Below are 72089 nucleotides of genomic sequence, written 5' to 3'. Positions count from 1 at the left end.
GCTGGCAGTGATGATGGCCTGAAGTCTTTTTGGGGATAATGTGACAAGCTTTGCACAACTGGATTTAGGGATTTTCTGCCATTCTTCTCTGCAGATCCTCTCAAGCTCTTTCACGTTGGATGGATGGCTGTTTTCAGGTCTCCCTAGCGATGTTGGATTGAGTTCAAGTCCAGGCTCTGGTTAGGTCACTCAAGAAGGTTCCCAGGCCACTCCTGTGTTGTCTTTGCTTTGTGCTTGGGGTCATTGTCTTGTTGGAAGGTGAACATTCGGCCCAGTGTGAAGTTCAGACCAATCAGCAGCAGGTTTTCATTAAGGATATCTCTGTACTTTGCTCAAGTCAGCTTTCCTTCAACCCTGTGTAGTCTCCTAGCCCTTGCTATTGATAAACAGCCCCACAGCCTGATGCTGGCACCACTATGCTTCACTTTTGAAATGGCATTGCACAGATCATAAGCAGAGCCTGGTGTCCTCCAGACAAGCTAATCTTGGTTTCAGCAGACTGGAGAATGTTGTTTCTAGTCTTCCAATCCCTGCTGCTGAAAAACAATGTTGTTTTACTGGTGTTATTGAGCAGGTGATGAGTGGTGCCCAGTTTCCTTCAGATATGATGCTAAACGTGGCTTTATCAGACCAGAGAATTTTATTTCTCACAGTCTGCGTCTTCTTTTGGTGAATTTTTACAAACTGCAAGCAGATTTCCATGTGCATTTTAGCTTGGAGTCTTTCTGTCATAAAAGCCCAGACTGATGGCATGTTCCAGTGATGTTTGTTCTTCTGGAAGTTTCTCCCATCTGCACACAGGTTCTCTACAGCTCACCATTGGATTCTTGGTCACCTCTTGAACTAAGGCCCTGATTGCTCATTTTGACCAGGTAGCCAGCACTATTATGAATTGTGGTCATTCCAAACTTCTTCCATTTAAGAATTATGGAGGCCGCTTTGTTCTTGGGAGCCTTCGGTGCTGGGGTATCTTTTTGCAGCCTTTTTCAGATCTTTGCCTCCCCACAATCCAGTTTCTAAGCCTCTGCAGGTAATTCCTTTGACCTCATGACTTGGTTTCTGCTCTGATAGACATTGTCAGCTGTGGAACCTTCCATAAACACGTGTGTCTTTCCTAATTATATCTAATCAATTGAATTGACTACAGATGGACTATTAACAAGGTTGTGGAAACATCTCAATAATGATCAATTCAATGGGATTCTCCTGAGCCAAGTGTCGTAGCAAACAGTTCTAAAACTCTGCTACTGCTTTGTCATTCTGGTGATTGGGTGTTGTTTAATATGGCAAAAATGAATTTAAACAATTTTAGCACAAGGCTACAACATAACAAAATGTGATAAAAGTGAAGAGGTCTGAATACTTCCTGAGTTCACCGTAAAATCTGTATTTATACATTCATCTGAAACTGCACAGAAAAAGAGCAGCCTTAAAAATGTAATTTCTCAAACTGTTCTCTGAGGCGTCTTTTTGCCTCTGGCTTCTCCTAATTGGCTGCACTAGTATTATTGGATGGCGCTGGCTTTAAGCCTCACGATCAGTAAGCTCTGCATTTCTGTGCTCGGTCACTCATCTCCCAGGCACTCCTATTGTAAGAAAAGTCTTTCATCCACCACACTTTCTTGCTGGCTTATTTTGTGCTTGCCGAGTTGAAAAATAGAGTTGGATAGCCTGCCAGAGACGATATCCTCACCCAGCACAAAAAAATTAGCCTTTTGTGGGAAAAAGCACAAAAAATGTACAAAAACATTGCATTTTATTCTGCGTTAAGTATTTTACAGTACAGCTAGCACTAAGATGTTTCAGTAGTTACAAAAATGAAGTACTTTGAGAGAGCTGGAATTAAGTGGCAGTAATGAAGATTCGATGTTTTTTTTGTGATGCATGTTTTTTTGCGATTGTAATACGCTTCAACTCATGCATGTTTCGCATGCTTATTACATGCTGGTTTTTGGTAAAATTACTCTGGATTCACAAAAACATGAGCATGGCCCATGAACTTTGTAAATCTTTCTGTAGTTCAGTCAAAATTAGCAGGAAATATCTACAGCTTTTTCTACGGTTAACCCAACACATATGGCAGTGCTGTGGAACATTCCACCGCCTGGTAACATACACACCTGGTCCTAAAAATAGTGTCAAGACGTGGGGTGAATTTTATCAACGGCCAACTATAGAAAAGTAATCGGTAACCAACATTCACAGGTGGAGACTAAACAGATGATTACACCCCTCTAGTGGTTGGGCTTCACAAATTGTGGATTCGGAGATCAGATAAGCAGAACTCATTGACATGCCTCGTCTTCCAGACCAGCAAGAGCATTCACTATGGCATTGCTTCAATGTGCTAAGGAGCTCATCACCAGTGGTCAGGGACCAGAAATATAAGTTTTGAGCTCTTGCTAACCAAGGAAACTATCAACAACATTACAGATACCTTAGGACAGTGGTTCTTTCAGCTATTGGTATCTCTGGTGCTGCTCTTTCTTGGTTGACTTCATACCTCAGTGATCGTCAGGATTATGTCTTCTTTAGGGAACACAAATCTGCCACTACTTCACTTACACAAGGTATCCCTCAAGGGTCAGTTCTACTGTATATCTAGTCCTCTTTAACATCTATATGCTCCCATTAGGTAAGATTATTAGTTGGTATGGTCTACGCTTCCACTGCTCTGCCGATGACAGACAATTTTATATACGTGTTGATGCAACTGCAGCATCTTCTCCAGTTGCCCTGATTGCATTCGGGAAATCAATCATTGGATGACAGCTAATTTTTTACGACTTAATCCTGATAAAACAGAAATCTTACTAGTTGGTACCAAATCTGTCCTCTCTACCCTTCATGGGCTATCAATGGGATCCTGGTTGAACTCTCTGCATCAGTCTGTAATTTGGGTGTCATCTTTGATCAGCTCCTTACTTTCCAATCACACATTAGCTCGATAGTACAGACAGCATTGTTTCATTTCCGAAACATTGCTTACCTGCATTCTTTCCTCAGTGTGAAGGATACTGTAACACCGATTCATGCTTTCATCACTACCTGTTTGGACTATTGCAATGCACTGTTTTATGGCCGCCTGACTAAATATACCAATAGATTAAACTACATGCAGAATTCCTGCCTGTGTTGGCTGGGATTGGCTCCAGCTGACCCCTGTGACCCTCTGTTAGGATATAGCGGGTTGGATAATGACTGACTAACGTGCAGAATTCTGCTGCTCGCCTACTTACACACTCTAAAAAAATCTGCTCACATTACTCCTGTCCTTTATGATTTACATTGCTTACCAGTCTTTTCAAGAATCAAATGTAAAATTATTCTCATCACCTTTAAAGCCCTTCATGGTTTAGCCCCTCATTATCTGTCTGAGCTGCTGCTTCCTTACACTCCTGCGCATGCATTAAGATCATCGGACGCTAACTTACTCACTATACTTAAATACAGGTTAGTAACTATGGGTGGCAGAGCTTTCAGTGTGATGGCTCCTAAAATTTGGAATGCTCTTCCTCTCAGCCTTCACGAAGAAAAATCCATTATTCATTTCAAACTCCTATTAAAAACACATCTCTTCAATGAGTATTATTAATTTTCTTGTATGTAATTACTATTGTCTTGTTAATGTGTTTATTGAATTGTAAAGTGTCCTTGAGTGCATGTAAGGCGCTACATAAATAAAACATTATTATTATTATTATTATACTTGAAACATTTTTTTTCTTGACCCAACTTTGTCTTTTTTGTGTCTTTGGGACCCACAATTGCTGTGAAGCATCACAGAGCAAATTACTGGGACGTGGAGTTGAAGCAAAAACCTTCACAACCTTTAGGACCACCTGGATGAGCTATTGGGACAGCATAGCTACTAGCTAAACAAACAGGCTTGATGGACTTGAATGGTCTCCTCTCATTTGTCAAATTTCTTCTGTTCTTTAGTTCAATGAGCACCACTGACAGCCAGTAGTCTGTAGTAATCACATCACAACAGTAAACTCTGGAAGAGATGATAGTTTTTCCAAAATAGCATCTCCACTACTTTGGGTCTGTGTCCCCAGGTCAGGTAATTCATTGACTCCCTTGCAATACGAGACTCTAGAATTACCACATTTTATGTGTGCGAGGGGCTTGACTAGTACTATAAATTCAAAGCATAAAACACCATTCTAAAACTCACTTAATCCAATTCAAGGGCTACCCCGTCAGACAGGCCGCACCACTAGTTACTTCTGAGACAGTTGTTAAATGCACTTACATCTTTAGGATGAGGACACGCTGGGGACTTTGGTAAGAAACAGCAGTACCCCTGTGTGAGCCACCAAGCTGCTAACTTGGCCTGAACCTGAAGCTGCATAGGAGAAGAATAAAAGTCATGGGAGAAACAGAAAGGACTCGAATAAATTGGAATTACTTACCGAAGTGAGCATGAGAGGTGCAGATAGACAGCAGGTTGCAGGCGCACATGGGCATGTGAGCGAGGGCACTGAAGTACAGGTGGAGGCACAGGGCTCTGGACAGTGTAGATGTGGCAGAAGCGATGTCATGTCACGTTCCCCAACAGGAGGATCGGGAAGAGGTCATGCTATAAGGACGAGAGAGGTACCTAAGAGGGATAGCTGGGGTAATACATGCATCAGGAGTAAAGGGGAGCAAGAGGATGACAGCCAAAACGCCACGTCACTGCAGCAGGTGGAGATGGGTGAGCCAGTAGTATGTTTTTCTTATTAGTTTTTTTGTGAGAGTCCTTATTTTACTTGATTTAACAATATGCAGGAAGAAGAAAGGATTTTTTTTCTTTATTGTAAAGAACATATCTTTGCCTTGCCTTATTTCTTTGAAATATTTATTTTTGTGTGTCATTGGGGATCTTTGGGTACCGCTGGTTTGATTTTGTGTTGCTCACGGAGTCCCGAATGAGGTACATTACCTGCATTGTGAGAGAGCACCAATTATGGCACTACAGCCATGCGGTGTCATTCCTTGAGGGTGATTTGGCTCACAGGATCATCACCCGAGCGATTGGACCAGGCCAGGGGGACGCCCACATAACACTTGGCTGCAGCAGATAGATGGTCATATCCATGGGGTGGGACTGGACCATGTGTCTGCCTTGGGGGATTGCCAGCCGGGATTCTCAGCTGTTTTGTCGTGTGGTGGGTGCAGAAACACGCTGTACCAGTGCCTGCTCCCCAACCTAACCTGACCTGACCGTCATTGGGGACTGTGTTATATTTATTGATGACACAACACTGCTGGGCGGCATTGTGGCGCAGTGGTAGAGTTGCTGCCTCGCAGTTAGGAGACCCAGGTTCACTTCCCGGGTCCTCCCAGCGTGGAGTTTGCATGTTCTCCCGGTGTCTGTATGGGTTTCCTCCGGGTGTTCCAGTTTCCTCCCATGGTCCAAAGACATGCAGGTTAGGTGCATTGGTGATCCTAAATTGTCCCTAGTGTGTGCTTGGTGTGTGGGTGTGCCATGTGGTGGGCTGGCGCCCTGCCCGGGGTTTGTTTCCTGCCTTGCACCCTGTGTTGGCTGAGATTGGCTCCAGCAGATCCCCGTGACCCTGTTAGGATATAGTGGGTTGGATAATGGATGGACAATACTGCTGTTATTTTTTTAATATTCTTTATTATTTTCACTGTAAATAAATGCCTCCATTTTTTCTTTTGGTCTCTGTCTTCATCACTGGTCCCTGGTCATGAAATAGTAGCTTCTCTGGGTCCGAGGTCATGGTACTGTCACACTGGCAACGGGCATTACACCCTGGCAGCACTAGGCCCAAGCCAGGCAAAAGCCCTGGACAGAATGCCAGTCCATTGCAGGGAATTGGCAAACAACCTGACCTGTGCACCTTTGGGGATGTGAGAGGAAAAGCTGTGCAGACACAGGGAGAACATGGAGACAATACCTGGGTTTATGATGTGTCAGTGCTTCCACGAAAAAAAACAAGAATGTTTTAAAATATATAATTTATTTATGTGGTAAACTGGTCAACAAACACTGGATGAAATGTCGGAATGTATATTTTTAAAATTCAATAAACTGAATAAAAACTAGGAACCCAAGAAACTCCCTTAAATGTGTTTGTTTGGTTAAATATGCACCAAGCATAAAAATGGCTTTCTTTTAGGTCTCTTTGCACAATGCACCTTCTGGATTGGCCAAACCAGGCAACTGTAAGAAAGACTTTAACTCTTTTAGGGCGGATGTCGACTTTTGTCGACAGGAGGGGTTGAAGGCGAATGTCGACAAAAGTCGACATCCAGGGATAAAGGGCGACAATCAGCTGTTAATGGCGACAAATCTCACTGTCATGTAACAGGCATTCCCTCTGTGCTAGGAGGAATGCTAGACTCGTTGACTCGGCAAATAAACATTGCGTGTGCGTGAGTTGTGAAATGTAAACAAAGGCAAGATGGCACCGACATGTGAAAAGGCAGTGAAGCAAGTGCAGAAAAGAAAACACTTGGCAGACGTTGTTTTGCGCATTACCGCGGAGTCGGACTCTTGATTTTTCAGAATCGGACTTTATTGGCAGTGATCAGGAGATCGAGCAAGAGAGTTAGAAGCAGGCATCAGCTGATCAGACACCAGCCGATGCCGCGCCAGCGGATCTGCTGCCAGTTGAGTGCCTTCGCGCAGCCGATGCATCTACGGCAAGGTTCGCATGGGATAAATACACATACATTGAACCGTTGAGAGCCAATCTGGCTACCGGAGTTTACAAGACGGCATGGCTTGCTGTTGGACACGACAGATCACCAGCTGCTGTACTTCAGGCTGCTGTCTCCTGATGCTGCTTTTCAGCTACTGTCAGACGAGACAAACAGGTAGGCAGAGATTTTTTTTGAATCGCGGGCTGCGTTTGCATCGCATTCTCGTTTTTCAAAGTGGAAACCCACAACGAAAGACGAGATGAAGTGCGCTGTGGCATTACAAATAGAGATGGGACAGAACTGGTGATATAACTTCAGGGAGCATTGGTCCAAACGTGTTTTGTCCCCTGGTGGCTTAGGTACGTGCTGCTGCAAAGTTTTATTCACTTCTGTAATAAACAGAAGCAAATCCCATGGGGTGAGCCAGGCTATAATGCCATACATAAAGTTCATAAAGTTTCAGAAGATGAAAAGAGGTGACAATACGGTTTTCATGCAGGCAGAAAACTTGGTGGCAGTGGCATGGCACGATGGCAAATGGGTGACTTGTCTCTCTACAGTACACACTAACAATATATGTTAGAAAATGCAGCAACAGACAATTGAAAAATAGGCATCAAAACAACACATATTGTAAGGAGTGCAATGTGGCAATGACTGAAATTGGCTGCTTTGAGCGAGATCAGACTTTGCTGTGTAAAATGTATGTGATATGTATGTGAAATCATAGAGAATTCAGGCTCATACAACATGCAAGACAGTAACATTTGTCAAAAGTAAGTATTTTTTGTTGATTTGATATGTTAAACAATTGCTTTGTGTTCTTTTTTAAAAAATGTTAGTTTTTGGAAAAATATTCAGCCCTGGGAGAAAAGAAACAAAAAAAAAAATAGCCCTAAAAGAGTTAATTAAAAACTTTAAAGAAATTTACTCTCACACTGAGGAAAAGCAAAAGGCATTGGGCTGTGATAAGATTTGAAAGTGTAAAGAATCGGTCATTTCATTGCTCAAGTGCTCACCCTGGTGGTCACTCTGTGAAGTAAGCAGCACAAAAGAATCTGAAAGAAGTTTTCTGTCGTGTTGTATAAAGTACTTAACTTGAGTAAAACTGGAGACGACTTTCTTGAGAGTGACACAAGTAAAACTGCAAGTTGACCAGAAACAAACTACTTAAGCAGAAGTTTTAAAGTACCTCATATGGAGTGTACTTAAGTTTTAAAAGTGCAAATAAATTTAGGATTTCTCCATTTTATATATCATGTCAAAATACGCTCTTATAAACCTACAATAATTCAGACCACCTTTTTGTCTATGAATCATATTACAGCAAATAAAGTATCAGCCAAATAAATACAACCTGAGGAACGACAGTGTGTGGGAACATTTTAATGATTGTGTTTTAATTCAGTGGGCTAGGCACTAATAGGAGAGGTATGCAGAAGGAGCTAATCTGTTCCTGAAAACTCCTTTGTAAAGTGAAATTTCATTACCTGAATACAATGAATTTAAATGGCGAACATTTATAAGCATTTCCTTTCTCCAAAAATGACCTTGAATGTTGTTCATATAATACAGAACTACAAGAAAATGAACAGAATTAGTTTGATGATAACATTTGTCATCAAAACCGACCCTAGTAAGATATTGCTCTTGATTAATCAAATCCACTTAATTAAAGGACAAGTGCCTGTGTGTCTGTCTGTGTGTCCGTCTGGTTGCTATGTTTCTGTCATTCCACTACATTGTGCATCAGACATTAATAATAAAATGCATTACATTTGTCATTTCAATAGATGGTGCATCACAGACATTAACACTCCTTTTACAAATCCCATACCAAATGGCATATAAAAAGTCAAAAGCATTGCATGGTGCACTGCAAACATTAACGCTGAGGTCTACGTTGATTGTTTAGATTTCAAACCCTCTTAGATGGGTTGCACAGCTCGTGTTTAATAAAGTGCTTTACTCGGACTTGATCACTTCTACTTTCTTTTTCAAAAGGAATGGCCTTTTCATTTCTCTTTGCGCTTTTCCTACCAGTTCACATGCTGTTTTGGATATGAGAAGATATGTGAGCAACACGCCTGACAAGGTGAGTTAAGCATGGCATGTGAGCGCACAAGTCCTGTACACCTGTCTGCAGTCAGCGGATAAAACTCGCCCTGTTTGGCTGGCTGCCATGTCTGAACACAGCATCATTAGCGGAAGAAATAAATGACACTGGGATTGGTGTGACCAACATCCAACCCCACCCAGTTTTGCAAAATGTGGCATGGTGGACTTGGAACGACCGCAGAGATGATCAGGTGTTAGCACCAGTGGTATACATTTCAATATGACCTCCAGGCTACGAAAAGTGACACAGCAGTGCTAGAGAAAGTCCAGAGAAGAGCGACTAGGCTGACTTCAAGGCCACAGGGAATGAATTACGAAGAAGATTAAAAGAGCTGATCCTTTTCCGTTTAAGCAGAATAAGATTAAGAGGAGACATGAGTGAAGTGTTTAAAAATATGAAGGTAATTAGTCCAGTGGATCGAGATTGTTACTTTATAATGAGCTCAACAACATTATGGGGACTTGAAAGGGTAAATTCTGGGCAAAGTGTAAAGTTTTCCTTTACACAGAGAACCATAGACACGTAAATGAACAGGTAAGTGTGGTAGACAGGAGGACTTTAAGTCGAGTTTTGAAAGTCCCTAATGTTATTTTGGAAGAAATAAGTTGATAGGACTGGCAAGCTTTGTTGGGCTGAATGGCCCGTCCTTGTCTAGATTGTACGAATGTTCTGTTGCCTCAGATTCTTCATATACTTCACTAAAGTGTTGGAAAGCTGTACAGTATTTTAGATAACTGGCTGAGTAAAGCATTGTGTTTATTTACATAGCCCTTTTATTTTCTGGTTTAATATTGAAGTAATTAATTGTCTAGGGGGCACGGTGGCACAGAGGTAGTGCTGCTGCCTTGCAGTAAGGGGACCAGGATTCATGTTCTGAGTCGTCCTGGCATGGCATTTGCATGTGCTCCCTGTGTCCTCATGAATTTCTTCTGGGTGCTCCAGTTTTTTTCCCCACAGTCCAAAGACATGCAGGTTAGGTGGATTGGTGATGCTAAACTTGCCCTAATATGTATGTGTGTGTGTGTGCGCGTTAACCCTGCAATGGACTTGGCACCCTGTCCCGAGTTTGTTCTTGCCTTGCACCCTATGCTGGCTGGGACAGGGTCTGATACCTCTACCAAACCTATTCAGGACTGAGAGAGAAAGAGCGGTCAGGAGCATGTACTGACACAGTGCATTGCTGCATCCACCACATGATGAACCACCTCAGGATCCCAAATAAAATGAGTGACACCTCATACACCACACTACTTCGAATGGAATGGTACAATGTGAAGTTTTCTACAGTGGCTGGAGTGCCAATCCTGCCACCAGCCCCCAAATGTTCCCTTGCAAGTTGAAGGACCTGTATGCAGGGCTAAATGCAGATTAATGTCATACCCAACATGAAGCAATTACAGGTTAAGGGCCTTGCTCAAGGGTCCAACAGCGTGGAAGCACTTTTGGCATTTAGAGGCTTTGAACTGGCAACCTTCTGATTGTCGGCACAGATCCCTAGCCTCAGAGCCACCACTCTGCCACTAAGTGGGTTAGAAAATGATGGACTGAATTGTCTAGCAGAATATATCTGATTAAAATACAGGATGATTCAAAAAGATTCATCCAATTTCAAAATGATTTATTTCACTTGTAAAACAGTACAGAACAATGCAGTAAATTGTAAATGGTTTAGTTTTGCGCAAAACGTAAATTTTTGCTTGGGGTCACCATTTTTTCTACCGATGACAGTCAGAAACTGTATGACGCCCCTCTTTCAATTCAATGATTGCTTCCTAGGCGCCTCAAGGTTGTATAAATATGGCACTTTGAAATCGGAGGAATCTTTTTGAATTACCCTGTACATTCAATTAAATTAGAAATACCCCCAAAATATTCAATTACAGTAAAGAAGGATTTCTACTTTGTTACTATACAACACTGGCTTTCAACATTTTTAAAGTGAAAAGCTTGCATTGATAAATTCCAAAGAACATCATCACTTACTGTATCAGATTTATCATCATATTTCGGTGAATAATCACATCGAAATCAAGTAGGTAAAGACAAATCATATTACCAGCACCCATCAACCTTCTGCTCAGGACATTCGCTGCCTCATCGTTTACAGAAGTATCTCCACCCACATAAAAACAGCCAACATCTTGAATGACGAAACCATTTGCACACACTGGAGATGCGCACCGGTGGAAAAATCCTTGGAGGAATGGAAATGCAGCGAGCCACAAAATTTACTATAATCTGGGAACCGTAGCGACTAGTAAGTTATTGTCTTTTGCACATGTATGCAGCATTCAAACTGCACAAAAGTCAATTTAGAAGCATGCAGATTCAGTAAACCACACAAGTGCTATGGTAAGCAAGTTCTTCTATGTCCACTACGCTGGAGTATGGTTTACCTCCATGAGGGATGACCAATCAGGGAATGAGACATTGTAGTGAGCAAGATCCAATCAGGGAAGGAGGAGGATGAGGAGGAGGTTGTGAGCATGCACTTTTACAGAGTGTTGCTGCTCCCACCACACAACAAACCACCTGCATTGAGACCCGAGTGCAGCCATGCAAGGGTAATACCTCAGCACCAGGGCGACGGCATTATAGCCCCCAGGAAAAGCAGTGCACTGGGGTCCCTACCTACACAACCACTCAGCAAGTCACAACATACAAGATTAGCATGGGGCCCGTATGTGCCCATGCGTTAAGACACACTGGCTGGAATGCCAATCCTGCCACCAACTCCCAAGGGCTACGTAAAAATTACCAACAAATCAGATCACGACTAAAGTCTGCATTTTTATACATTTAATTTCCACCTGTCCCCGTTACAGCTGGTGGTTTCAGAAGTACGGCCGTGGCGAGCGTTTTCAAATGTCTCAGTGTTGAGGTTCAAGGTCTTATTTTATGTTCCATTTGTTCTTTGTTATATCATTTATTCATGTTAATGTTGCTTTTCTTAATGGTCTGCTGTATTTTGTTTGTTTCTGTGTTATGGTCCACGTGTTTTCTTAGTTGTTCCCCAAAAGGAGGGCCACCTGCCAAACACCGCCAGGAACTGCCCTTGTGATATCCTATGTAGTGGGAAAGTGGCCCCAGCCTACACTCTGGACATCTGAAAGTTCATAAGCTGAACGGGATCAGCGGAGAGAAGAAACACCGTCTAAAACTGAAGAGTGAAAGGCACACAAGGGTGCTGTACAACAAAAGCAAGGCAGTGTCAGGCAGGCATTTGTTTCACAGTCCTTCAGTGCTGACACTCCATCAAAAGCAAATAGTAAGAAAAAGAAAACCAGGGAAAAAATGTGTGTATTTACAGTAAGTACTACGCACTCTTACAGTCCTTTATACAAACTCAAATAGATAAAGTCAGTCTTCCTTCTTTCAACGTGGCTCGGGAAGCTCTTCAAAAGGAAAGAATACGAAAAAATATTTGCAAGAAAAAGCAAGCATGTATATATACAAAAAGGGCACCAATTCGAGAAGAAAAAATGATGCCAAAACCAAATATGACTATATACCTCCACCAAAACTATAACTCGGAAATAAATATGTAAAAACATATTTACAAAGATGTCAAGAATCAAAAACAACTGCTACCTCAATAGCCCACATCAAGCATGGGAACACAGATGTTCCTGTAGCAGCTCACTTTAACAGCCATGGACACTGTGAGAAGGACTTTAAAGTCACAGTGCTTATGGGTAACTTCAGAACACAGCAAGACAGAAAAGGATGGGAAGTCAAACTCATGCTAAAATTGAACACATTAAAACACGGTTTGAATAGAGACAAGAGTTTTATGGTCAGATATGAGGATTGTTTGCATCTCTTGGACTAACACAGACAGCCTGTCTACAGACCCACATTGTATTGAAAAACTCATCATAAACTTCAAAAGACTTTGTTGGACAGTTATCTTATCCAAAGATCTTGACCACACATTGTACTCCTTTGCTAAATGAATCTTAGCCTGGAGAAATCTATTCATTTTTTATACTAAAATGTCCCCCTTAAAGGTTTTACAATGCTGTATCTATCCTATTGTCTATTGTACATCTTGCCTATTGTACATCTTGCCTGAAGAAGGATCCTGAGTTGCCTCAAAAGCATTGCATATTGTAATCTTTTTAGTTAGCAAATAAAAGGTGTCATTTTGCTTGACTTTTCACTACATTCATAATGACTAACATTGTAAAACACCCTAGTACTACTGAATTGACTGTAACAGACTTTTGATCTGCTTAAAACTACTCAATTTGCCAGGTATTATTGGTGAAAAAGCATACAGTACACATATTGAGTTTGTTAGCACCGTGGCAGAGGCCAGTTAGATTTTATACTATGAACAGCCTGATCTTTTTAGTAGCATTTACAAAGTGTGTGAAAAGGACCTACTGCTGTTTTCATGTCTTTCTGTCTGTTCAAATTAAAACAACGTGGTTTTCAGTAGCCATATTTTTTTTTTAATCTGACATGCTTATTCTTCAAGGTAATTTGTCCAAAAAGTCAACTTTTTGAGATAGCCCAAAAACAGGTTTTGAAATTTCAAAATAATGATGAAAATTCAGACTGGTCTAATTTTAAACCAAAGTAACATTCTGTGTGACTTCAATTACATTAGTTCAAATATTCATTTAATGATTTTTACTCACAAAACATCTGTTTCCTCACAGCTAAACACATGCAGAGCTGTACACACCGAAATGGCTAATGCTTGATATGCTGCCTGTAGAAGTGGCACTTGAGCTGTGCAGCAACCTGTAAGAAACTCAACCATGGGAGTTCCTTGAAATCATAGCCGACGAGTGAGATGACCACCTGTAACCATAAAAGTAAAAATGCAAACATTTTATGTAGAATTCAAAGACAGAGGAAACAAGCTTCCTAGCCATGGCTTGGTGATACTTATACATACAGTGAATAAATGCGTACACAGGAATCCAAGTAAGTATAAAAACAACCGCACAGCTGCATCGTCTGTAGATCATAATGATTTAGTACTTCTCTGGCACTATACATTTATTGGCAAAGCACCGCAATGACCTGCTGTCCTTCAAAGATGGATGCAACCAACAAAGTTAGCTCGAGACTTCAGATTTTTAAATCTCCACTGTGTGCTTGAAAAATTGTACTACAATTAGATAGACAGATACAGAAAGAGAGAGATAGAACTATATTTAACCCCAGGGGGAAATTTGGATTTTTACAGAAGCTCTTTAAATAAAAAAATACATAAATAGGTAGATAAGTAAATAAATATGCACACACACTTTGGTATGAACACACACTAGAATGATTATAAAGCAAGATAATTAAAAAGAAAGAAAAGTTCTGTCTTGGTTGTCACAGTCACAGTGAGGTGCTCATTATGCAGTGTATTGCTGTCGGTATAAAGGAGCTCAGGTAGGGCTTTTGATAGCTGTTAGTACTCACTGTCAGTGTGTCGGCGAGAGGATGTGTAGCATTCTTCATAATGGCATTCTATTAAAAAAAATAGGGAAATTCAAATTCTTTAAGGCACTCATTTAAAATATTAAAACAGATTGCAGCACACTTATAGTGCTAGCCTACAGACCAGCTGGGCCACATTCATGACTGAATATGGCAATCTTTTATCTGATTTGGCTATAAATGATGATCGTGTAGTGTTGATGGGGATTTTAATGGACACACTGATTTGAAAACTGACAATTTTAGCAAATCTTTTACTTATTTGCTAAATTCAGAAGAATTTTGTCAGGTTGTCAAAAGTCCAACTCCTAATCATAACCACACTTTAGATTTAATTAGATAGATAGATAGATACTTTATTAATCCCAGGGGGAAATTCACATATTCCAGCAGCAAAAAATATTAAATTAAAGAGTAATAAAAAAATAAAAAAAATGCAGGTAAAAAAAAAAACAGACAATAACTTGAATAATGTTCAACGTTTACCCCCTCTGGTGGAATTGAAGAGTCGCATAGTTTGGGGGAGGAATGATCTTCTCAGTCTGTCAGTGGAGCAGGACAGTGACAGCAGTCTGTCGCTGAAACTGCTCCTCTGTCTGGAGATGACACTGTTTAATGGATGTAGTGGATTCTCCATAATTGATAGGAGCCTGCTGAGCGCCCTTCGCTCTGCCACAGATGTTAAACTGTCCAGCTCTATGCCAACAATAGAGCCTGCCTTCCTCACCAGTTTGTCCAGGCGTGAGGCATCCTTCTTCTTAATGCTGCCTCCCCAGCACACCACTGCGTAGATAAGGGCACTCGCCACAACCATCTGATAGAACATCTGCAGCATCTTACTGCAGATGTTGAAGGATGCCAGTCTTCTAAGGAAGTACAGGTGGCTCTGTCCTTTCTTGCATAGAGAATCAGTATTGGCAGTCCAGTCTAATTTATCGTCCAGCTGCACTCCTAGGTATTTATAGGTCTGCACCCTCTGCACACAGTCACCTCTGATGATCACGGGGTCCATGAGGGGCCTGGGTCTCCTAAAATCCACCACCAGTTCCTTGGTTTTGCTGGTGTTCAGGTGTAGGTGGTTTAAGTCGCACCATTTAACAAAGTCCTTGATGAGGTTTCTATACTCCTCCTCCTGCCCACTCCTGATGCAGCCCACGATAGCAGTGTCGTCAGCAAACTTTTGCACGTGGCAGGACTCCGAGTTATATTGGAAGTCCGATGTATATAGGCTGAATAGGACCGGAGAAAGTACAGTCCCCTGCGGCGCTCCTGTGTTGCTGACCACAATGTCAGATCTGCAATTCCCGAGACGCACATACTGAGGTCTGTTTGTAAGATAGTCCACGATCCATGCCACCAGGTATGAATCTACTCCCATCTCTGTCAGCTTGTCCCTAAGGAGCAGAGGTTGGATGGTGTTGAAGGCGCTAGAGAAGTCTAGAAACATAATTCTTACAGCGCCACTGCCTTTGTCCAAGTGGGAGAGGGATCGATGTAGCATATAGATGATGGCATCTTCCGCTCCCACTTTCTCCTGGTATGCGAACTGCAGAGGGTCGAGGGCGTGTTGGACCTGTGGCCTCAGGTGGTGAAGCAGCAGCCGCTCCATGGTCTTCATCACATGTGATGTTAGAGCGACAGGCTGGAAGTCATTCAGCTCACCAGGACGTGATACCTTTGGGACTGGGGTGATGCAAGATGTTTTCCAAAGCCTCGGGACTTTACCCTGTTCCAGGCTCAGGTTGAAGATGCGCTGTACAGGACCCCCTAGCTCTGATGCACAGACCTTCAGCAGTCGTGGCGATACTCCATTTGGACCTGCTGCTTTGCTGGCACGAAGTTTCCTCAGCTCTCTGCTCACTTGCGCTGCTGTAATTGTGGGTGGGGATGTCTCTCCTATGTTGGTATCAGCAGAAGGATGTGTAGAGAGTGCAGTACTCCGAGGTGAGAGTGGGTTAGGGTGGTCAAACCTGTTAAAGAAGATGTTCATTTGGTTTGCTCTCTTCACGTCTCTCTCGATGGTGGCACCCCGCTTCGAGCTGCAGCCAGTGATGATCTTCATCCCATCCCACACTTCCTTCATGCTGTTGTTCTGCAACTTCTGCTCCAGCTTTCTCCTGTACTGCTCCTTCGCCGCCCTGAGCTGGACTCGGAGTTCCTTCTGCACGCGCTTGAGTTCATGCTGATCACCGTCTTTAAAGGCCCTTTTCTTCTGGTTCAAAAGGCTCTTGATGTCACTTGTAATCCATGGCTTGTTGTTAGCATAGCAACGTACAGTTCTTACTGGAACTAAAGTGTCCATACAGAAGTTGATGTAGTCAGTAGTGCAGTCAACAACCTCCTCAATGTTCTCACTATGTGATCCCTGCAGGATATCCCAGTCTGTAGTTCCAAAACATTGTCTCAGAGCATTCTCAGCCTCCGGGGTCCACTTCCTGAATGATCGTTTGGTTACAGGTAGGACTCTCACTTTTGGTTTGTAGTGAGGCTGAAGCAGAACCAAGTTATGATCTCCTTTCCCAAGCGCAGGCAGCGGGGTGGCGCTGTATGCGTCTTTAACGTTTGCATACAGTAAATCAATAGTCTTATTTCCCCGGGTGTTGCAGTCCACATACTGGGAGAATGCAGGTAATGTTTTGTCCAGCGTCACATGGTTAAAGTCTCCAGCGATTAGCACAAGTGCCTCGGGGTGCTGCGTTTGTAACTTAGCAACAGCAGAATGGATGATGTCACTCGCTATCTCCACGTCCGCCCGAGGAGGAATATACACGATGACAACAATGACTTGTCCAAACTCTCTGGGCAAGTAATAGGGACGCAGACTTATGGCCAACAGTTCGATGTCCCTGCAGCAAGTGGAGATTTTGACTTTAACATGTCCAGAGTTACACCACCGTGTATTAACATAGAGAGCGAGTCCTCCTCCTTTGTGCTTCCCACAGGTACTTGCGTCTCTGTCCGCTCTAACTGTGCTAAACCCGGGTAGCTCCACATTAGCATCTGGGATGGTGTTAGTTAGCCACGTTTCGCAGAAACACAACAAACTGCATTCTCTGTAGGTTCTGACATTTTTCACCAGCGCAGCCAGTTCGTCGATCTTATTTGAGATTGAGTTCACATTCCCCAGAATAACAGAAGGCACCGAAGGTTTAAAACGCCACTTTCTCGCAAGTTGCTTCGTTTTTAGCTTAGTGCCGTCTCTGCTGCCACGATACCGCCTTCTTACCTCGTCAGGTAAATAGGGAACCACACCGGCACTGGCATTTGATCTTAGCGCTCGAAGTTGAGTACTTGAATAGGCGAGTCTCGGCGTATAAAAATCCATGCTCATGTTGTAAAAGTAAGTGTGTCCAGGGAACGAATCCACATAAAATAAAGTGGTAGGAGTGATCAATAAATAAAAATAGAAAAATAAAAGTAGAAAAATACACATACATCTATAGTCCTACACGGAGCTGCTGAAAAGGCTGCCACTCTCGGCGGCGCCGGATGTCAAATAGCATGCTATTTAAAGCACACATTGCAAAATTGTCCAAAACATGTTTCTTGCATCTTAAAAATGTTGGGAAACTAATAAGTTTTATAACTATGTGGGATACTGAGAAATTAATGCATTTATTTCTAGTAGGCTTGACTACAGCACTGTAGTATTCACTGGCTGCTCAAATTGTTCTTTATAAAGGTTTTAGTTCATTCACAATACTGCTGCAAGAACAATTACAAGAACAAGAAAACACAATCCTCATACTGGGCCCTGGTTACATTGGCTAAATTTCAAAATCCTGATTTTATCATATAAAGCCTAAAATGGGCCAGGCCCAGCCCACTTATCTGAATGCATCGTCTCAAATATATATATATATTATATAGTCATATGAAAAAGTTTGGGAACCCCTCTCAGCCTGCATAATTTAGTTTCAACAAAAAAGATAACAGTGGTATGTCTTTCATTTCCTAGGAACATCTGAGTGAAGCAGTATTTAGTTATATAAAATTAAATCAAATGTGAAAAACTGGCTGTGCAAAAATTTGGGTCCCCTTGTAATTTTGCTGATTTGAATGCATGTAACTGCTCAATACTAATGACTTGCAACACCAAATTGGTTGGATTAGCTCGTTAAGCCTTGAACTTCATAGACAGATGTGTCCAATCATGAGAAAAGGTATTTAAGGTGGTCAATTGCAAGTTGTGCTTCCCTTTGACTCTCCTCTGAAGAGTGGCAGCATGGGATCCTCAAAGCAACTCTCAAAAGATTGGAGCACAAAGATTGTTCAGTTTCATGGTTTAGGGGAAGACTACAAAAAGCTATCTCAGAGGTTTAAACTATGAGTTTCAACTGTAAGGAATGTAATCAGGAAATGGAAGGCCACAGGCACAGTTGCTGTTAAACCCAGAAGGTCTGGCAGACAAAGAAAAATACAGGAGCGGCATATGCGCAGGATTGTGAGAATGGTTACAGACAACCCTCAGATCTTGTCCAAAGACCAGCAAGAATATCTTGCTGCCGATGGTGTATCTGTACATTGTTGTACAATTCAGCTCAATTTGCACAAAGAACATCTGAATAGCAGGGTGATGAGAAAGAAGCCCTTTCTGCACTCACGCCACAAACAGTCGCTTGTTGTATGCAAATGCTCATTTAGACAAGCCAGATTCATTTTGGAACAAAGTGCTTTGGACTGATGAGACAAAAATTGAGTATATTTGGTAATAACAAAAAGCGTTTTGCATAGCGGAAGAAGAACGCCGCATTCCAAGAAAAACACCTGCTACCTACAGTCAAATTTGGTGGAGGTTCCAGCATGCTGTGGGGCTAGTTCATGGACTGGGATCCCTGTTAAAGTCGAGGGTTGGATGAATTCAACCCAATATCAACAAATTCTTCAGGATAATGTTCAAGCATCACTCACAAAGTTGAAGTTACGCAGGGGTTGGATATTCCAACAAGACAATGACCCAAAACACAGTTCGAAATCTACAAAAGCATTCATGCAGAGGGAGAAGTACAATGTTCTGGAATGGCCGTCACAGTCCCCTGACTTGAATATCATCGAAAATCTGAGATGATTTGAAGAAGGCTATCCATGCTCGGCAGCCATCAAATTGAACTGGAGAGATTTTGTATGGAAGAATGGTCAAAAATACCTCCATCCAGAATCCAGACACTCATCAAAGGCTATAGGAGGCATCTAGAGGCTGTTATATTTGTAAAACGGATGCTCAATAAAGTATTGATGTAATATCTCTGTTGGGGTGCCCAAATTTATGCACCTGTCTAATTTTGTTATGATGCATATTTTCTGTTAATCCAATAAACTTAATGTCACTGCTGAAATACTATTGTTTCCATAAGGCATGTCATATATTAAAGGAAGCTGCTACTTTGAAAGCTCAGCCAATGATAAACAAAAATCCAAAGAATTAAGAGGAGTTCCCACACTTTTGCATATGACTGTATATAAAATCCACGTCTGTCTGTATGTCTGTCCACTTTTCACAAGAGAACTACTTATTTAGATTCACTTTTTTTCTATAATATGCTTGACCAAGGCAGTTGATTTTGTGATTTCTCTCATCGCGCCAAGTATCATAGTTCAATTGCGGAAGTGATTTACTTGAGCAAATACGAGAGAGATGCAGCGGCTGAGAGGAGAGGGTGTGGGCCCTCCACACTAGCCTCGGGGAGTATACCTTACCTTTGCTTAGCTAGCAAACGAGAGAACTAATTAATGGATTTAATTCCGTTTTTTTTTTTTCAGTCTCTGCCTTTAAACCCTAGCTGAAGACTCCCTACTTCAGTTTAGCATACCCTGACTAGAACTGCTGATTAACTGTGCATTCTGTTGTTAGTCATTAAGACAAAAACATAAATAATATTAGATATTATCTATTTTGTTACCAACACTCACTTCTTGGTACTCACATATGGCATTTGAGGCCACTACTCTGCTGCTAAGTTGTTTCCCTGTCTACAAAAAAATAATCTATGATAAATGAGCACTGCTGCAATCATCGGGTTGAAGGTTCCATTCATCAGATTCAGTGGCACAGTACTGGCTCTGCTATAGAATGGCCAGTAGGGGGAGGCAGCTTGTTGACCGTGGTCTCCACGACTCTGAACAAATCTGAACCCTCATATATGATATCTACTTTTATATTTTGCCTTATAGCTTGTACTATCACTACTGTATGGTTGTATTGTATGACTGAGGTTGCAATGATAGATTGGCCATCTAGATCTGTGAAAAGGATTGCTTGTGTTCTGTTTTGTGTATTGTATTGACCCTTTTTTGACACCTACTGCACACCCAGACTACTTGGAAAGGAGTCATTCTCTGAATTGCCTTTCCCAAGATTTCTTCCATTTTTTTGGGGGGTCTAAGGAGTCAAGGTTGGGGGGCTGTCAAAAAAACAGGGCCTGTTATAGCCCACTGTGGCACTCCTTGGTGTCATTTTGGGCTATACAAGAAATACATTGTTGCTGTTTTCTCTCCTTTGCTGTAACATCCAGGGGGTCAACAGTGTGTCCTATAAGTGAGCCTATCCTTTTAATTAGCTTCTTGATTCGGTGGATCTCTCTTGAAGTGATGTTACTAGTACAGCACACCACAGTGTAGACAATCACACTGGCCATCACAGTTATAGAAGAAGATGTGAAAGATATCACTTCCACATTTTCCTATGGTAAAAGTGCTCTTACATTTCTTAAACAGTTTCTCTGCGTTAGGAGGCCAGTTCAATCTATCAGTAATGTGGACCCCCAAGTACTTGTAGGAGTGACCTACCTCCATATCAACTCCTTGAAAAATGATGGGGCATAGAGGTTCTTTGGTACAGCTAAAGTCAATAACTAGTTACTTGGTTTTGCTGATATTAAGACACACAATTGTCTACGCACCAAGAAAAATTTTTCCGCCCAACTCCTCTGCTCTGTCTTGTCCCCTTTACAAATACACCCCATAACTAGAGAACCCTCAAAGAATTTCTGCAAGTGACATGACCTGCTGCTATATTTATAGTCTGAGGTGTACAGAGCAAAGAGAAAAGGAGACAGGACTGCTCCTGACGGTGTTCTAATGTTGCTCACATCCATATTAGATACACTAACTGAAGAGGACTACATTTAAATCCTGTTTGGCATAAACAGCAACCCCACCTCCTTTTCTGTTCTGTCTATCCTTCCTAAAAATGTGTATCCCTTTATGTTACACTCATCCCCATCTTTGTTATTTAGCCAAATGTCCGTTATTGCTATAATATCATAATTATGCTGTGCTACATACAACTCCCAAGTCACTTCTAGCATTAAGGCAAGCTATTTTTAACGTGTTACTCCTTCTACATTTAAATGTTTGTTTAGAACTGACATTACTATGCATTTTTATTTCTACACCATTGTTTGTTCTTCCATGTATAGATCTAAACCTGGCCTGACTTAAAACTCCCTGCCCCCATTCCCTAGTTTAAACAATCCTCGACTAGCCTACACATACACCTCCCCAATACATTGGTGCTCCTCCAGTTCAGATGTAACCCGTCATGGTGAAACAAGTCCCATCTGTTCCAAAAGGAGTCCCAATGCCCCATAAACCTATACCCTTCTACCCTGCACCAAGATTTGAACCACGCGTTAAGCCTTCTAATCTCCTGAATCTTACCTGGACTGGTGCATGGCACAGGCAGAACTTCAGAGAAGAATACCTTGTCAGTTCTGCTTCTCAGCTTGGCACCTAACTCCTTGAATTTGGATCACAGAACTGACAGATTACCCTTATATATGTCATTTGTTCCAAAATGGACAATGACAACTAGATCCACCCCCGCTCTGGCCAAGAGCCTATCCACCCTTCCAGGGAGGTCTCCCGCCTTATTTAAGTTTTTACGTACATCATGTTGAAAAACAAAACAGGAGTTTTACTGTTGTTTCACCTAAACAGGCTGGGCTCAAAATGTTTTGGCCACCGCCCTGTACATATAGATACATGCATTGTCAAAACCCCTTAAATCCAATTCAGGGTCATATAGGGCCATAAATGCTCCATATAGACAACTAAGACATTGGATCCACAAGACAACAACTAATGCAACATTGTAACCACCTAAAACTTGCAAATTCCAATGTTTTAGAACTTTTTTTTTTTTTTTAATTAGCACCACCCTAATTTCTGAACCTGATAATTGGATTTTACATTTCTTTCAAATTATGAGCTAAAACCCCTTAATACTATGGAACAATATGTTGCATCTTCCCTTTTATTAAAAAGAAAGGTGCTCTAAATCCCCGAAATACTAAAGCAAGTTTAACTCTTTTAGGGCTAATTTTTTTTTTGTTTCTTTTCTCCCAGGGCTGAATATTTTTCCAAAAACTAACATTTTTTAAAAAAGAACACAAAGCAATTGTTTAACATATCAAATCAACAAAAAATATTTCCTTTTGACAAATGTTACTGTCTTGCATGTTGTATGAGCCTGCATACTCTATGATTTCACATACATTTTACACAGCACAGTCTGATCTCGCTCAAAGCAGCCAATTTCAGTCATTGTCACATTGCACTCCTTACAGTATGTGTTGCTTTGGTGCCTATTTTTCAATTGTCTGTTGCTGCACTTTCTAACATATATTGTTAGTGTGTACTGTAGAGAGACAAGTCACCCATTTGCCATCATGCCATGCCACTGCCACCAAGTTTTCTGCCAGCATGAAAACCGTATTGTCACCTCTTTTCATCTTCTGAAACTTTATGAACTTTATGTATGGCATTATAGCCTGGCTCACCCCATGGGATTTGCTTCTGTTTATTACAGAAGTGAATAAAACTTTGCAGCAGCACGTACTTAAGCCACCAGGGGACAAAACACGTTTGGACCAATGCTCCCTGAAGTTATATCACCAATTCTGTCTCATCTCTATTTGTAATGCCACAGCGCGCTTCATCTTGTCTTTCGTTGTGGGTTTCCACTTTGAAAAACGAGAATGCGATGCAAACGCAGCCCGCGATTCAAAAAAAATCTCTGCCTACCTGTTTGTCTCTTCTGACAGTAGCTGAAAAGCAGCATCAGGAGAGTGCAGCCTGAAGTACAGCAGCTGGTGATCTGTCGTGTCCAACAGCAAGCCATGCCGTCTTGTAAACTCCGGTAGCCAGATCGGCTCTCAACGGATCAATGTCTGTGTATTTATCCCATGCGAACCTTGCCGTAGATGCATCGGCTGCGCGAAGGCACGCAACTGGCAGCAGATCCGCTGGCGCGGCATCGGCTGGTGTCTGATCAGCTGATGCCTGCTTCTAACTCTCTTGCTCGATCTCCTGATCACTGCCAATAAAGTCCGATTCTGAAAAATCAAGAGTCCGACTCCGCGATAATGCGCAAATGCGCATAATGCGAGTGTTTTCTTTTCTGCACTTGCTTCGCTGCCTTTTCACATGTCGGTGCCATCTTGCCTGTTTACATTTCGCAACTCACGCACACGCAAGATTTATTTGCCGAGTCAACGAGTCTAGCATTCCTCCAAGCACAGAGGGAATGCCTGTGACGTGACAGTGAGATTTGTCGCCATTAACAGCTGATTGTCGCCCTCTATCCCTGGATGTCGACTTTTGTCGACATCCGCCTTCAACCCCTCCTGTCGACAAAAGTCGACATCCGCCCTAAAAGAGTTAATGCAGAGGTTACAACACATTAGACTCACTAGTTAGGTGTTTGTCTATTCTCCATAAAAGCTATGTGATAAAAGAAATGAAAGATTAGCAAAGATGGTTCACAACATAAATTTCTCGCATTAAAAAAAAAATTTCAAGTGTTGCACTTGGGGAGGTAAACATAAACCCCTGCAATCATACTACTAAGCAGGTACAAGATACTCTACATAAATGGCAGCCTTAAATTTTGTCAACAATACATTATTTGTGATTTAGCAATCGAGTGGATACAAATGCAGGAGAAATGGGTCAGATAAGGAAAAATGCCTTACCATACAAAAGGCTTGTGCTCCCACAAACCCTTCAGCTAACCACAAATCAGGAACTGCACCATGAGATGCTAAATACAGAGCAAGGAAACATTTTATTACACATCTGCAGTAAACTTCCATATCTTGAAGCTTAAAAGTACAACTGTGAAATTATTAAATTCAAAACATAATCTTATCAAAATTACACACAAGGCTTTGCATTTACATGCAAATATGTGAAAACACTTTGAAAACATACAAATCTTAGTGCCAATATACAAATGATTTTACTAGATGCACTCCCCTTAAGGGGTTTAAGTTATGATTGTTTAATTGATACCAGGATAACCTGAGATAAACAAAACAGCCAAAAATCATATGAATTTGAGTAACAAAAAAAAAAATAAAATAAAAAATACACATACACATACTTTTATTGAATGATATCCCTATACTTTCAATCCTGCTAGGGTTTTTTTTCCCCTCTTCATTCATACAATTTCGTTCAACAATATTTTTCTGTCATCACTACAATGCAGACACATTTTGTTGAAAAAGTTTGTGAACCCCTTTGATCTAACAGTAAACTGAATCAGATTTTAAGGTTCTAAAATATTTCACTAAAATCACACACAATAGATGGTACTTTAGAGATGGAGAAAAAGCGAAAAATGAAACCGTGAGATAACAGGCTGTGCTAATGTAGATATTCCTATAGTATGCTCAAAAGTCAAAGTATCAAGGGTTAAATACAGTGTGAATGGTACTGCCTAAAGCATATCATACAAATATTTAAAAAACAAAAATTAATTCCCCCATACACAAACTCTTATTAGTGTTGGTCTATTCTTTTTAACACGATTGTGGTAGGAAATTATATCCACTTTTGAGAATCTTCATTCCCAAAGCTTCAGATAGTGACTAAAGATTTCCAAAGACTGCCACCTTAACCGATTTCATGGTCAGGCAGGTCATGTATAAAGGTTAATCTCCTTAGAAGAGACCCTCAAACAAACCTCCGTATTACAGCAAGGTAAAATGCAATACTGGAGGTAGGTTGTCAGAACCCAGAGGCAGCAGCAACTTCTGTTCAGTCCTCTTATGATCACCAATTTCAGTTTTCAGGGGTCCGTAAAAAGGATGAATCTGAAAAAAATGGTTGCTTATCAGAGGTAAATGCCATGGATTCGAATGAAGCTATTAAGAAAGCGTCCCTCAGTTTAAGCTAATGATCAAAAAACCTTTTACAAGAATATTCTTGTTTATGAATAGAACAGTATGGAATTTTCCAACTAAACAGCATGAGCATGAAGGTAATGAGCAGCTCTGTAGTACTAAGGGCCTTGAAGGTGCAGTGACCCGTAAACTGTACTACCAAATCCAGATAAGAATATCAGAACATCAATCTGTGAACTAAAGCTTAAGCTTTCAACACAATTCAAAACATTTAAGCAGAAGCAGGAACACAATTATCTGCAAGCGAGGGAATGTAGAGGACTCATACCTGGAAAGTCATCACAGCTAAAAGCAAGGGTTCACAAACTTTCTCCAACAGAGGGGTGTATTTAAGACATCAGAGTACAATTGATCATGTTTGGTTTAGGTATAATATCCTCATCCATGATTAACCTTGCTGAAGACTCAATTACATTTCTGGACAAATTTAATATAAGAATAAAAGTCTAAAGAATAAAGCTTAAGGCCACTATACGGCGTGCCTCAGATATGCTTTTTTCTATTTTAAAAGAAAACATTTTTTCAACAGCACAAACTGCCTTTTACATACAGAGTAAGCAATGTCAAATTCATAGAAATATAACTCTAAAACAATGTATAATTTTTCACATTTGACAAAATACTAATTAAGCATAAAAGGCATCATGTTCATAAACAAACCAGGACACACTCAGAGCTAATAGGATATAAAAGAAATGGTTTATTTAAGAGGTATCAAAAATAAAGACACACAAGGAGGAAAATGTGTGGTCAATGTTAAACGGCACACAAACACAAGGAACAGAAGGTGTCCTGATTCCGTTAAATTTCAAGAGAGCAAAAAATAATAATAATAAAACAAAAATAAAAAGGGCAGAAAATAGATCTAATGTCAGTGTGCAATACATCTATACATTTATGAGTCGTCATCCCCATTTGCACTGTCACCATCGTCCTCTCCTTCCTCTGCCTCTCTGTCCTCTTCATTATCCTCATCATCTTCTTGATCATGGCTCTTCACCTTCAAGCACAAATTTGTATTTCTTTGGTTAAAGATGTTCATAATTACAGAAAAAGCCTATATGTACTTTTATTGTAAATAAAAACAAAGGATTACAAAATTTAAAACACAAAGAAAATTCTTATATAATACACATCTATTTACAAAACACAAACAATAAAAAGAACAACACTACTACAACCATGCACATAAACAGGAAAGCACTCTGGATTATGCACAAAGAAGTAGTTCTAAAACTCAAAAAAATGAATAGAAGAAAAGCAAAACTTTAATCTACACCAATTTTATTTACCTTCCACCAAATAAACATCCAGCCTTTGACCGGTTAGCAAGTAAGGTAATATGGTGTAGATAAATGTTGATTTTTCGAATCACAGATAAAGTGTTAATGTAGACTTTCGCCGATTTATGAACCTTGTTCATTAATTGTACAGATCTCTTCATATTTCTGGTCCCCTGGATGTAATATGAAACAGAAATCCTACACCCAATTAACTGAATTGATTTGCCAAACTGTGGTGGGTGTCTGTGATGGCTGGCCACGACCACTACCAGGCCAAGATACCATCAGAATGGAAGGACCAGGCTTGAGGGCCTTGGTGAGGCACTACCTCCACCCCCCAGGACACCAGAGGGCATCCCTCCTGGGTGGCTGTGGCAGGGCATGCCGGGAGCTACAGTTTGGTGAAGCCCTGTTGGGTTCCATGGGGGCTGCCAGCACACCTGGGAGTGATTCCAGGTAATACTGATGAGCCACCTGGAACACCTCCTGGGACCTGAGTAAGTAGAGACGCCTCACTCCATTGAACAGCCAGAGTGGGGAGGAAGAAGACAAAGCCTGCGGAGGAGGGAAGGCAGATGGATTGGCGGCAAGGAAGGGACTCTATATAGATGTGTTCCAGTGCAGATGTTTTGTGCACGTTAATCTGAAAATAAACAGTGTGTTGTATTGAAACTGTGTCCTGCCCGGGTTATGGTGGTTTCACAGCGTCTTATTGATTAATCACTGAAAATCCTACAGTTGTGTAAAATCTAGTTATGCCTATGAACCCAGGCAAGTTAGCAAGTGTTAATAGCAAAGTTTAAAATAAACATACTCTTGTATTTATTAAATTAATAAACATTAAAAGCTATTAACAGAAATGCTTAAATAGTAATTAGAAAATGCAGCCTTTGTTGAACTCTCGGTACCCCTTCTGAAACTTCAGGAGTCTCCCTTGCTAATCATATACAGAAGGCCACTTTCTTCAGGCTGATGTCATCGCTCTCCTCTGGTGTTCTTGGGTTGCCACCTCAAGCTAATGGCAATGGACAATGGAAGCCTTAAACATGTCCCCAACCTTCCCCAAAAAGCTCTTTCAGAGGCAGAAGTTGAAATTTTTCTGAACATGGATTTCCCATAGATATCCCCAGTCCACCCTTACAACTCCACTACCATCTGACACAATTCAACCCCAGGTGGTGAGTTGAGAGCTCTGCCCCTTTCTTCACCCAAGTCCAGAACATATGGCTACAAGTCTGAACACACGACTGTAACATAAATAACAGATCTTTGACCGAAGATGCTATGGTACAAAGTATAAGCCACTTTATCCTTGAACATGGTGTTTCTTATGGACGAAGCACAGAAATCCAATAACAAAACACTGCTTTGGTTTAAATCAGGCAGATCGTTACTACCAATCACACCTCTTCATGTGTTTTTGTAGAGCTGCATCATGATCTGGACAAAACCTCATGGCTTGAAATTGACCACTTAACTATTTTAGTTATGTTACTGCCCAAATTACTACTCTGATCACAACAACAACTTTTTAAAAAACTGTTACCTCTTCATCTTCCAGCAGGTCTCTCTCATCATCAGAATCGCCTACATCCTCTCGATCCATCTTAGTCACCTCATCTTTCTTGGAGCTGCTGCTACTATGCTGCTGAAGAGCATCATCACTTTCAGATTTGCTACATTTTTGCTCTACAAAGTACATACAATAGATGCATTAAAAAATTAAAGAATGAATACTAGAATTGGGTGGAAATTTTCTAAATAATATCTAATACATACCTGACTTTTTACTATGGTCCTTCTCCATTCTTTCAAGACTCTCCAATAAATAATCCACCTTATGTTTGATTTGTGTTAATTCTTTCTTAATGGTCTGCAGGTCATCCATTTTCACTGAGAAATAATGTAACAGTAAAGCAACACATTAGCACTCAACCATGCAGCACGACTCAGGATATGTTTTGCTTCAATTTAAACTTTAAAAAAAATGCATTAATTTTTGCACAACATTAACAAACAAAAATAATTCAACTTTGCTCATTTTCAAAAAGCAGTAATTGGTTATGTATATTATTTTGATTAATTTATCTATCTATCTATGGATCCTCTTAATATGAGCTTTTTTAGCTCTTTTCTCTGTCCTAGATGCCATGATCTTCACAGTAGGCAAACATTTTTGGTTGTGGGTTGAATTGTTAACTCATATTGCATACAGCTGACCATTTATATATATATATATATAAAAAAAAACCTAGCTGTGCCAATAAATGCCAGGAAATCTAGCAAATGTGTTACAGAAACATTAACTTTATAAATAAACACTTCAAAAAATATCACTAATTTTCCCTGGGAAATACAAAAACATAAGGACCAGAGCTGCAAACCACTTTTTTCAGCTTTTTAGTTAGATTACAATAAAATACAGTAGCTTAAATTTTTTTTTTTAAGCTAAAGAGAACTTGAAGGTTAATTTTTTGTATAATTTGTAGAATTAAAAGAGTTGGACCATTTTGAGGCTTCTACGCACCAAGAATTGTCCTCAATTTTACCAAGATGACACAACTAAAGGCACATTTGAAGAAAATGCATGTATTTGGAGATCTTATTCCTAATTCTGTTACATTTCACTTTATTTTTAATTTGGATTTTGTACACTCGTGAACGGGTATAGTCCACTGGAAGTAATCTGCCTATACAAAACTCTGGAGTCTAACTTTAAAATAAGAATGTTAGCTTTCATTTAAAAATCATAAATTGGAATATCAAAAGTCTATCTAGGCCAATTAACATGCAGTGTGAAACGGTGCAACATGTTTCAACACGTGGAAATGCAACACAATGTGGAAAGAAAATCTTTTACACAGGACTTTTTCCTGTTAGCAACTGTGTTTTTTGTATTTAAGGCCAATGTAGAACATGGCAACATTACCTAACTTCTACTGCTGGGACTTCTGTAAAAGCGGAAAGACCAATAAAGAATTGAAATCACATTCGTTAGGACTGCCACTTCTGTCGTGGCCAAAAGTTTTGAGAATGACACAAGTATTGGTTTTAACGGAGTTTGCTGCTTCAGTGTTTTTAGATCTTTTTGTCAGAAGTTTCTATGGTACACTAAAGTATAATTACAAGCATTTCATAAGTTTCAAAGGCTTTTATTGACCAATACATTACGTTTATGCAAAGAGTCAATATTTGCAGTGTTGGCCCTTCTTTTTCAAGACCTCTGCAATTTGCCTTGGCATTCTGTCAATCAACTTCTGGGCCAAATCCTGAATGATGGCAGCCCATTCTTGTGTAATCAATGCTTGGGGTTTGTCAGAATTTGTGGGTTTTTGTTTGTCCACCCGCCTCTTGAAGATTGACCACAAGTTCTCAATGAGATTAATTCTCGGGAGTTTCCTGGCCATGGACCCAAAATCTTGATGTTTTGTACCTCGAGCCACTTACTTAACACCTTTGCGCCTTATGGCACGTGCTCCATCATGCTGAAAAAGGCACTGTTTGTCACCAAACTGTTCTTGGATGGATAGGAGAAGTTGCTCTTGGAGGAGGTTTTGGTCCCATTCTTTATTTATGGCTGTGTTCTTAGGCAAAATTATAAGTGAGCCCACTCCCTTGGCTGAGAGACAACCCCACACATGAATGATCTCAGGATACTTTACTACTGGCATGACACAGGACTGATGGTAGTGCTCACCTTTTCTTCTCCTTACAATCTTTTTTACAGATGCCCCAAACAATCGGAAAGGGGATTCAACAGAGAAAATGACTTTCCCCCAGCAGTCCAATCCCTGTACCTTTTGCAGAATATCAGTCTGTCTCTGATGTTTTTCTTGGAGAGAAATGGCTTCTTTGCTGCCCTTCTTGACACCAGGCCATCCTCCAAATGTTTTCGCCTCACTGTGCGCGCAGATGCACTCACACCTGCCTGCTGCCATTCCTGGGCAAGCTCTGTACTGATGTTGCCCAGATCACCCAGCTGAATCAACTTTAGGAGATGGTTTTGAAGCTTGCTGGACTTTCTTAGATGCCCTGAAGCCTTCTTTACAACAGCAGTGGAAATGTGTTGTTTTTGGATTAAGTTCATTTTCATGGAAAAGGGGGACTTTGCAATTAATTGCAATTCATCTGATCACTCTTCATAACATTCTGGAGTATATGCAAATTGCCATCATAAAAACGGGGGCAGAAAGCTTTGTGGGGATTAATATTTCTGTCATTCTCAGAACCTTTGGACACAACTGTACATTTAAACCATGAAGCAAGTCTTGTACTGTTACTTTGCTTTTTAACATTGCTACATACATTATAAATTGATTTGATATTTCTGCATGACCATTTATTGACAGGTGTATAGGAGAGGAAATATATTAATGTTACATGCCTTCAGTATCTCTTCCTTAGATTTTTCCTAAGTAAAAGCAAGGTAGGAACATGACAACACTCCTGTCCATCAAAAACACCTACAATTCCTACCACCAAATGTTCCTTTTCAAGAAAGTGTCACAGTACATAATAAGAAAGCCACCAAGCATCGGAATCAATTTAAAATTCCAGCCGGCACTTCTACACATCCTAACCACCCATTTAAATTAGAAGTCATTTTACTATTTTTTGCTTCAGAAATTGCATATTTTAATTCGAAAAAGAAGTTTAACATGCTCTGTGATACTTACAGGTACGCGAGGAGCTCCTCTGACTGCCTTTTGATGAGAAGCTGCTTTTGGTGCGGCGTCCACCACTGGTACTGACTCGTGGCCTCTTTGATGGTACTACGGGTCTGGAGAGAGGAGGAGGAGCAGGAGGAACACGTGATGGGTATGAATACATCCTACATAAAAGAGAACAAACAATTGTGTGCACCATAAGAAAACCAGTACTTGCTTATTCATCAAATGAGACAATGCTTTCAGTGATTAAAGGTTTAAAAATAATGTTAAACTAGTAATGTCCAAAATTAATATTAAAAGGCTTTGCCACTGAATTTTGTGAAGTCAGATCATAATTTCTAATTTGCCACCAAATCAAACCTTTTACTTAACATACCTTACTGCCTTTTATTACAACAGCATTCTGAATCTTCCTTTAAAGGAAGAGTTTGTTTTTCAAGTCAAACTTATTTCTTCACAAACATTGTATATATGCATTCACCATGCAAAACTGTGCTCTAAAGAAAAGTGCTTTCTATAAAATTATAAATTCCTTGCACTGGTCACTTTAAACTGGGAGGCTATGGGGCATTGTGCAAAAGCCTGAAGAGTTACTAAACTGTAAAGTGCCTGTGCAGGCAAGATTTTTTTTTTTTTTTTTTAATTTAAAGAAAGTGCTTATCTTTAGAACTTTAAAGATAGACCTCTGAGCCAAAAAGCCAATTAAATAATGAAAACTTCATTTAGATAAAGAACACTGTACCCTCTCTATCCATTTTTTAAAAACTGAAGGTTCATTTTATTTACACATCATTCAATTACTGATGTATGATAATTCTGTAATAACTATAAATGGAATAGATTAGCCAGAGATTTAAACTATTTTTAAAACTGTAAATCTAGCTTTTTGTTTTTTTTTTTCACATAAGCAGATGAATCATTTAAGTAATGTGAACACAAAATAAACAAGCTTAGTTATAAACATCTTGGAATTGCTTACCGATCATAGTAGTCTCGCTGGAAATCATAATCCAGATCATAGGAAGAACTATTAAGTGGGGGAAAAAAAAGACATACACAAAATGATTTAAATTATTAATGATTTAGGCACTAAAGGTACATAAAGAAGAGTTGTACTTTTACATGTACTAAAAAGATCTTCAAATGTGAAATTATAACTAAATAAACAATGCCACATATCCAAGTAAAACTAAGCTGACCACAATCTCCATAACATGATCAGTGACAAGATACTGTTTCACAATTCTTAAATATGATGTCCCAGGACAACTCTTGGAGGTGGGGAAGCTCCCAAAGGTCAGTGTCTTAATGAGAAGGGTAATTCAACTTGTTAATGGGGAACATTTCTTATAATTATAGGTCCAAACATAAAAGTGAAATTTGTGGTCCTGACCTTAAAACTATTTTTTCTATGATAAATGTAATTTTTTCATCTTATCCTCTCAAAGCTGCAGGAATAAGTAGAGTAAACTTGATAGTTTCCTAACAACGACTTGTATATCACAAACTATAACATGTTTTTGATAGCACTTGACATATGCCAGCTCAGAGTGAAATATAAATTATTGGTAAAATTATAAAAGTTTCACCAATACCATATAATCTTGAGCTATACACTTAACTGTTTCTCAACCTGCATGGTCCCATTAATGAAGTTAATGGGGAAGATAATCTACAGTATTAGTGCATTTGGGCTGCTAATTTGTTGCTACTTAAGACTTCTAATTTACACAGAACTAGTAAATTTGCTTTTGGTTTTTCAAAGAAGTTGTGTATCTTTACATATTCAAAAAGATTTGGAAAATTTGCAATACATTTACCAATATAAAAACAGGAAAAAAACTTTGTTAACATACTGTATACTGTCCCAACACAAATTTTTATCCAACCTTACCTGTACATGTCTCCCGCAGAACGCTTGCCAGTCTTCGATCTATGTGGTTTAGGCTCACCTGCCAGATTGATGTCTGAAACATGGAGATTATTCTTTATTTATGTCTTTAATTAAGACACAAAAACAATGTCCATGATATAAATGTGTTAATAACAGTGACACCCAAAAGGAAAACTAAAGGGTTCAACACAGCTAGAAAGTTTCTAGAACGTTTCCAAACGAAGATTATATTTATTACTCAAAATTTTTAATATACTATATTTATTAGACCAGCTTCTCAAAAGCAATGAATACAATAGCTTAAAAACTGAATTCATGTCTCAGCTTTTGGATACAAAGGTTAAGAAAAACATCTTGCCATGCAGAAGCACACATTTCTGTAAACATGAAAGCAAATTTTTAATTTGATCTCTTTACAGGATAGGCACCAAGATAAATACCCACCAAGAACTTGTCCAACAACTACACGTCCATCCTCTCCAGCCACAGCATTGCGTGCCGTCCTCTCATTTTGAAACTGGACAAAGGCAAAACCCTTGTGTACTGAACAACCTACAATTTTTCCATACTTGCTGAAGATAGCCTCTACATCTGCCTTTGTTACAAGAAGTGTGTTGAGGTTACCAATAAACACACGGGAATTCAAAGACCGTGGATCATTCTTGTTGGTCACGTTACTTGCCATTAACGAACTTGCAGAAGCAAAGGGGAAGGGAGGGGAAAAAAATAAACAAACATTAGTGGGTATAAACATTGATATTAATACAAATACTCTCAGTGCTGAATATTATTTTGGTTAAGGAAAACTATAGCAAGAAGAAACAAACACACACACAGGCTATTTTCTAAGGCTATTAACCCTTTAACCGCCAACTCCCTAGATATTCCCCACGCCAGGCGAAATCTGAACAATTTTCGTTTTTTTACTTTTTTACATTTATTCAAGCAGTATTGACCACTAAATGTTGTGCAAGTTCTAGAAATGGGCAAACACATAATAAAACACAAAATGTACCTTTTCTCAGGCTTCTGGATTTATTGTCTACTACAAAACGGAACAGTCAAAAGTAATTCAAAAGTCAAAAGTAGTTCAGTCAATCATAGTTTCATTCCCAGTATTTGAGTTTGCTGTGCCACAGGCCAAAGCAGGGAACTGCACAAAGTCCTGGATTGCTGGGACACTTTGAGCAGAAGGTCTTGACGTCTCTACGCTGACCCTTCTTTGAACAGACACGACAGCGTGCCTGTGGCTTGGTCCAAGTTGGTGTTGGTTCGAGTTTGTCCGGAAAGTGACGTTCTGTGAGCCTCACCACTGCCTCTACTCTATCTGCATGTTGTTCCTCACCAGAGAAAATGAAGGCTGCAATGACGTCATGTTCAAACTGCAGAAATGTTTTTGTGCCTCCATTTTTCTGGTACAAAATGTGAGCATTCAGCATTGCCATTTGGAGCAGATGAACTGATAACTTTTTATACCACTTCATAGTTTTTCTTGCAGCCGAATAGGGTTCCAATATTTGGTCCTGCTTGTCAACAGCACCCATGTTGCTGTTATATTCAATGATGCATTGAGGCTTGTAACGGACATCAGTAGGTGATGGGCGTCCTCTTCTGCGGGGAGCCTCCTGCACAGACTCATTGTGCTGAGTTGTTAGCATGTGAACATCTTTTTTGTCTCGAAATTTCAGGCACAGCAATGGGCCACTGCGGTATGCAATGTGCTGACCCGGTGCTGGCGCTGAATTGCGAACTTCTGGAGGGACCCTGTTAGAACGAATTGTGCCACATGCTGTAGTTTTACGGTGATGAAGGTAATGGAACAGCCTACAACTGGAGTACCAGTTATCCATCCAAATGGTGTACCCATTGTCCAATAGTGTTAGGGCAAGGTACACAACAATTTTTTCTGAAAGTCCAAAGTCCTTACATTCATCTGGCAACACTGCTGAAATACTACTAATAGGATCCTCTTTGCCAGTGTATACACGAAATCTATAAATGTAACCTGAATTCTCAGCTAAGCAAAACATCTTGATACCAAACCATGCCCTTTTCAATGGTAGATACTGTCGAAACTGTAAGCGGCCCTTCCACAACAATAAACTTTCATCAACTGCAACTGACGGTCCTGGCATGTAGGGCAACTGAAATGCTTCAAATAAATGATCAATCAAAGGACGTAGCTTGAACAAGCGGTCGCGGTTTGGATCTTTCTTATCTGGCTCATTTCTGTTGTCATTCAAATGAAAGAATTTCAGCAGCAAAGAGAATCAGTTACGTGTCATGATAGCTGCAAAAATAGGTGTTGCATACATAGGATCTGTAGACCAGTACATCTCAATATCTGGTTTTCTGATTATTCCCATCAACATCAAAATCCCAATGAATTTTTTCATTTCGTTTTCATCAGTGTCAACCCAAGCACGAACACGGGAATGTGGAGGTAAATTGGGATTTTTCTCAATAAACTGTGCTGCATACAGATTTGTCTGATGAACAAAATGTCTGATCAAATCAGGTGACACAAACAGCTCATAAAACTGCTCAGCAGTGTAATTGTTTACATCAACAGTAATGCCACACGTTGCCTCAAACGGATACAGAAAAGGTAGTTCACCTTGGACAGCAGTCCAGTTGAGGTGCTGGGGATACACCCACTCATCGCCATCATCCGATGCGTCTTCATTCACAGTATCATGCAGCACAAGTTGCTGCTCATCATTGTCGCTAAAATCTTCTTCAGAACTGCTACAATCATGATCAGAATTGTCCAAAATCGCCTGCAAAGCCTCACTTGAAGTCAGTTTATGTTTCGCCATATTCACAGCTGTCACATGCGAATCACGTCACATGACCGGCCAAAACAACCACAGACTTGTCGAAATACAATGTAGTAATAATACCCACGCCAAACCGTCAGTTATACTACTTGCCAGGCATTCATATAACCACAGGCAAATGTGCCGGATAATTCCGGCAGTATGGCGTTAGCAATAAAACAACGATGCCGGATATATCCGGCAGAGGGCGGTTAAGGGGTTAATAATAAGTACATTCGTGACTTTGCATGAATTTAAAGGGCTGCATTGACAAATCAGTGTATCCACAAAAAATTAAAATACACATAGCCACTATTAATAAGGTCTGCATCATTAAGCAGATCTTTTCACTATTTTCCATGCTAAGCTGAAAACATTCTGAAATGTACTAAAAGACTAGGGATTTACACAAAGAACATTTATTTAATAAATATGACAAAGGAAGCCTAAAATATCATTTTCATCATTAAATTCAGGACTAAAACCAAATACCTTTAAGTATTTATTGCAGACCTTACTTTAAGCACACATTCGGAGGCTTTCATGGAAAAACCAAGCACAGCATCAAAATGTGGCATGCAAATAAAGTCATTCTGGTATAATCAGACATATTATTTGATATTGTATATTATACTGTTCTGATCTTAAAACAGGACATCACATGTGCTAAGACATCCTGACTAGGGTTGTCAAAAGTATTAAAATATCTATAGGTATCGATTGTGGCTCTTTAAAAATCGTTTCAAAACTCATTTTTCATGGTATCAATTCTACAGTCTACCTCTGTGACTGCACTTCCAGTTCGCTTTTGACAATTGAGCCTCATAAGCTACCAATGGGTATGTCTACAGTTGCAGACTCCTTTTGACCCACTCACAGGTTTTATTAAGTTGGAAACTTCAGCAGAGTCTGTGTCTTGACTGCCACACGCAACTAACAAAGTGGCAAGCCAGGGTGGTGTCTAAAATAAACTACAAGATACATGCAAGTCTGAATGCAAGATTTACTACCACAAAATACTAGCGAAAAGGGTTGACACACCCTATTTAACTTAATATTTGAAGGACCAAAACGCAAGTCAATACAGAAAATTGAGTCGTATCCTATTTCTTAATTATGGAAAATTTAATCATAAGCTTGTAACCTGTTGTGTTTGAAATAGGTATGTAAAGTTTGTAGTTCCCCCCCCCCCCCAGCTTAAAACTTTCTGTAGTCAGATAAACATTAGTGCATTAAGACAGAGGTGTGCTATTATTATCACATGTGGGCCAGTTTTATTTGGCACTGTTAATAATAATAATTCATTGCATTTATATAGCGCTTTTCTCAGTACTCAAACCGCTATCCACACAGGGAGGAACCGGGAAGCGAACCCACAATCTTCCACAGTCTCCTTACTGCAAAGCAGCAGTACTACCACTGCGCCACCTGTGAGGACATCATTCACTAAGGGCTCTATCTCACCCTTCTATCTTGAAGTCACTGACATGAAATGTGCTATCATAGCATGTTACTTTAGTTTGTTTCATTTAAGTGTTTTAATTAGATTTTATCACATGTACTATATATGTAAGGCACTATAACTGTTCAGTGCTAAACTGCATGAACAGTGGAGCTACTCCTCTGTGTGCTAACATACTGCTTCTTACAGTAGAAATTAAGTTGGGGGGGGGAATCATAACTAAAGTGATAGTTGGACTTTTTGGATGGGCTCCTTGTGAATGCAGCAGCCTAGTGCAGTTCAGTCCAATTGAACCGTATCACAAAAACGTACTGCTCAGCACAGCAATGACAGTGATTTGATTTTTTTTTTTTTCCTTTTTTTAAAAAAAATTGACGGCTCTGCTTTGTTGCAGTTTCCTCATACTGGTGGAAAAACTAGCTGTTGACTGTATTTAGATTTGCTTACTGTGTATTGCTTATGCAACTTTACTTTTCACTTTTACAAAAGATTGCACTACTTTTAAGTACTTCGATATAATGAGTGAAATATCCATTTGTTTTAACAATGTAAAAATTAGAATGCATACAGAATTGAAATTTATTTAAATACATTTTTATTGAGTTATATACTGTATTGGGCATCAAAACTGTATTGAACTTCAATACTTTTCTTAGTTATTGTATGTATCAAAGTTTGAAATTTTGGTGTCATGACAACCCTAGTCCTGACAGTCTTAAAGCTAAAACTAGACACATTTATTACTATTTAAGTCAGTTACAAAAGTTCAAGTGAACAAAACAAATGGCATACTTTTTAAAAAATGACAGCAACAGGAAACATTCAAAACAAAGAGGACCCTGTTGAACAAATACCTTCACCATTAGGTGTTTCACTTGTGTCCAACAAATGTATCATTTTAAGTGTTTGATAGTTTAACATTAAAATATTTTACATGGATGGGCAGATGGACTATACACTGCATGTCCAAAGTTACCACGGAAATTCAGTTTACTGAGGGAAGGGTGGTTAGGGTCGAGAAGTATTTGGGAGTACAGCTGTGATCAAAAAGTGATTTGTGGACATTAGTAACAACTCGCTTTATAAAAAAAAAAAAAAAAAAAGTTGTACAGTATTTCACTTGTAATATTTAAAGCAAGAGTTTCTTGCAAATATACATACTGTATGTTCTATTGTGCTAAAATGGGTCATGTAATTAAAGAAATAACAAAATGTTTTATTGTAATATTCATCTTTGTATTGTACAAAACTCTGCAATTGTACATTGATGTAAACTAGGCCTGAAGAACATGATTATCAATAGACATTTAAAGTTAAGTCAAAAAATGTAAAATGATAGCAAAAGGTATTTAGATAAAAAAAAATCCAGTACAAAACAAAGTTGGAAAAATACTCTTAAAAATAACCCACAAATAACTTATCTGTTAATTGTTTATTATTGCTGCTAGGAGTGGAGTGGGATTGCTCTGAAAAGCATTCAAACAAGCAAGATTTGGAGAACTGACAATTTGGTTTCAGAGGGATTTAAAACACTTCACTGATGCACTCATTCATGTTCCTATGCCAGGGGTCAGCAACCTTTTTAAAGGAAAGAGCCATTTAATCCTAAATGTTTGACCCAACATTTACAAAGAGACGCAATGGGTAGAGAAGGTTTAAGATACGATTTTAATGTGATATGGGTATACATGCATTTAAAACAAAAATGTCAAGTACTTATAGGAAATAAAGAATAACAATTTAATGAGACTTCTGACACTGCATTTAAACAGAGTTGTTTCATGTTTGGTGAGTAGTTGAAAGTCTTCAATTTTAAACATGATTCCAAGCTTACATCATTAAGCCGACTTCTTAACTTGCCTTTACTATTATTAATGTTGGAGAACGTCTGTTCACAAGAATAAGTGGATCCAAAAATCACCAAAATTCCCAACACTCCTATTTTGAGTTGACAACAGTCTGGAAGGCTGTTCCACGTTTCGAAAATTAGTTGGTCCTCCTTTCAACTGTTGGAAAATTCTATCCATTTGTAATTCATGGCTAAAGTCACGTTTTTTCCCAGGTTTTCTAGTAAAGATGTAAATTTTGAAGTCCATAAATCTATGCTTTTCAAGTCTGTTCATTGTAGTTCAAACTGAGCTCTATCAAATGCTGGAAACGGCAAAAAATTTATTCGACTGGCATTTGCCAAAAGTGGTTTTGTCAAGAACAAAAGAGTAGACTTTTCATCTCTGAAATCTTTGAAGCGACCTGTAAATGAATCATGCATTTTTGTAAGTTACTAGAAAGAACTTGCTATCAATGACACTTCCCGTAGTTTCCAGATGGATTTTTAAAAGTTTCTCAAATTGAAACAGATTTCCCTTATTTTATCAATCATTAATGTGTGCTCCTTCTGTAGCGATAAGACCAATTTATTGATGTCAATTTCCCTTATTCTTCTTCTTCCGGCTGCTCCTGTTAGGGGTTGCCACAGCAGATCATCTTCCATTTTGTCCTGTCCTTTGTATCTTGTTCTGTTACACCCACCACCTGCATGTCCTCTCTCATCACATCCATAAACCTTCTCTTAGGCCTTCCTCTTTTCTGGCAGCTCTATCCTTAACATATTTTTCCCAATATACCCAGCATCTCTCCTCTGCACATATCCAAACCAGTGCAATCTCACCTCTCTGACTGTCTTCCAGCCGTCCAACTCAGATGACCCTCTAATGTCCTCATTTCTAATCCTGTCCATCCATCACACCCAGTGCAAATCTTAGCATCTTTAACTCTGCCACCTCCAGCTCCGTCTCCTGCTTTCTGGTCAGTGCCACCGTCTCCAACCCATATAACATAGCTGGTCTCACTACCATCCTGTAGACCTTCCCTTTCACTCTTGTTGATACCAGTCTGTCACAAATCACTCCTGACACTCTTCTCCACCCATTCCACCATGCCTGCACTCTCTTTTTCACCTCTCTTCCACAATCCGTTACTCTGAATTGTTGATTCCAAGTATTTAAACTCATCCACCTTCGCCAACTCTACTCCTTGCATCCTCACCATTCCACTGACCTCCCTCTCATTCACACACATGTATTCAGTATTGTTCTTATTGACTTTCATTCCTCTTCTCTCTAGAGCAAACCTCCAACTCTCCAGGGTCTCCTCAACCTGCTCCCTACTCTTGCTACAGATCACAATGTCATCAGCAAACATCGCAGTTCACGGGGACTCCTGTCTAATCTCGTCTGTCAACCCGTTCATCACCACTGCAAATAAAGGGTCTCAGAGCCAATCCCTGATGTAATCCCACCTCCACGTTATATGCATCTGTAACTACTACTGCAGTTCTCACCAGTCACATATCCCTCGTACATATCCTTTACAACTCTTACGTACTTCTCTGCCACTCCCGACTTCCTCATACAATACCACAACCCCTCTTGAGGCACCCTGTCATATGCTTTCTCCAGGTCCACAAAGACGCAATGCAACTCCTTCTGGCCTTTCTCTATACTTCTCCATCAACACCCTCAGAGCAAACATTGGATCTGTGGTGCTCTTTCTTAGCATGAAACCATACTGCTAATCACTAATCATCACCTCACTTCTTAACCTAGCTTCCACTACTTTTTCCCATAACTTCATGCTGTGGCTCATCAATTTTATCCCCCTGTAGTTACTACAGCTCTGCACATCCCCCTTATTCTTAAAATTTGGTACCAGTACACTGCTTCTCCCCTCCTCAGGTATCCTCTCACTTTCCAAGATTCCTTTAAACAATCTGGTTAAAAACTCCACTGCCATCTCTCCTAAACACCTCCATGCTTCCATGGGTATGTCCTCTGGACCAACGGGCTTTCCCATTCTTTATCCTCTTCATAACTGTCCTTACTTCCTCCTTGCTAATCCGTTGCACTACCTGATTCACTATCTACACATCATCCAATCTTCTCTCCCTTTCTCTGTATTTATCAGCCTCTCAAAGTACTCTTTCCATCTGCTCAACACACCCTCCTCACTTGAGAGTATGTTTCCATCTTTATCCTTTATCACCCTAACCTGCTACACATCTTTCCCAGCTCGGTCCATCTGTCTAGCCAATAGTGTCCAGCCTCTCATACAATTCATCATACTTTTTTTTTTTTTTTTAGCCTTCACCTTGTGCCTTATCTCCTTGTATTCTTGTCTACTTTCTGCAGTCGTAAATTCCAAAATTGCTGCAACGATATCTTCACCTCGAGTTTGTCCTTCAAGAGGTATCAAAGCCAGAAATTCTTCATGGAGACCTTTACTGAAAACATACCGAAGGCTAATTTGTGCAATTTCCTTTATGTCATGACTCGTCACACATGCCAAAGACAATACATATGCCGATTTTACATCATTAATCTGCAGATCCATCACATTCTTACACATCTTAAGGATTCTGTCATGAACAGCATTTTTCAAATAGTGGAGTATGTTTAATTTTTGAATAACATCTTTATTTTTGAAGTTAGATTACAGATGTTTGGCCAAATTTAAAAAGCACGTTTTTTTTTTTTTTACACCATAATGAAAGAAAATAAAGGATTTCTATGCTTTGCAATCTAATGAAACAGCAAAACTTGATTGTTGCCTATTTTGCTTCAATTCTGTCAACGCTTTTTCTTTCTTCAAATGTATTTGTTTTTTTTTGCAAATTATGTCACACTTTTGTTAAAAAGCAACGTTCAAAATTAGATTTTTTAGTTACTGAATAACATTTCATTGCAAATTAGACGTTAGAACACCCATAGAGTTTTGTGTCTCAGTTTTAAAACACTCGGACATGTAACAGCGCAAAGGTGACTATTATACAACATTGCTCAGTTCTGTATTATCAAATTATATGTTAAGATATAAAAATGGGAATGCCACATGTGGCTTGAGAGCCGCAGGTTGCCAATCCCTGTCCTATGCCATTTATCTAGTTTGGGGGAGGTAAGCCAGTGCCCACCCTGGCAGCAGGGTAGGAACAAATCCTTTACATGACCCATGCTTGCAAGATTTTCTCTTCACAGTAGAAACTGAAGCTTGCTTTTTTCAAACCACTGTTAAGCTGTACTTGAAGCTGCTATGCAGTGAGGAGGCTATCACGCAAGCTGGTGACCTAAAAAAACTTGTCTTCCGATTGGGTTGTGACTTTGGGTTTGCCAGGTCACTTCCTATCAGAGTTTCTTCCAGTTTCCAATTGCCTCTCCGTTGTGTTTCTCTAAATAAAAGGTCTACTCTTCTATGGGTAATAATGCTCTATCCCATTTTATCTGTTAATTGCCATATTATTTCCATTATTCCTGGAATACTGTTCAAGTAGTACTTCAGAGGGTGCAGTAACAATCTGTTCCAACTCTGCTTTAAGACAGACAGAGGGTTTAAAAGTAATCAATTAAGTTAGGACACCTGTGCAAACTATTTGCTTCAACTTGCAAGGCTTAATTTACTTTAATTGCTGCAGCACATCTGTAGGTTGTAACCTAACAGGTGTTCCCTGAAGAAGGCCCAGTTGTAAATTTCTGATATTTCCCCTTTTTTTCCACTTTTTCTAACCTAAACTTTAAATTTAAACCTCTGGCAGTTTTCTGTTTACACTTTCACCAATTTAGGTCATTCATTGTGTTTGAAAACCTTTGACTAGTAGTATACTACCAGAAGCAGTCAAACCACAAATAATGATGACTAGCCAACCCGCGGCGTACCATACGCCACATAATTATGTATTGATGGGTGAACACTTCCTGAACGACACAGTTGTCCAAACAGAAGTGAAAACAAAATCGAGCCCGGTGCATTCTTTAACTGCCTTCTCTGCCTTGTAGCACAATGGTAGTGTTGCTGCTTTGCAGTAAGGAGACTGTGGAAGATTTTGGGTTCGCTTCCCGGTTCCTCCCTGTGTGGATAGCGCTTTGAATACTGAAAACACCGGTATATCAATGTAATTAAGTATTATTATTCTTATTTGTCCAGCGCTCGCTCTCTCTCGTGTGTGTGTGTGTCGCTCGCTGCACGTGTTCCTGCAGGCATACCAGTAAGTGAATGAAAAGATGGAACTCTGGAGACAGCAACATACAACTGTCCGTGACTGAACACTGGTTTTGGCAGATACATGCATATCTTTTTGAAAGTTTGGCCCTGTGCCTTATTAATTGTCATCGCAAAGGCAAATCTAACAGGAAATTGTCTTTGTGTTAAAGTAAAAGGCAAATTATCTGCGACAAACAAACTGTTTTACACGCTGCATACCAACCCACGGCGTAGTATACGCCGCATAATCACACCGCTTTTTAAATGTTTTTTAAGCAGAGGGAAAAAAATTTACATTTGCAAAATCCGTAACGCTGCTTTCAGTAAGTACAATGCACACGCGTTTAATTTGTCGGCCACTTTTTGCCAGCCGTCTTTTCAGGTTTGGGCTGCTTTTGCAGTGTTACCGCTTGTGCATATTAAATCTTGAAATCCTTCAAGTAACTAACTAACACCCACCCACCCAGCTTGTGTGAAAAAAATGCGCCTGTTCTTTCATCATTTTGTTGCAGCCTATCAAAGACTTGCTGCCCCCAACTCCTCACCTGAGTCACTGTCGTCTGTGCACCTCTGAGCCACGTTGTCCTTTCATTGTTCTTTGCGGTTCCGGCTGCTTTTCTATATGTAATCCACCAAGTCACCCGACCATGGTAGTGGAGGGGTGCGTACACAGGGCAGGGACGTATTCAGAGGGAGCGTATGACCCGCACTCACTGGGTATTCCTCATTCGTGGGGAACAATTGCAAGCCGGCTTACCCACGCCTGTCGGGGCCAGGTAGACACACATTGATCCATTCAGTGTAGCGCGCGTGCAGTACCAGACATCACATACCTGTTAATGCTCAATCTCACGTGGCTGAAAGCCACTTGTCCCTCTAAGAAGTTGGACGCCTACCGCTTGGCGATCGCATAACTATTAAGCAGGATTGAGTCTCATTCGTTTTCTGAATTAACCAGACTAATCGCTCCACCAACTAATTACGGACATGCAACACCACTCACAGAATCGAGAAAGAGCTATCAATCTGTCAATCCTCTCCGTGTCCGGGAAGGGTGAGGTTTCCTGTGTTGAGTCAAATTAAGCAAGATTTGTGTGTGGCGAGTTGTTGTGTTCTAGCACATGAGCAGGCACTGTGAATGCCTTGATAGCGTGGGTGGACGCTTGCCGGGAAATAATGAGTATCTATATCTTCTTAGATATAGACAGCGTCTGATAGTTGTGATGGTTTTACACTCCAGTACATTGCGGTGAACGCTGGTAACAGTCAGGCGGGCAGGCATATTAGAGTTGGTGGGTGTGTCTCTCTAGTGGTTCAAGTTCTTGGGCGGTGCTCTGTCGTTTGTATCCCACGGTCGGACGACTTGGTGGATTATATATGGAAATGCAGCTGAAACCGAAAAGAATAATGAAAAGTCAGCATGTGTACTGTAGCAGAGACGAAAGTGAGTTGTTCCGTTCGGGCACATGAGCAGGCACCGTGAATGCCTTGAGAGCATGGGTAGACGCGTGCTCGAGTTGGTGGGCATGAGTTGGTGGGCTGGGCTTTGTGCATGCTTTCATGGGTGTCTTGCTTGCTCTGGCGGCGGCTTAGTGAATTATATATATCGATACACAGCCTCTTCTTAGATGGTCCTGCCGCGTCCACCCTCGTTCTCGAAGCATACACACCGCCTGGTCATGGGTGGGGAAATGTCTTCCGTGTTTCTGCAGGACCATCTAAGAAGACGCATGTTTGTCGCAGATGCGAATTGCTGTATGTAGCGTGTAAAACAGTTTGCGATGGTGCACGCGGTCGTGTGTTGTAACCGAAAAGTCAACGTGGCTCAGAGATCCATGTGTACTCTTGCACAGATGAACATAAATGACGGCGTTTTTTCCGAGGCGTCGCGTCCCAGTTGGTGGGCGTGGCTCTGCGAGTTGTCATCGTATCCAATGGTCTTAAGAGTTGTTGGGCGTGGCTCCTTCCTGCATGCGCCATGGGTGTCTTACTTTTCGGCGGCTTAGTGAATCCACGCCCCTTCCTGCGTGCTTTCATGGGTGTCTTGCTTATGCTGCGTGCTTTCATGGGTGTCTTGCTTGCTCTGGCGGCGGCTTAGTGAATTATATATATATATATATATATATATATAGATTCTAAGCTTCTTTTGTGAGCTTCTGAGATAGACACTGGCTCACTGTGATTCCAAAATTGATAAACAGTTTAGAAAATGACTGAATACAAACAGTAAGTCAAAGCAAAAGAGCTGGATTTTGTATGTTTAAAATGTGAACTGAAAAAGGGGTTTCCAGACCTTAAATGCACATCACTCATCTCATTGCTCATTAAATGAAAATTATAACATGGTTCACAGATCACTATTTTAGACCCCATGTCAAAAGAAACGAAGACAGCAATTGGGGCGGCTGGAAGGGAATAAGCTGTTAATGAAAATATTAGCATGCATTTCTTCAACAACAACAAAAAACTTAAGGGAAAAAAAACAAACAAAAAAAAAAAAAAAAACACACACATTTAGAGTACTGGAGAAAAATGCAATATGTTATGAGGCTGGAATTTAACACAAAGAAACGTATTAACCATGGCAGAAGATGAGCATCTACTGCCATTTTTTAGATAAAATTACTTCAGGATTTATTCAATGTGAGCTATTTACTACCAATTCATGTGAAATTAGTTATTACATACAGTATGTTAAGTATGCTGACACTATATTTGTTGAGTACCCCTCAATGCAAAATAAAACATCACTTTAACAGTAAAGATTAAACATATTTCTAAGGGAACATTTTGGACTTCTCTAATTTGAAACAGTCAGAATATTTAGTTAACCTATTTACGTAACAATAATGATTGTTACTAGGGTTATGCACATTGAATGCCATTTTTGACAAAAATACTTCAATTATACATAATATTTTCACATGCAGCAACTTAATTATTGCAGTGTTTAAGTCACTTGAGAAAAGACAAAATTATTCTTCCCTTTTCAAAATACACTGGGTTTTGTTTAGCTTCCTGGAGGCAGTGGAAAAAACAAAAATCAAAATATCCAGATTACAGGTGAATTCCAACCATGCACAGTTGGCCAGTCATTTTTAATCAGACTGGTAAAAGAATAAAACAGTATGAAGAAAACCACACACATCAGCTCCATTTCATCCACACATTTTCCAAAGGAATTGCAGTGCAAGGAAGAGGGTGAATTATCAAATAAATTGCAGACATCCCCTTTGAATTCCACATTTAAAATTAACAAGAAAAAACAAATATTGATGGGAGCCCTCTGGCACACTGTACTGTGTCTGAAAAATGTTGCTGGTGTGTTCACCACTTGGCAGTTAGAGGCTATGTGCTTCCTGTTTTTGGTAGCCTACGTTATCACAAAATGTTGATATCCACTTCACTAATGCTTCACATGGAGAATCAGTTACACAAATTTCACTGTCAGAAAAACCTGGAAGACATCGACACCTTATCTATTTTCTATAAAGACTGCTCGATTCTGAAGAATTGGTACCAGAAAAAATGAGTTCTTTTAAGGGTCTGTATTTTATAAATCATGGCTTCCTGTTACCATTTGACAAACTTCTAAATTCAAAACAACTGAAAACTTGTGATTACAAAACTTTATCATTAAAAGGTTTTACTTTCAACCACTATTCATTATGCAAAAGAAAAATAGCACTGCTGGTCAGCATATATCATAGACTTAGATACCTGCAAAGTTAACATGTAAAAAAATTTTGATCTAGAACATCGCTCGCACTGCTCTGCTTAAATTAAATCATTATGTATATGCATATGAATATGACAATAAACAATAATTTGTTGAATGGAATGCTTAACAAGCAGTGAAATTTCACTCACTCCATTTAATCTTTTTATCTTTGGTCTTCTCAGTGTTGTATATGGGAGATGAAGAAGATGAGCTTCGGTCTCAGACGTTTGCGATAAGTAATGGACAGGGCTTTCCTCAGTCTGCTGGATTACAGATCCCAGCAGCTACTTTCCAGAAGTCCACACTTGCAGAGCATAACTGAGGTAATACAGAAGATAAACCTCAGGATTTTAATTTTTTTCATTTGTCTAAACTAAAAAAGTAACATATGTAAAGTGCAAACTCCTAAGTGACACATTAGAGCAAAAACCAAGCTAGAAAAACCATTTGCCAAATTTTCTCAAACATGGAAACAGTTTTTGGAATACGAAGTATAAAAATAAAATTAAATAAATAAGGAAATTGGGCTGATATACTTTCAATAAAGGGAACATGCTACTAACTGATTAATAAAAACAAATAAAACAATGAATTTAGCAGAAAAATAACACTGTAGCAATCAGAAATTTTCAATTAAAGACATAGTAACTTTTTCCTAAATGTAACTGTTTTTGGCACCTAAATAAAAACACACAGAAATTAAGTACAAAGACTGATTAACTGAAGGGAAAAAAGTTTTAATTATTTGCAAAAAATAAGATATCTAAAATATTACTAAAGAAAATCTAATTATTTAAACATTAGAAACAAATATGCACTTCTCCCCTTTTGAAAGTTTTACAAGAGTATTAAATTAAATTTCAGAGAGAGTTTTAATGTACATAAAATAATTCAAAGTGGTCATGCATTGCATTTACAGTGTGTACTTTAACAAACTAAACCTTAATATAAGCAGACAAAACTTTAGTATAGGGGAAATCCCATTTTACAATTATATATCTGTAAGGATAAATACTGATGCCATCAAATTGCTCCAATAACTTGCTTTTCCAGCATATACCTTTTACATATATAATACAAAGCATTAAAGCAAATAAAATTTAAAAACAGTAAAGAAACATAAGAATCACTACATTTACAGTTACATTTCCCAAAAAGTCTCAGAGTGAAACAATTGTCAATATATGCAAGTTAGGTAAGGCGTACTGAAAAAGGCTTAGGAATAAATTCTTTAACCATCTACACAGTATTCACGGTATCTGGGGAAATAAAGCTATTCTCATTAAAATAATTAAAAAAAAAAAACACAACCACCCTCACCACTTCAATACTTTCTAGTGAGAACTCCAGCAAAGTGACACCTTTTATTGGCTAACTAAAGATTACAACGTAAGCTTTTGAGGCAGCTCAGGCCCTACTTTCTAATAGTAACTGAACAACACATATCCAAACTATACTGGGGCCAGACAAAACTTTAATCATACTATAAACTGACCTGCACCCAAAACAAGACAACTAGATGCCTTCCCAACAATTTTATTGATTAATTTCTTGGATCATTTATGTCAAAATAAAACGACTGAACCCGCTATGATACAGCCTGACTGAAGCCAAACCAAACATGAATATCAATACTTGTATACTAGTACAGAGCAGGTACACAAATTTCAAGTTTTGCCCTTTTAGGAATCTGCATAATCTTCCACACTTGGTGTAAGTTTGTTGAGGATATATGAGTTTTGTTAGAACTGCACTCATGCTGCAAACTGGGCATTTTATGAAGAGTTCATTACTGAAAAGGTTTGCTTACCATATCCCCATACCCCCCACCCAATTATCCACTTAGTAGTTATGTCTTTGCATTCAGCTTTCAGAAGGATAGTAGACAAGGCACCACTAAAATCAAAAGCTGAAGATCAAGAAAGGTGATTACGACTAGTCTGCATGTTCTGTGCATGAAGAGCACTGTAACAATATGGTACTTTTACTTTGTGTTAAATATTCAGAAAATGCATAGCAATCATTATAATATTTGATCATAAATACTGGCATCAAACAATTAAGATTAACACAATAAGCAAGCAGGCAGGAGTAATGAAACAGGTAATCTGCTTCAAGAAAAGTTCATTTAATATAGTGAGCACAAGAAAGTAAGTAAACAAAGACAGACATAACTTACAAGTGGAGTAAACCCATCTAAGTCTTTGAGGGCCCTTTAAAAAATCCCATGGTTTTGAAATGTACCCCACCCCAGTGTCCCTTACTGTAGTCAAACACACAGGCATTTCAGTTAAAGTTGAAAACCATGGTAGAAATAGGAAAACGTTTTGATCCCAGACTCAGTATTTATTATGGATAGGTGTGACTATTTTACCAGTCTCAATACTTATTATGGATAGGTGTGGGTATTTAATACTTTTATTTTAGAAGTGTTGTTTCTTCCCACTCCTATTCTGCTCATTCATTAAAAGGTTAACTTTTCCCCCATCTTGCTAGATTTAGTCCCATTTGATTGCATCTGGGTATAAAAATTAACCTTTATTTGTAAAGTGGATTGAGGCACTTTGCTTTTTGTAATGGCTACACTGGGTAATTTGAAACCAAAAGCAAAATAACAACAAAAGTATTCATTTTTAAAAATGAAATAGCAAGACGTGCTGATTGATGTCACGTTTAAGTATGGCTAAATCAGACATGTGGTGTAAAACTTGTAAAAAATGAATAAAGTGCAACAAGAAATCCTGCTTTATGCAATCTGCAAAACAAACGGCAGCTGCCAAGACTACATCTTTCTAAACAGTTCATTCAGGGTTTATGTGAGGGGAGAAAATGCAATTTATGTTGGGGTTAACATACAGCACCTTTGTTGCAAGATTTGTACACAGGACTTCAGAGTCCTGTTGAATCTCAAGTATCAGTTTTAATTCTCCACATCCAAACATGCTGGTTCAGTGCTACCCTCTGCATCCTCCCAGTCAAGGCACTCATTGAAAGTTGCATCCATCTTTCAGACTGGCTATTAGACATCACAGGTTTCAAACCCTACATCAATAACCAGTGTTCTTGGTTTCTGCATCTCATCTTCATGTAGTATCAAATAATGTGAGATATATCCCTCTTTTGTCCATTCTGGAACACCAGAATTAAGAGAAATCTTTTTGTGGTACAGACATGGTGACAACTGTTCTTGAATAAATAACTCAAAACAGGCTCACTGTGATGAAAAGTTTATTCATAACTGAAGGATAATAAAAAAAATGGATATACAGATATGCACAGATGCAGCATAATAAACCTAACACAAAACAAACCGGTCCGCCTGGTTTTCTCCCTCCCTTTGTCTTATCAACACGCAGTATGCTGAACAATTTTTCTTCTTCCCAATTCTTGTCTAAAGAACTGCCCAATACTCTTTTCAGTGCTGGCTTGGCTTATAAATGCTTATATCAGATTTGTAGTCTAATAGCAGACTTTATATATATATATATATAAAAAAAAAAAGCTTTTTTTTTTTTAGTTACAGGTTAATTTGAAACTACTTGTAAAAAAGATTTTCTTCACAGAACCTTGGGCAACTGTTTTGGCAGCTATGAGCTTTTAATGGAAGGGATTTTGGCACTCACCCATAACTTCTTTATTAAATTATAGAAGGAGAAAGCAAAAGCTAAATGTCTACCTGTCAATCACTGGCCATTAACTTCAACTAAAGTAGTAAACATTATGTTAATGTGTTTGGTGGCTCAACCTTTGCTAATAGGTCACAAGCAATATTACTCCCAGAACCAAAAATATATGAAATATATTCCTGTTCCTGTCATTTCCACGAAGGGAGGCGATGCCTTGTTCTCAAGTCTTCACACTTCAGGAACCAAGGACAGATTTTCACCAGCATAGGTGGAAGGAGGAAGCAGCTCGCTTTTTGTGTTTCTTTGTTCAGGTCTCTTTTGGTCTGGTCACATGGTATTGTGTAGTTGTTCACTCATTGTCTTTAGCAAGTCTGGCCACAATGCAGCACCCAAGCACAACACAATTATAGGTGCTGGCTGCTAATGTCCAGCACTGCCTTACCCCTAGGAGTAAAAGAGTTGTGCTAGCCTTCTTGTGAGCCACATCCTACGAAGAAGTTAAAATCAAGGCTGCTTTCGTTAAGGGAAGAGAGCTTCTAATGACACTGGGTTATAAATCCCACATTTTTTGTTGGTAATTGATGCAAGGTTTTCTCCAACAAAACCGGTAAAGGTTGAATTATAGTTATCCTTCAAAAAAAAATGTAAAGCACTCTGTGGTACATAGGTCTGAGCCAGGATATGCCTAGACAAGACTTATAACTGACACTTCATTCTTGGCTTAGTGAGGTCAGTATACGATGTTATGTTTAGTTAAAAAATTCATCTCCCGAGCATAACTATGTCTCATGCAAGAGTCCAAATACAAAAGGAAAATGGAAGCAACTATTCAAAGTTCAGACAAATAAGGTCATGTTTCACAAATATATGGAAACTATGAGGAAGCAACAAAAGAATAAAATCAGAGAATTGCATATATTATTTATCTTGATTTTCAGAAGACTTGATAAAGTATGACATAGAAGGTTAGTGACCAAACTAAAAGTGGGAATTAAGGGCAGTCTGTAGGTGGGTACAAAACTGGCTCAAACATAGGAAGCAAAGGTTTACAGTTAAGGGATCTTTTTGAGAATAAAGTGGTCTCCCTCAAAGATCAGTGTTGAGGTCACTGCTCGTTTTAAAAGAATCTGAACATAATTAAGCTGGAATCAGCTAAATCGTTCCAGAGGGACTTTGATAGCTTACCTGCTTGGTAATAAAACTTAACATTATTACTTAGGTGTAATACTAAGAGTTGAATATACAATGGGAAGTGTGATACTTTAAAGTAAACCTTCTAAGACCTAGGAGTCACTTGAACTCACCACTATTTACAGAAACCAGTATACAGAAGCAATCAGGAAAGCTATTAGGGCGTTAGGTTATATATCACTAAGAGTGTAGTCTAAGTTGAAAGAAATTACACTTAGTGGGCCTTTCATATGGATTACTGTGGATAGTTTTGGTTTCCCTATTACCATAAAAAGTCATACTAGCACTACAAAGTCCAGAGGAGAGCAGAATATTCTGGGACTAAGAGGTATAAACTATGAACAGAACATGACCGAAATCTTTTTTTTTTTTTTTTAAATAAACTAGTAAAGTACTTCCCAGCTGTTACTTTAAAATAAATTCAGCCACAAGAACAGTGACACGGTTAGAAATTTAAGGACAGATTTTGCTCAAAGATCCACAGACACATGGTATAAATTACCAAATAAAGGGCTTCAGGAACTTTCAAATCTCAACTTGGTTATTCTGAACCATTTTAGATGAATAAGACAGACAAGCTTGTTGGAATGAATAGGCTGTTCTTGTCACATCTTTTCTATATTCAATAACAACCTCAAAAGTATTTTGGTTCAACAAATGTCACTACTCATATAAAGTTTATTGGGTTTGCTGATGAACTAATAGTTGCTATCAACTCATTTAAGTCACACTTTTTCCCATGTTACTGATCATGACTGTTCAACTTTAGGCACTAGGGAAACATCCATCTTTAAGACACTAGTCAACGTGATGTTGATGCATTCCATCTTGTCATATTGCATTTTTTCTATCAGCAAGAGTCTTCGGCCAGTTCGACTTTGCCAACAAATCCGAAATAGTTTAATGACTGCTTTCAGCTTACCCTTCTGACCATCATTTGAAAGTGGGGGGATGGGTTTGGAGAGAAAACTATACTGGAGTAAGTGTAATTGGCACTTAAAATGATGATTTATGACCGACTCTTTAACTTGATTTAAGCATGGTTCTGTTCAAAGTTAGAAAATTATGTCTTGTTTTGCAGTGTAGAGCTCCTGGAGGTTTACATTCTAGCAAAGATAAAAAAAAAAATTAGAACCAGAGGTAGACGCATCCACCCTAATACCTAAATACAAAGAAACTTTCAAAACCATTGACTTGTGTTTTTCGAGTAAATTACATTGTATTTGTCATTACCGGCTATAGGCCTATTGTTTTTGGTTCAGTTGTTTTACTCACATCTTTCAAAAATGATTCAACCACCACCCACTTAAACTACTATATGAATTGTTTAAGAATGACTTGTACAGTCTGCTGTTTAATCTTGGGACCAATCCATTGATAAGCAAAATTTCTGCACGAGTTTGAGACAATTTAAATAGGTTGTGTTTCACCAATAGTATCCACAAATGGAAGAACACACACCAATAGAAAACAAATTAGCCGACAGCTTGTTTGCCTTTCCAAAGGACAATGCTGAATGATGATGAAAGCAAAGAGCACACACACACCTAGATCCGTAAAAGGTTAACACTGACAGAGGCATTATGCCACCCTTGTACCAATCTAAGGAGCTTGCTTACTTAATTTTATTCAGTTGTGTTCAGTTTCAGATTAAATAAGATGTTCACTTCATCCGATTTCCTGTCCATTTTATATAGAAATTATTGTACTTGATTGTATTTTATTGTGCAGTACAATTGGTTGTATTGTAAAATCTTCCATTTAAAGATGTCTTGCGTTAACATGTAAATTTCACTTTAGTAGTAAGTATTATATGGACCATTCTTAACACCATTTTTTTTTTTTTTTTTTTGCTGTATTTGTACAATGCACCTTAAAAGGGGAAACACAGTTCTGAAGAATGGCGACAGCAGGCAGCTGCAAGGGAATGATATGCCTCCAGTTTTGAAAACAAGGATTTATTTAAATAAAATGGATCAAAAGCCTCTTAAAAGGTTAGATTTAACCTCAAACAAGTTGATCAAGGCACATAGCAACATCAAAAGAAATCTGCTATAGGGAGCTTTGATCCTTCAGTTTAAGTTCCCCATAAATAGTTACTCCTCAGGCACCATGTGAATACAAATGACTCGGGGACACACAGAAATAGGAATACATAACTGTGCTCTGATATCTTGTCACATGATCTTCTGTGATGGTTAATTGCAGCTGGCGTGCTTGACCAAGAAGGTGCTTCCCATGATAGCCCTGTAAACATCTTCTAAAGAGTGTATTAGTTTCCCCTGACCAGAAAGCCCAAGTATGGAGTCTGATGGCTGGTTACTCTAGGAGAGAGACTGTACACCAAGAGTATGCAAAAAGAGGCGAGCAAGGGGTTTGTTTTTTGTGATTGTGGCACAGTACTTGTTTGAGGGCAAGTTAGTGGATAGGCTTACCTCACCTTGATGACAGGGTTCAAAGTTTTGAGTTATATTCTGGGCTTCTTTGTTTTTTTTTTTGCCGTTTTAACTTCTGACACAGTGCAACTCTTCACATTTCATATAAAAACCATTTTGATAAAGGATGGTTGGTTTGCCATTATTTTCTGGGCAAAGGTGGTTTACAGAGGTCCCATCACAACACATTCATTCAATAATTCATTTTGCACTTACAGCTCCCATAAAGCTGAATAACCCCAGTACAGGCCAACTTTATTTGTGTTTATAATGCAATGCCCTATAAAGTGTAAGACTGCAGCCAAACAACTCTGCAGGTTAGGCATAAAAGGTTTATACAACCAAGAACTTGCTAGAATGCGGAACTAGACATTTGCTTTTATGATGCGTAGCCTATGCTGTTTGGCAAGCAAGTGAAAGTATTTACAATCAAGATATGTTTGATTTCCTCAAGAATGCTGCAATACTGAAAGACTTGCTTTCCAGAAACGCACCTACTGGAATACAGTAGACCCACGCAAAGTCGCAGTTCAGAGTTTGCGGCCTCAGTCATTCACGGTTTTTTTCCTTAGAACCTATCTAATAATTGTTAGCAGAAACTGCAAATATCCTCCGTAATTATTATGGCTTTTCTCGTGGCAACACTGTACTGTACAGAGAACAGGAAGCAACTGTAGAGGAAACGCAGCTTGGGATGGTGAAAGTAGCCAATAGAATTTGAAACTACAACCACCAACAGTCGATGCAGTGGCTCAGATTGGTCTTCTGCTGTGGGTGTTGGGGTCAAAGGATGTCAGAGTGGCTTTTAAAAAGGGGGCCGGTAACCAAAAGCCAAAAAAAAAAAAAAAAAAAAACACCACAGTTTTTGTAATTTGTGTTTCAAATTCCTGTCTCTCTGCCTGCCTTCTGTTGGGTTACCTGTACTTATTTTGTCCTGGAGCGTTTCGTGTTTGCCGTCTGCATTGTCTGCCTGTGTACACGAGTACTGTAAGTGGATTCATGGCCATCCTGCAAAGAAAGAAGCGCTCTTGAACCCATCCACCCGTCTTCATTTCAGGAACTGGCGGTACGACTATCTTTACATTCCCATTCAACATGCGGATCTCTGGACAATCTATTTTCATCATTACATTTCATCCGCTGCAGCTTTTCATGATTTACAGTTGGGCAAAAAAGTATTTAGTCAGCCACCAATTGTGCAAGTTCTCCCACTTAAAAAGATGAGAGGCCTGAAATTTTCATCATAGGTATACCTCAACTATGAGAGACAAAATGAGAAAAAAAAAATCCAGAAAATCACATTGATTTTTAAAGAATTTATTTGCAAATTATGATGGAAAGTAAGTATTTGGTCACCTACAAACAAGCAAGATTTCTGGCTCTCACAGACCTGTAACTTATTCTGTAAGAGGCTCCTTTGTCCTCCACTCGTTACCTGTATTAATGGCACCTGTTTGAACTCGTTATCAATATAAAAGACACCTGTCCACAACCTCAAACAGTCACACTCCAAACTCCACTATGGCCAAGACCAAAGAGCAGTCAAAGGACACCAGAAACAAAATTGTAGACCTGCACCATGTTGGGAAGACTGAATCTGCAATAGGTAAGCAGCTTGGTGTGAAGAAATCAACTGTGGGAGCAATTATTAGTAAATGGAAGACATACAAGACCAATGATAATCTCCCTCAATCTGGGGCTCCACGCAAGATCTCACCCCGTGGGTTCAAAATGATCACAAGAACGGTGAGCAAAAATCCCAGAACTACACGGGGGGACCTAGTGAATGACCTGCTGAGAGCTGGGACCAAAGTAACAAAGGCTACCATCAGTAACACTACGCCAGGGACTCAAATCCTGCAGTGCCAGACGTGTCCCCCTGCTTAAGCCAGTACATGTGCAGGCCCATCTGAAGTTTGCTAGAGAGCATTTGGATGATCCAGAAGAGGAATGAAACCAAAAATAGAACTTTTTGGTAAAAACTCTACTAAGTCGTGTTTGCAGGAGAAAGAATGCTGAGTTGCATCCAAAGAACACCATACCTACCCGTAAAGCATGGAAAGGGTGGAAACATGTTTAGGGGCTGTTTTTCTGCAAAGGGACCAGGACGACTGATCCGTGTAAAGGATCATCAGTAAGGGCATTGAAGATGAAACATGGCTGGGTCTTTCAGCATGACAATGATCTCAAACACACCGCCCAGGTAACGAAAGAGTGGCTTCGTAAGAAGCATTTCAAGGTCCTGGAGTGGCCTAGCCAGTCTCCAGATCTCAAACCCATAGAAAATCTTTGGAGGGAGTTGAAAGTCCGTGTTGCCCAGCGACAGCCCCAAAACATCACTGCTCTAGAGGAGATCTGCATGGAGGAATGGGCCAAAATACCAGCAACAGTGTGTGAAAACCTTGTGAAGACATACAGAAAACGTTTGACCTCTGTCATTGCCAACAAAGGGTATATAAAAGTACTGAGATGAACTTTTGTTATTGACCAAATACTTTTTTTCCACCATAATTTGCAAATAAAATTCTTCAAAAAAAAAAAAAAAAAGAATGATTTTCTGGATTTTTTTTCTCATTTTGTCTCTCATAGTTGAGGTATACCTATGATGAAAATTACAAGCCTCTCTCATCTTTTTAAGTAGGAGAACTTGCACAACTGGTGGTTGACTAAATACTTTTTTTGCCCCACTGTACTGTGCGTTTTGTTGGTGCTTTGTTGTATTTAATATGTAATTGCTGTAATAGGAACAGGGGTGGTACCATTTTCATTTGTTTTCAATACATTATTTGCCGTTTGATTACCGGTTTTCTTTGTTTTTGTCTCGTGTTTGTGTGTGCGTGCATGTCAGGCCAAGGCTGGGTGCGTACCTGGAATCTCCCCCATAAAAATAAATAAATCGTCTTCTTGATGGTGCAAATCTTAGCGTCACCAGACCACTACAGCGTTATTCATTTCTCCTTGCTGCTGATTGACGGTGATGCATCTGAAGCGGAGTGTTCGTGTTTTCCGTTTTGTTCCTCTTAACCCTTAAACCACCACAAGCAGCTATAGTAATTTCCCAATGCCATCTGCGAGCACGCAGGAGCTGAACAGGCAGTACCGTACATTCGTTGAGCAGCCAGCTCATGACCACTGCCAGCCCCTTGTGAGCAGGGGTGCTGAACGCACCCGTAGAGGACATGGAAGCTCCTCAAAAAATCCCTCTTAAAAATGCGGATAGACTACTTTCACATTGCTCCCTTACTTGCTGGGCTTACTCGAGGCTGCTCTGTCACGTGATATTCTTCTCGCGCTACGCATACTTAAAAGCCTGAACAGCGCCTGTCCTTTTGGCAGATTGCTTTGTTTCTCTCTCCTCCCCCAGACATCCTCTGCTCCTGTTGCGGATCCCGCTCCCATTGTGCGCCCCAATGATGTTTGCCTACTCTTAAAATCGATAACTGCTCGTTTTACTTCTGAAAGAAACATGTTTGTTTGAAGTGTTAGAATAAAGTTCTCTCTACAATCTCCTGTGTTTCAGTGCAATTCTGTGATCCAAGCGTGACACCCTGCAGCCTTCACTATCTCTGGGATTGAAACAGCGTCAGCGTTTACCTCTATGTGTGTTTGCATGCTGCCAGTTCAAGCACAGTTGGTTTGGTGATTTACTTAATTTCATCTATGGCATCAGTTGCATCTTGTACATATTGTTCAAGTAGTATTTTTAAATAGTTTTTACAGTTCATTAGTGCATAAAATTATCTGTTGCAGTAATTGTGATGCTCTTTGCATGAAAAATGTGTTCTATTAAAATTTTACTTTTTCTTTGTGAATTGTGACATTTACTTAAAGTGCAGCAAAAAAGTATTTGGCATCCAGGGATGCATTAACCCCCCACGTGTGTGGCAGTTTAAGGGTTAAAGCCCCAAGATGCTGTCGAAATGCCCTGCACCTTCTAAGGCTTCTGGCAATTAAAATGCGCTTGCATAAATTACAGTACTGTACATATAGCAGTAATATCGCTATTTTACATTCTAGCACTGCGGGAGACATAGCAGTACAGTATACAAGTTTACCGTTACATTCTTTTTTTTAGGTAATGTATTATTAATAGCTGAGTTTGAAATTAAATTAAAGCGTTTTGGGGGCATATTTAGGGTTTAAACTATAAAAATAGGCATTTTTTTTTTTTACCATATCCAAAATACACGAGTGCTCTAAGGAATGTAACCCCCGCGAATTTTGGGGGTGTATACTAAAGTTCTTGTGAAAACCAGCAGCTAGGTAATTATGGGTGCCTCTTCGACAACTACTAAAGAGAAGGCACTAGAGGAATTTTAATAGGTGGGCACAGAGAGCCAAACCCTGGAAAACCCCACAGACCAGGGATCAATTAGTACATGGTTAGTATCAAACTACTGCGGTGTAGAAACCAAATTTTTCTTTTCTAAAATCACTTGACAGTACCCCATATACTGGCCTTGTTTTTACACAGCTGTCTGCCTCAAAGTATCACTACGATTAAGTACCATACAGACAAATTTACCAAACCTTGCTGCTGTGACAGCCACACACTGCATAAATTTACAACATAAAGAAAAGGGTCCAACATGGCACTTCCTGCAGTCACATGCAATTCAAAGAAAATGAGAATTCCAATAGCATTAACGGGATTGCTGATCTTCCACCTTAGTCTAATATATATTTGATTTGGGGGGTTTGACACACACACACACACACACACACACACACAGAACCAGCAGAAATGGGAATCGGAGGCCATAAGATGCACCTTTAATGCATCATTTGTTATCATTGTTCTTAAATTGCTTTTTCTACAGATCAAGTAAGTGGTGCCCTCCAAACACCTAACTGGAAATCCATGCAATTACAACAAAATGGGAGTGTGGTATCAATGGAAACTCTGCCCCAAAGCATGGAATAGCAGCATTACCGTCAAGTTACCGATCTTAAAAGTTTCATTCTTACGGCTACAACAACTAATCTACATAATAACTAACAATGAAAATAGCATCAAATGAATTTTCACCTCACTGACAAAGTAACATAGATCACAGTTTAAGATATTGCAGATACAGAAGACCAACATGGTGGCAGGTCAAAAACTAAAGAATAAAGAAGTGTGGAATAATTTAGTAAGAAATGTGTGTTTTGTAAGATTTGTTAAAATAAACTGTATAGGCGTACAACTACGACATGCAAAAGGAAAACAGAGTAATGGTTGACCCTTTCTCACTCATTTACGGATAACGGAGAAATACTCTTAATGCCTCTTTCTTCAATCAGCACACAATCCTTATCTGACAATGCAGAATCGGTTTCAACAATATGTAAAAGGTCGTCTTCTACAAAGTACTTATTGCTGGCATTCTGATGCCATAATGAAATAGGTAAGATGGAGTTCTTTGCTGCCATCTGGAGGCTACAAACCCAACAATACTCACTCATATTTGTCAGTGCTCAATTGGTTTTAAAAATTTACTACCACCTTTGACATCAACTACGTTGAAAGTGTTACAACTATTTTAAAATTAATGCTTGCAGCTACACTTTTTGCAAATGTTATTTCAGAGTATGCTTGTACTATTGCTATGAAGGAGAGCAATGTACAAGAAACTCTTGTATATAATTAATTTAAATTTAAACCAATTAAAAAGCTAACCAAATAATCAGTAATACACAGTAGTTGTTGGTTGAAGCCCTAACCATCCAAACAAATCTAGTTTCAATTCTCATTAATGATGGTGGAAGATAAAAGCTAAATATATGGCATTCAATAAGGATTGCTTTAATAATTTAAATTTTAGGAGTCTTTAACATCAGCATAAAGGAATATATGGTTTTCAAAAACCAAACTGGCAGCTGTGTTAAATATTATCCTAAACTGTGATGCAAATATTTATTTTTAAGTAACAAGTAACCCAGTTATCTCGCATAACTTAGGTCATAATTTTAGCCCAGAATGCCACTTAACCGTTTCTGCACTTACAGTAAATTACACCCAAATGAAAATGTAAAAATTTATGACAGGAAGTTGACAAGATTATGTACACAAGAAGGACAAAAAACACACAGAAGTTTCCCCATATACACAAGGGAAGGACGCCAGTTCTGCAATCAAAATTTAAAGAATTAGGTGAGAGGATGAGGAGCAGAACTGAAAAGGTAGTCTTCTTCAAAGTTCTGCCTGTGCAACGTGCCAGTTGAGGTAAAATGAGATTAGAAGGCTTAACCCAAAGCTCAAATCTTGGTGTAGGTCAGAAGCATATAGGTTTATGGGGAAATAGGAATCCTTTAGGAAGAAATGGGACCTGCTCCGCCATCGTCTGGGTATAAGAGGGAGTTTAAGACAGGTCAAGTTTAGAAATGTACATTAGCAGGAACAATGGTAAAACTAAATATGCATAGTAAAGTAAAATCTAACCCAAAGTGCAAAAGTAAACTAAGCACAAAATAGCATACCTTAATGCTAGAATTACAAATAAAACAAGTGATTTGGATTTATGTAGTAAAATATATTACAGCAATAACAGAAACCTGGCTAAACAGGGTGGTTGGAGTATAACATAGATGGGTACACATTTATGAAGAAAAACAAAAAAAAGGGGCTGTCATTTATGTAAAGCAGAATTTAAATGCAATTCTTCATCTGGATGACATTTTAATGAGGATGTCTGGCAAGCATTAAGGACAGAGGCCGTATTTTATGAGTGTGCTATAGACCCCCCAAAAGTACACCTTTTGAGAAGGATTTGGAATCATCACGGACTCGTCACTACAAAAAGCATTCAAAAGCCGTTTAGAAACCTAACAATGTTAGGTTGAACTCTAAAAATGGTGCTATACAAGTCAAAGGAGGTTATGCAAAGGTTTACAACACATTGATAAAACCTCACCTGGAGTTTGGTGTCTAGGATACAAAAAACAAACAAAAAAAACCTAAAAACCACAGAAGAGCTAGAAAAAAGACTAGGATGATTATAAGAAAGTATGGGATAAGAGTAAAGATTAAAATAGCAGAGCCATTTAATTTAAGCAAAAGTGGATCAGGAGGCGATATGATGCAAGTGTTCAAAATTATGAATGAAATTAGTGCAGTGAATTGAGACCACTACATTAAAATGAGTTAAAGAAGAACTCAGACACAGAAACTTAAGGGTAAATTTCCCACAAGCATCAGGTTTTCTTCACACAGAGAACCACAGACACTTTACAATTTTAAAGCCCCTCAAAACTCAACTTGCTGCTATTTTAAAGAATGAAGTGGATAGGACTGGCATTCTTTATTGGGCTGAATGGCCTGTTCTCATCTAAATCTTTCAAAATGTTCTAATAGTCTTACAAACTCTCAAGAATTTAATACCCAGATGATGTTGTCTTTAAATGAACAAAATATTCTGGATTTAACAGCCAACTAGGTGGCTGGTGACAAGAGTGATCAATAAAATGCATTGCCCAGCTTATTAATTCCATGTCTACAAACCTACTGCATTTAACTTGGGGGAAAGAAAAACTTGCTATGCATTCCTAAGTAATGAACAACTTTCAACTGTTCAAAATATTAGAATTTCCCATTTAAAGTCTCAATGAAAACAGAATCCACAAAGCATGCAATTATTAGAGAGAAATATGTCTCAAGCATAGTCTCCTTAGGCATATATAGCCACAGCGATTTGTAATAGCCTACATTTAGCTTTCTTGTACATGCTGAGCCAACTAGGTCATAATGAAAATGGCCATCCTGAAAGCACCAAAACATTCATGAATTTGGGGCTACTATATTTGTTCTAGGTGGTCTGTGTGCATATGGAAGCCCTTTCTGCACATTCACAGGTTAGCACCTATGACAGCATTACCAAGAACAGGGACAGAACCAACCCTGGATAGGATACCCATCCAGTGCTGGGCAGTCACAGCAGGCCAATTTACTTAACATGGACTTCATTAAAATTAATGAGATTGCTTCATGGGTTATGTAACAGCGTTATTGGTACTAAAATGTTGACTTTGTTATCGATACCAGCTTTGATCATTCATGACCAGAATGGATCCAAAGCAAATAATGTTTAGCTCCAAAAATCCACCCAACCCCCAATTGAACAGGATCCATTTGCAAGTTGAAATATTAAGACTTTATTTTTACCTGATCAAGCCCCAGGAGGTGAATAATCGCTTCTGGGCCTTATCAGTCAACTTTTTTTCAGAAAAGTAGAAAGGGGGAAAAAAAATAAAGGAGGCCTAGATTAGATTTGGGAAGTATCAAGGGAATACACTCTAAAAACCAGAGTGCAAAACACTTCCTTGCTTAAAAAGAAACCAAAAACGAAGCCATTATCAATTGAGGTGTTGTATAAACTGACAGAATGACCGAAGTATAATTTTCAAAATCTCATTTGTGGGTTGATAAAATTTATAAAAATATTGCCAAAAAAAAAAAAAAAAAAAAAAAAAAAAAAAGTGGTGACATATTGGTCACCTTCTGGGAAAACAGAAAACCCAGTCTATTTTTAAATTGCACTTACAATTAACCACCACTGGAAGTATTTAGAGCAGTTGAGAACATTTTCAGTAGCATTTCAAGCAATGGGAATGCTGGAAGTCCTACACTGAAGTATGGATTCTAAATATATTCAAAAGATGATGCAATTTACCACTGAACAGCAGAGATCCCAAGTTTACGCTTGGCTTTAGTATCTTATGTACAGAAACTTCTAGCATTAGAAACCTATCAGTCAATCCAAACTAGGATATTTGTGACGGACCATCAGAAATGTGCATTTCAAATGATTTGTGTTCTGCATATAGTGCGTATAAGAAAGAATCATCCCCCTTTCAAAATAGTCACATTTCATCTCAGTGATTCATTTTATTTTTCTTCTCAACTATTGCTATTATATATCTTTCATTTGGCTGTGCTACGGTATTTTACATTGAGTTAGTACATCTGAAAAAATGCGTCTTCACTTCAGGCCACAAAGCAACAAAATGTCAATATTTTGAAGGTGGGAATTATTTTCTATACACACTACTTATCTTATTGTATACTGCACCATTACCACACTGTTAGTCTAATGTGCAGCATGTTAACTCCAAGATCAGTTCTGATTCAATTATATGGTACAGTGCATTTCAGGAGGACAGAAATGGTCATGCATGTATCGGCTTGTGTTAAGTAATTTACAGAACTGCCTTCCACTAACTTCAGAAGCAAAACATCCTGCTGTTTTTATTTTTTAATTCCAAAAGACCAATCAAAAGAAAAATGTATGAAATCTTCCTATGTTCATAAAGCAATTACATCTGTAAACTAGACTACCTTCTCCTACAGTTTGGGGTGTAAGTTTCATTTTTTTTTTTTTAATTAACAGTGCTCTACACATTCATTAACTGGACATAGGATGAACTCTGCAAACTGTATTCTCAGACATCCAGAAAGTCGCAGTGGAAAAAAGAAAACAGGTTTAATTTTACATTGAGATTACTATATTGTCTGGTACTTGGAGGCTGTAGGTTAAAAAATTCTTAAACCAGGTGCTGCATATTAGTCACACATTTGGGAGGTGGGTGGATTTTGCACAAACAATAGGAGGAACATCCTCTTGGGACTTTAGTTACAATATACACATTTTGTCATGAACACTTTCATTCAGATAATTTTGGTTTACATCTTAATTTTCAACTGAAAAGTTAACAAGAAATTCTTCATTTAAAAAGTAAATTGAAGATTTCAAATCAACAGCACCTTCTATAAGCAAGTATGTAGTAAAGCATCCAACAGCCTTACAGTCAAAGCTTTTTCTGGTTTTACTGATACTAGGTAACCATCATCACAGGTGTACATTACAGAGGACTGTTTTCTTTAAGCACTTCAGCTGTACTTCAGATTCATCCTGGGTTCCATGGTGCTAATATTCATTTCTTCTAGATACACAAGCTTATCATCAGAGGACAGAGTACATTCTGGCAGATCAATTAATGAATAATTATCCCAAAAGAAGCATTCCTTATTTAATGTGAATGCTCAATACAACATTCAACTTTTAGTTTTATTCTGTCTTAAGACTCCAAGAATTGATCTAACCAGTTTTGGTAGATTATGGTTAAATGTTAAAAACTACTCCTTCAGATACTGCACTACAACTAAATGTGTTCTCAAAATGGAAATGTATAGTCAACTTTCGTGGGCTTAAGAAAACTTCCACAAATCCTTACTGTTCTACTTTGACAAGTACTGTACCATCCATAAACCTGAGGTTTCGATTGCTTTAATAACCAGTTTAAACCTTCACCTCTGTAATACCACATTTTGGTCATGTAGGTCTTTTTTGTAGAACACCATATTTCATGCTGAACTGGAACTCAACTTTGGATTAAGTTGTCAGTTTTCTAAATTGCACTTTGAAAGATGTATATCCAAAGCCTGAATTTCTCACTTACTCCTTATCAGTTTTTTGATTTTAGCAAGTAAACATAACTAGTGCATAACCAATTAATGGGGTGACAACAGTTTACTTGCTTTTAGTGCAGGCCAATTGTATAATCTGTACAGTTCCAAGAAGCTGACTATTCCGACATGAAATTCATAAATACAAGGAAACAATATTTATAAAAAGACAGTCCCAACTGAAGACACTGTAAAATGCTAGCATCTACCCCAAGGAAAAAATAGAAAATTTCACAGAAAATGTACGTTAATACTCTAATTTCTAAAAATACGCATTAATAAAAAGGATGCCTTTAACTGTTAAACTTGACAGCCAAAAAATTCAGGTATTAAAAGAAAAGCGCAACATGCCATCGCTTAAGAAAGTCTAAGCCAAATGAGGGGATAAAAAAAAAAAAAAATTACTTCACATGAAGATAGAACCAAAAGTGGGAAAAAAAAAATGACTTACAGGTCGTCGTTGCTCAAAAAAGTTGCTGCAAAAACAAACAAAAAAAAAAGTGAGGGGTGAAAACAATCAATTTAAAAAAGTGTACCAGCTGTTCATAATACATGTCCTCATGTGAAACAAATTGGTGTTTTTAAACTCTAAACTGTAAATATATGGTGGAAGCACCAATGTCACACAAAATTCAGAATATGCTCTGGTCAATTACTAAAAAAAACAAAAAAAAAACAAAAAAAAACACCATTAAAGCCAAGGTCCACTCCAATAATTTAATGTTATATATAAGCTGAGAGAAAGGAGGGAAACACTGTACAGAAAACACGTACTCTTGACCTTCAGTATCTGTATCCTGGTATGTTAAACCAATAAACTAAAAAGTCAGTTTTAAAAAGTCTTAAGAATCTGGATGAATATATGCATAACACTACCAAAACCACATTTATAATGCTTGAATCCAGAGACATGCTAATCAAACTTAAGCACTTGCATTATGTGCATTTACTGTAGAGGCAGTGGCCCATAATATTCTGCAGGTTTCTTCTCTATTTCCGGGGGAAACCGTAAAACAAACTAATGATGTTTTTCGATTAGGGACACTTGTATAACTGATGGGCGGGGGTTAGATAATGCATTAAATGTGTTCTCATTACACACTACTTTTACACTGGCATTCCATTATATATCCTATTCAAACAAAAGGAGCTAAGCCCTTGTAAAGGTCATTGTTGTGGGGCCACCCCATCTTCACTAATACTTTCCACTGCCCCCTGAGGAAGTCTCAGACTAATTGAGAGATGTACTTCCTCCAAAATGTTTCTCTCTGCAACTGGGTCCCTTCTCGGCTGCTACTGCCTATTAAGCAAACCAAGAGCTGTGCCAACTGGTGCACCCCACCAAAGCATCTCAATTGGCATTTAAATTAGGTGAAGCAGATACTCATTCTGGGTGCCCCATGACACTTTTGAACTCTTTACTACACTACTGAGAACACACCCAGCATCCATCTGCATTTTACCCACTCGCTCTGGATACTGACCAAAAAAACACATGTTGACTGTCCAGTGAATCAACACCTTTGTCTGAAGACTGGGTCCAGTCTCACTACCGCAGTCTGTTGCCTGCAAAATACTGCCACTGCATATTTCCCCCTGCTGAACCTCACAATTGCCTCACTCAAGAAAATAACCAATGTTAGTTTCAACTTAGGGCAGCTGGTCACCAATTACCTGCTGGGAACAAAACACTCATTCTTGGGAAAAGGAACATGCTCTTATAACTGGAGAGGCCAAGTCCCAGCTCAAATACATCACATTCTCTTGCAAAGTACTCCAATGTGTGCCTATGAGGAATGATAAGGCCACAAAAACAGCATAGTCTGTAAAAAAACTAAACCATGCATTCACGAACCAGATACCGTCATCTCGGATTGTCCTGATATTCTGTACCTAAACTTCCCAAATGGGGAAAGCGACCAGATCCACCCTTGGCACGGTTCAACACTGTACAAACCTGGCCTAATGCATAGTTGCAAGCACAGCTGTCTCTACCAATCCAGAGACCTACACACACAGTACCCACAACCGAATACCATACATTTATTGCACAAGATATCATGGGGGAGCCCGTCAAAGTTTTCCCAACTCCATAAAGAAAATGGAGACAAAATTAGTAATTAAGATTTTACATCTGAATTTCCTACTAAAAAAATCTATCACATTTGATTGAAGTTACCCAAGTAACTTATTGTTTGGTAAATCGGGCGTTGATTCTACCCACAAATGCAAAAGCATTTCACAGATAATCCAAGTCTTCTCTGACAACCCAACGCCCCAGAATTAGCGGGGGGGATCAGGATTAAACAATGTGCAACTTGTGTGATTGTTATGCATTACGTAAATCTCATTGAAGAACATTAAAGTGCACATTTAATGCAAAAGTAATGAAAAATTAAAATGTGTAGATGTCAGCACTCTTAAATTCAGCCCAGGCTCTGAGATGTAAGGTTTACATACTAACAGTTAAGAAAATGCAAAATAAGTTGAAAGCTATACACAAAAGTAATGACTGTTTGTTTTTCTACTACAAATTTTAAAAGTGCCAAAAAGCAATGCATGCTGGGGCATGAGCCACTACTGAATTTACACTAAAAAAAAAAATAAATAAAAAAAGATCAAAAAAGTAAATCAATTCTCGAATGTCAGGAAGGTTTTTTGTGCAATTATTAAAAGAAAAAAACATTTTATTGTGCAACACATAATTAAATCTATTAAAAATAGACAATGTAGGGATCTCAATGTAGGGAGATTCCCTGTAAAAAAAATCCTTGTTATGCTTTTCTACAACCATCTGACTCCCACACCACCTGGAAACATGTCACCGACTCCAAATTTTGATGAAAACATCTCACTGTTGAACACATTGTTCTTTTACTGAAAATATGAAGAAACAACACTGAGAAATGACTGACATCAAACAGTCAATAAAATCAATCAGCATTGTAGAGTAAAATTAAAATGAATTATATTTACACATCCAACACTGCACATGTACAAGGGTTTGCATGGAGCTCTGCAGTTTGGTTCAGTATCACTCCAGTTAGCCATTAAAAAATGCCCATTTCAAAAACTCTAGCATGTATAGACTTTTCGTCCCTACATTTTTTCCCTACATACAACTTGTGCCCCCCCTCTCCGTATTTCATTATTTCAAATAAATGGGAGATATACTGGTGGCACGGTGGCGCTCCTGCCTCGCAGTTAGGAGACCCAGGTTCGCTTCCCGGGTCCTCCCTGTGTGGAGTTTGCATGTTCTCCCCGTGTCTGCGTGGGTTTCCTCCAGGTGTTCCGGTTTCCTCCCACCGTCCAAAGACATGCAGGTTAGGTGGATTGGCAATTCTAAATTGGCCCTAGTGTGTGCTTGGTGTGTGGGTGTGTCCTGCAGTGGGTTGGCACCCTGCCCGGGATTGGTTCCTGCCTTGTGTTGGCTGGGATTGGCTCCAGCAGACCCCCCATGACCCTGTGTTCGGATTCAGCGGGTTGGAAAATGGATGGATGGGAGATATAGTCCCAAAGTACTGAATGTTTTGTTTGTTCCACAAAGGCTTTGCATAGTATGGACTTACCACACTTCATCAGAATGTGGCAGAGAACATTTCACAGAAAAAAAGCACACTTAAAAGGTTGTGTATTAACTCTAAAAAGCTGTCCCTCAAAATGTTTACCAATTTTCTGAAAACGTGTTATAAGCATTATAATGAGAAAGCAGAGAAGCTCAGGTCTGGCAGGGACTGGTGGTGCAATGATGCATCAGGCGTAGTTATCCAGTACAAATCTACTGTATCGGTATGTGTGCAATCCACATCAATATTCATTGTGATCCACATCCGTGAATGTAAATTGCCTGTAAAGTAGTTTTCTGCAGCACTTACATGTAATGCAGAGTTGCCACTAGATGCATCTGACAAGATATATTTGTTCTAAATTCAGATCTATACATGAAGGAAACTAACAGTTTTAAGCCTACTTCAGAGATACAGAAGGAAGAAACTGTGGCTTTACAAGGCTGGAATCAATTCAGGACAAGATACTGTCCACTCACATTGCAACCAATGAAGATTGCCAATTTACTCAACATATACATCTCATGCATGTGAGGGCAAAAACCCATTAAAAAATGAGGACTGAATACAGACTACACAACTATAGGTGCTGGAGTCAAATCCATTACACTAGACCCCTGAGGCAACACTGCACCTCTGTTGTTTCTTAGATGCAAGAACAGATATCCAAAAAATAAAGTAGCTCAGGAATTACAGCAAAACATGTCAGCTCATTAAAAACACCTGTCAAAAAGTTAACCTATAGACCGCCTACAGCAACAGGGTATCTAAAAAGTATTCAGGAATTATTCCAAAATATATGAGTTGTTAACCATCTATTAAAAAGCTAGACAGGATATGCAACACTTTAATACAAAAGTGCAACAATCCCAGGTTTTGAAAGGGACATAACTTGTAAATTAAATTCACTAGCCTATAAAACAAGACCACATGAAAAAATTGTATTTTTTTGGGAATTTACAAGATTTCATTTCAATGGGTAAGGACTTTTTTTTTTTGGTTTTAAATTTTCCATGTTTGAAATTGGTTTGTACATTCCAATTGGAAGTATCTGATTTTATAAACAGATAAAACTTATGCCCTTAACACAAAGCATTTCTTTTCAAGGCAAAAGCCTTTTTTTAATTTGCCTTCTAAATTTTAGCATTTTTTTGCTGCAAGAGGGAGTTCGAGAAAAACTTTAAAAATTATAATGGCTGCTGTTTATAATAGCACTCCCAAATTAAATAGCAACATGGGAAAACAATGCATAAAAAGCAAAATTGTATACATCTACAGTTTTATTATTGGGCACATATATTATATATATATATTATATTATATATTATTATACCAATACTGATGCGCTGTGCAAGAAAGGACAAAGCCGGTTATACTTCCTTAGAAGGCTGGCTTCCTTCAACATCTGCAATAAGATGCTGCAGATGTTCTATCAAACGCCCTCTTCTACGCAGTGGTGTGCTGGGGAGGCAGCATTAAGAGGAAAGACGCCTCACGCCTGGACAAACTGGTGAGGAAGGCAGGCTCTATTGTTGGCATGGAGCTGGACAGTTTAACATCTGTGGCAGAGCGAAGGGCGCTCAGCAGGCTCCTATCAATTATGGAGAATCCACTGCATCCACTAAATAATGTCATCTCCAGACAGAGGAGCAGCTTCAGCGACAGACTGCTGTCACTGTCCTGCTCCACAGACAGATTGAGGAGATCGTTCCTCCCCCAAACTATGCGACTCTTTAATTCCACCAGGGGGGGTAAACCTTAATATTTAACATTATACATAGTTATTGTCTGTTTTTTTTTTTCACCTGTATTATCATCATTCTTTAATTTAATATTATTTATTGTATCAGTATGCTGCTGCTGAAGAATGTGAATTTCCCATTGGGATTAATAAAGTATCTATCTATATATATATATATATATAAAAAGTACACTAATCACTATTAATCAGCAGCCAAACTTTCCACAAAGAGCTAAAAGAAAAATATTAGCAAGACCAACCAACAATTTAACGATAAACTATTTAAGAAAATGCAAAAACATTAACATTGGCCAAGATGAACTCAATCTTCGAAGGTATGAAAAAATGTGTCTTGTACTACACTGATAAAATATGGTTTGATTAAAACTGGGTTATGTGCTATATTATACAAAGTTCTAAAAGTGTTAGGATTACTTTTTTCTACCCATAAATCAAAAAAGCAGGAACTATAAAGCAACAGCTTAATCTCACTCATAACTGCTGTCTAATCAGGCTATCAAAATGTCACGTGGGATATGTATGAAAATCCAGTCACGGGGGCGCTAGATCAGCAAAAAATTCCCTTCAGTGAAAACCTGGCAATGACTAATGTGGTTAGTTATTAGCAAGTACTGCTTTAGGCAAAGCTTTGCAATCAGAAATGTGTTTTATTTTGCCGACAAAACATTTGGAATTAATGGTACCACTAATTCATAAAAATAGGGCATGGGGATAATTAGGTTTAGAATTTTACAAGTCTGAAAGCTCATTCTAAACTTCTGAATGCCTTAAAATGGAGCCTTCCAAAATTGGGCTATTATATAAGTGTTTGGATATGAATACACAACCGTGCAGTGTATTTGGGCAAAACTAACATTTTTGACGGTTAACTGTAAAAGAAAAGAAAACCACAGAAAGGTGGGGGAAACAAAAATGAGTAAGAAAACAAAAAGTAAAAAAAAAAAAAAAAAAAAAAAAAAAAAAAATTAAAAATATTTCGCGACTCCAGGCCTGCTCGTAATGGCGAAAAAGTATATCCTGTAGTTTCTCTTGCGATTTAAAAAACAGGGGGGGAAAAAAAATCACAAATCACACATTAAAAATACAGGTCCATTTTAAAACAAAACACTTATCGACAAAAACTAATAACACTTGCACAAACAAAACATTGCAACAGAAAGTCAAAAATAAAATTCAAAAATACGTAATCCACAATCAAAAATTCAAACCCCGCCGCTTTTTTTGGGTTTTTAAAAAGGCACTGGCGGTTTAAAGTCACATATTTTAGAAAAACATACATGCGAAAAATGGCAATTAAAAATACTGCAGTAGTAGTAAAAATGCAAGCAGTCGTTCCCTCCGCCACCTGCAAAAATTAAAAATAAAAATATATCCAAAGTACTTCATATTCAAAAAATAAAGCTCTATGGTTTCCAAACCAAAATACTCACCGGGAGCCTATAAATATAAAAATGTAACAAATCGCACTATGTGAAACCGCTTATCTTTAAAGATTAGAATGATCTTTGTCTTTGCCTGGTACTCGCTGCTCAGGCTCTTCTCACGAAATGGCGGACGTAAGTTTCTTGTTGTCGACTTATGCACAAAGTCTAAACTACCATTCGCTCGAACAAGACTCCGCCTTAGTCATGTTAATTGACCATTGGTGAAACTTCATGTCAATCTTTGGGTGATGGAACCTTTTACTGTAGATTTTCAGTGGTAAGTGGACAGTAAGCCCTGCCTATCAACTCTCTCGTCTATAGCTATTGGTAAATTTCTTCCAAGAGGCGGGGT

The 72089-nt window shown here is 38.9% G+C and overlaps 1 protein-coding gene across 3 annotated transcripts; it reads right to left on the bottom strand.

Annotated features, from left to right (window-relative positions):
* Positions 1 to 26090: 26090 nt before the first annotated feature.
* On the bottom strand, positions 26091 to 71881 carry hnrnpc (heterogeneous nuclear ribonucleoprotein C). Of its 3 annotated transcripts, none has more exons than XM_028793563.2 (10): positions 71744 to 71881; positions 65437 to 65461; positions 47439 to 47607; positions 33702 to 33949; positions 33258 to 33330; positions 32343 to 32390; positions 31370 to 31524; positions 28473 to 28586; positions 28240 to 28382; positions 26091 to 26410 (listed from the first exon to the last, which is right to left on the bottom strand). In XM_028793563.2, the coding sequence occupies exons 3-10, from the start codon at positions 47441 to 47443 to the stop codon at positions 26306 to 26308; spliced, it is 891 nt and encodes a 296-aa protein (XP_028649396.1). In that variant the 5' UTR covers positions 47444 to 47607; positions 65437 to 65461; positions 71744 to 71881; the 3' UTR covers positions 26091 to 26305. The 3 variants fall into 3 exon arrangements, with proteins under 3 accessions (XP_028649396.1, XP_051779260.1, XP_028649397.1); XM_051923300.1 differs by lacking the exon at positions 65437 to 65461 and adding an exon at positions 71591 to 71658 and having other exon boundaries at positions 71744 to 71879; XM_028793564.2 differs by lacking the exon at positions 65437 to 65461 and having other exon boundaries at positions 71744 to 71879.
* Positions 71882 to 72089: the final 208 nt, after the last annotated feature.

Source organism: Erpetoichthys calabaricus, chromosome 2, assembly GCF_900747795.2.
Source record: "Erpetoichthys calabaricus chromosome 2, fErpCal1.3, whole genome shotgun sequence".
NCBI lineage: Eukaryota > Metazoa > Chordata > Cladistia > Polypteriformes > Polypteridae > Erpetoichthys > Erpetoichthys calabaricus.
Note: the sequence above shows the minus strand (reverse complement) of the source record. Positions and strands in the feature narration are given on the sequence as shown.

Coding starts and splice junctions, on each gene's coding strand:
- hnrnpc (XM_028793563.2), bottom strand. Junction 31,525..32,342: donor CAGCGAGACTACTATGATCG/GTAAGCAATTCC, acceptor TCTTTTATGTAG/GATGTATTCATACCCATCAC. Junction 28,587..31,369: donor GAGGAGCTCCTCGCGTACCT/GTAAGTATCACA, acceptor ATTATTTCTCAG/TGAAAATGGATGACCTGCAG.